Source organism: Haematobia irritans, chromosome 4, assembly GCF_050003625.1.
Source record: "Haematobia irritans isolate KBUSLIRL chromosome 4, ASM5000362v1, whole genome shotgun sequence".
In the NCBI taxonomy this organism is placed as follows: Eukaryota; Metazoa; Arthropoda; class Insecta; order Diptera; family Muscidae; genus Haematobia; species Haematobia irritans.
This window is the reverse complement of record NC_134400.1, coordinates 187,649,832-187,721,920: the sequence shown is the minus strand read 5'-3', so window position 1 is coordinate 187,721,920 and position 72,089 is coordinate 187,649,832. Positions and strand designations below refer to the sequence as shown.

At 34.5% G+C, this 72,089-nt stretch overlaps 1 protein-coding gene across 1 annotated transcript; it reads right to left on the bottom strand.

Moving 5' to 3' along the window:
• Positions 1-52,420: 52,420 nt before the first annotated feature.
• LOC142233999 (cilia- and flagella-associated protein 263) lies at positions 52,421-58,284 on the bottom strand. Its single transcript, XM_075305057.1, has 2 exons — positions 57,648-58,284; positions 52,421-53,216 (listed from the first exon to the last, which is right to left on the bottom strand). Exons 1-2 carry the CDS (start codon positions 58,228-58,230, stop codon positions 52,477-52,479), a joined length of 1,323 nt encoding a protein of 440 aa, XP_075161172.1. The 5' UTR covers positions 58,231-58,284; the 3' UTR covers positions 52,421-52,476.
• Between the last annotated feature and the right edge of the window lie 13,805 nt (positions 58,285-72,089).

Sequence of the window (72,089 nt, the reverse complement as noted above, 5' to 3'; positions counted from 1 at the left end):
TCGTAGATTTTTAATTCGAACTATGAATATTTTACTCAGCCTAGTATGTGACAGGGATGCCGTGCTAGTGAATATTAGTCACTAAATGGCAAAATTTAGTCACTAACAAATCTTGCCAAAATTTTATTTCTGTAGACAATTTTGTCATAATTTTATTTCTATAGAAAAATTTTTCAACATTTTATTTCAACAGAAAAATTCTATAGAACATTTTGTAACATGTTTTATATAGAAAATTTTGTCAAAATAGTACTTCTAAGAAAATTTTTTCAAAATTGTATTTCTGTAGAAAATTTTGTAACAATTTTATTTCTATAGATAATTTAAATGAAATTTCTCTGCAAAAATTTTTGTCCAAAATTTTAATTCTATAGAAAATTTTTTAAATATTTTATTACTATAAAAAATTTCTATAGAACATTTTGTAAATTTTTTTTATATAGAAAATTTTGTCAAAATTTTATTTCTGTAGAAAATTTTGTCTAAATTTAAAATTCTATAGAATATTTAATTAAAATTTTTCTGTAAAAAATTTTGTCACAATTTTATTTCTATAGAAAATTTTGTAAAATTTTATTTCTATAGAAAATTTTGTACAATTTTATTTCTATAGAAAATTTTGTCAAACATTTATTTCCACAGAAAATTTCTATAGTACATTTTGTAACATTTTTTGATATAGAAAATTTTGTCAAAATTTTATTTCTATAGAAAATTTTGTAAAAACTTTATTTCTATAGAAATTTTGTCAGAATTTTATTTCTATAGAAAATTTTGTAAAAACTTTATTTCTATAGAAAATTTAATTAAAATTTTTCTTTAAACAATTTTGTCAAAATTTTATTTCTATAGAAAATTTAATTAAAATTTTTCTGTTAAAAAATTTGTCAAAATTTTTAAATATTTTATTTCTTTAGAAAATTTTGTCAAAACTTTATTTCTATGGAAAATTTTGTCAAAACTTTATTTCTATAGAAAATTTTGTCAAACATTTATTTCCACAGAAAATTTCTACACCCTCAAAAAAAATCGCTTCTTTAACATATGTTCCAAACATATTTTGCAGGAAGCACATATATTATTGCATACTGCCGAAACATTAATATGTTTGTTTTATGTGAACATATTATATGTTTGGAAGCATTTTGAGCCAAAAATATTATATGCTTGGAAGAATTTTTCCCAAACACGATTGTGCTCATTCCCTAACATACTCGTAATTTTCACTTCCACGAAATTGGTTAGTTCTTGGGACCTTTTTCTGTAATACAAATAATGTTGAAGAAATTATTCACTTTTATAAATTTTTTAAATTTTACCTTTCGCCTGCACGGAGAATCGAACCGAGGACCATACAGTTTGTAAGCCAACACACTATCCACTGGGCTACGTAGCTGTTATAGTCACCAGTAGATAATTATCGTTTTAAGTTACATTTATATAGCATAGTTTGCAGCGCCCACGAGCCCATACAAACATAACATTATTTAACAGAAACATACATTTGTTTGCCACGTGGAGCAGTGGTTAGCATGTCTGCCTTGCATACAAAGGGTCGTGGGTTCAATCCCTGCTCCGACCGAACATTTTTTTTTTTTTTTTTTTTTTTTTTTTTAATTTACACATTTATATTTATACTATATTAAATTTTTTTTAAATGAAACTTCGAAATGTGTGTTATTAAAGATTTATAGTCAGTAACAGTGCTTGATATAAACGAAATTGACTGATTTTTGGATAAAATATTATTTTTTATTGCAAAAATAACAATTTTTTAATAAAAAACTGTTTTTGTACAAAACTTTAAAATTTGGAAGGAATTCAGAAACTAACAAAAGAAGAACGTGGAGTCGAGTATAAACATACATACATAATTTTATAATATAAACATAAATTTATTTAGGAGTGAAAAGTTTTTTACTTGCATTTAACACCATCGCTCTAAAATTCCTTTTATTTTTCTTTAATAATTCATTTTAAAGAAAATAAACTTTTTAAATTGTTTTAGCTGTAAAACTCGAACTTAATACCCGCTTTTATATTTGATGGTGTCCGTCAACTCCTCGTGGACTACTTTTTAATAAAGAGGAACTAATGTTTGTATTTTTACATTTTACTGTGTAATTTTTCACTATTTCCTCCTTATTTCATTTTACTGTCCCAACTCTAAAAAGAGTATAGTGCCCTTTCATTATTTTTATGAAGACCCCTGATTTATTTTAACGAAAAATTGTGCCCATAATGCCAAAATGATAAACAAAACACATGTTCACACGTGCATAAAATGCTGCTCTCAAGGCGAAAACATTGCAGTTTGTTTTTCAAATGTCTATTCTCTTGGTTCCGAATGTCTATTCTCTTTATTCAAATTAAATAATATTTAGACTTAAGCATATCAAAATTTTTAGCCTTATCATAGAACAGTTTTCCGAAACAACATACAAGCGGTTTCACAGAAATTGTTCTTTTTTCATTCTCTCGCTTTGTTATGTTGATATCTTTCGTCAACCCTCCCGGTTTCCATCTCTATTTCTTTCTCTATACTCTCTTTTTGTCGCTCTCTGAATAAAATATCACAACATATATATGTTTACTCGAAATTTGTTAATTTATATATGTTTACATTCACACATATTATTTTTATGAAACATTCATGCCCCAAACATAATATATTCTAACATATTAACATAGATGTCCCAAACATTTAGTGTTAGTTTAGGAACATTACATGTTCGCACTTAAATATATTGTGGTTTAAAATCGTGCCCGAAACACATTTTGTTTATATCGGAACATATGAAAAACATATTTTTCTAACAGTGTATATAACATTTTGTAACATTTTTATACCCTCCACCATAGGATGGGGGGTATATTAACTTTGTCATTCCGTTTGTAACACATCGAAATATTGCTGTAAGACCCCATAAAGTATATATATATTCTGGATCGTGGTGAAATTCTGAGTCGATCTGAGCATGTCCGTCCGTCCGTCTGTTGAAATCACGCTAACTTCCGAACGAAACAAGCTATCGACTTGAAACTTGGCACAAGTAGTTGTTATTGATGTAGGTCAGATGGTGTTGCAAATGGGCCATATCGGTCCACTTTTACGTATAGCCCCCATATAAAAGGGCCCCCAAATTTGGCTTGCGAGGCCTCTAAGAGAAGCAAATTTCACCCGATCCGACTGAAATCAGGTACATAGTGTTAGTATATGATCTCTAACAACCATGCAGAAATTGGTCCACATCGGTCCATAATTATATATAGCCCCCATATAAACCGATCCCCCGATTTGGCTTGCGGAACCTCTAAGAGAAGCAAATTTCATCCGATCCGGCTGAAATTCGGTACATGATGTTAGTATATGGTCTCTAATGACCATGCAAAAATTGGTTCATATCGGTCGATAATGATATATAGCCCCCATATAAACCAAAATTCATATGATTCAGTTGAAATTTGGTACGTGATGTTAATATATGGCCTCAAACGCCCATGCAAAAATTGGTCGATATCGGTCCATAATTATATATAGGCCCCATATAAACCGATCCCCAGATTTGACCTCCGGAGCATCTTGGAAGAGCAAAATTCTTCCCATTCGGTTGAAATTTGGTACGTGATGTTAGTATATGGTATCCAACAACCATGCAAAAATTGGTTCCTATCAGTCCATAATTATATATAGCTCCCATATAAACCGATCGATGGATTTGACCTCCGGTGCATTTTGGAGAAGCAAAATTCATCCGATCTGGTTGAAATTTGGTACGTGGTGGTAGTATATGGTCATGCAAAAATTGGTCCGTATCAGTCCATAATCATTTATAGCCCTCATATAAACCGATCCCTAGATTTGGTTTTGGAGCCTCTTGGAGGAGCAAATTTCATTTCTATAGAAAATGTTGTCAAAAATTAATTTCTAAAGGAAACTTTGTCAAAATTTTATTTCGATAGATAAGTTGTTTCAATTTTATTTCTATTTTGTCAAAATTTTATTTCTATAGAAAATTTTGTCAAAATTTTATTTCTATAGAAAATTTTGTCAAAATTTTATTTTTATAGAAAATTTCGTCAAAATTTTATTTCTATAGAAAATTTTGTTAAAAATATTATTTCTATAGACAATTTTGTCCAAATTTTAGTTGTATAGAACATTTTAACAAAATTTTATTTCTATAGAAAATTTTGTCAAAATTTTATTTCTATAGAAAATGTTGTGGAAATTTTAATTCTAAGAAAATTTTGTCAAAATTTTATTTCTAAAGAAACTGGGAAGTGTCTTAGTTGGATTGGAATATTTTACAAAATCTTCCAAATAGTAAAAAATCAGTAATTTTTACTAGAATTCTACCAACTGTGGCATGCGTGTCACAATGGCATTAAATTTTCCTGGTGTTGACAATCCTTTGTGGAAATCTCAAAATGTGGAAAATGTGTGGAATTTAGTTAAATTTTCTCACAAATTAGTTCATTCTTGCTGTAAATAAGTTTACTTTTTTCTGTGTATAATGGCTTTGTTGGATTTTTGAATGTAGTAATTCGTGCCAATGATGGCCAATTTGAAGAAATCGAAAATGATTCCAAAATTTCATGTTATTTCCGATATTTTATGCTTTTTAGCAATAAATAATATATACTTTATGGGGTCTGAGACCAACATTTCGAAATGACTGGCCTATTTTGGGGTACTATATTGGTTGGCTATGGCAACCCTATACAACACAAGTAGTTACACACTATGTGAGAAATTCAAGCAGCGGTTGTAAGGAAAAAAAAGTAAAAGCTCAGCCCATAAGTTGCACTCAAAAACAACGGAAGACGAAACACAAGAATGTCACATGAATCATTTACACTGCACTCTAGTTTGTTTACGTCCATGAGAGCAGTAGTACAAGTAAGTATTGGTCAAGGTGTCTAGGCAAGGCAACCCACATGTCATATACAGTCCATAGTAACACACATTCACACATACTACTCACCATAGTAATTGTAGTAATGACCTGGTTTACTAACACCGACCATAGCACTCTCAGAGAAATGCCTGCAGTGCTAAAGCCCACTGCAGTATTAAAAGAGGCTCACATGCAAAAAAGCAAGGAAATAAGAAGAACGAAAGCAAAAACAAAAAAAAAAGGAAAAAAAGTTCAGGGATATAGAAATAGGCTACGAAGGCTACAATACTGTATTGTGGTGCAATTGAATGATTTTGTTGTTGTTCTTGCAGTAAGTAAAGCCGCAATATTATGACCTACACGATAACTTTGCATGGGGAAAATGACGTAACACAATCTAAACAAAAGTGAAAGATGAAGAAAACTGCCCTCTCTTCAATATCCTATTGTCACTCTCATAATGATTTGGGTAAATGTAAACAATTTTCCGTTCAGTGTAGCTAACAGAAAATTTTATTCTAACACAGTAAGAAATCAGTTAAGCTATGATTTCGTGCTAAAGTAACAGAGCCTAATAGCAGGCTCTGTTGTAAAACTCTTACTATCAAATAATCTTGGGGTAACCTAGAAAAAAATTGGTAAGAAATTTCTTCTAAATGGAAATCTTGTTTATACACAGGAAAAAAAAATCACAAAAATATTTCCAATTAAAATTTTAATTGAATTTTAATTTGAATACAACCAAGTGCTCGAAAAACAGATCATGGCCCTTTGAGCGTCAACTAAAACTAGAACACTTGCTGGGTGCAATTTGTCTATACAGTGAGTGTGTGTGCATTTGTGTAATGCAGTTACTACACTCAATCATATTGTTCTCATTCTCTTTTTCTCTCTGTTCCTTTTTGTAAAATGCCACAGTAGTATACAAGCATTTTGTAAAAATTTTATTTCTCTAGAAAAGTTTGTCAAAATTTTATTCCTATAGAAAAATTCATTAGCGTAGCTAGAAAATTTTCTTAGGGGGGGGGGGCTATAGCCCACCTAGCTAAAAAATAATAGACTGAAGTTATAGGTTCCATTATTGTTTTATTTTATAAAAATGACTAAAAAATCTTATTCCAATATAACTGGACTATTAATTTATAATAAAGAAACTAAAAGCAGTTCCACACTTTTTCCCTGCAAAACAAATTGGGAGTTGTTCTAAAAGCACAAAGTACTTCCAAAAATGTCCTCACAAAGAAGATTTTAACCCATATTGACCCAACGTTCGATTTTTCGAACACTATACCTTTTCCTCGATTTTTTTTCGTAGTGTTTTTGATAATATAACAAATATTAAATCACTGTAGGTTGAATTTTGATACCTCAGCTATACGTGTCATTTTTTTTCAAGTCCAGTTGGCTATTTTAACCTTTTTGGCACCGTTTTAAAAATCTTATTTTTATACCCTCCACCATAGGATGGGGGGTATATTAACTTTGTCATTCCGTTTGTAACACATCGAAATATTGCTCCAAGACCCCATAAAGTATATATATTCTGGGTCGTGGTGAAATTCTGAGTCGATCTGAGCATGTCCGTCCGTCCGTCCGTCTGTTGAAATCACGCTAACTTCCGAACGAAACAAGCTATCGACTTGAAACTTGGCACAAGTAGTTGTTATTGATGTAGGTCGAATGGTATTGCAAATGGGCCAAATCGGTCCACTTGCTTGCGGAGCCACAAAGAGAAGCAAATTTCATACGATCCTGCTGAAATTTGGCACATGGTGTTGGTATATGGTCCTTAACAACCTTGCAAAAATTGGTCCACATCGGTCCATAATTATATATAGCCGCCATATGAACCGATCCCCCGATTTGGCTTTCGGAGCCTTTAACAGAAGCAAATTTCATCCGATCTGGCTGAAATTTGGCACATGGTGTTGGTATATGGTCTTTAACAATCATGTAAAAATTGGTCCACATCGGTCCATAATTATATATAGCCCCCATATAAACCGATCCCCAGATTTAGCTTGCGGAGCCTCTAATAAAAGCATATTTCATCCGATCCGGCTGAAATTTGGTACATGGAGGTGGTATACCGATCCCCCGATTTGGCTAGCGGAGCCTCTAAGAGAAGCAAATTTCATCCGATCCGGCTGAAATTTGGTACATGGTGTGAGTATATGGTCTCTAAGAACAACGCAAAAATTGGTTCATATCGGTCCATAATGATATGTAGCTCCCATATAAACCGATCCCCCGATTTGGCTTTCGGAGCCTTTAACAGAAGCAAATTTAATCCTATCTGGCTGAAATTTGGTACATGGTGTTGGTATATGGTCTTTAACAACCATGTAAAAATTGGTCCACATCGGTCCATAATTATATATAGCCCCCATATAAACCGATCCCCAGATTTAGCTTGCGGAGCCTCTAATAAAAGCATATTTCATCCGATCCGGCTGAAATTTGGTACATGGAGGTGGTATACGGTCTCTAACAAACATGCAAAAATTGGTCCACATCGGTCCATAATTATATATAGCCCCCATATAAACCGATCCCCGGATTTGGCTTGCGGAGCCTCTAAGAGAAGCAAATTTCATCTGATCCGGCTGAAATTTGGTACATGGTGTGAGTATATGGTCTCTAAGAACAACGCAAAAATTGGTTCATATCGGTCCATAATGATATGTAGCTCCCATATAAACCGATCCCCCGATTTGGCTTTCGGAGCCTTTAACAGAATCAAATTTCATCCGATCTGGCTGAAATTTGGTACATGGTGTTGGTATATGGTCTTTAACAACCATGTAAAAATTGGTCCACATCGGTCAATAATTATATATAGCGCCCATATAAACCGATCACCAGATTTGAGCTCCGGAGCCTCTAAGAGAAGCAAATTTCATCCGATCCGGCTGAAATTTGGTACATGGTGTTAGTATATGGTCTCTAATGACCATGCAAAAATTGGTCCACATCGGTCCATAAATATATATAGCCCCCATATAAACCGATCCCCAGATTTAGCTTGCGGAGCCTCCAATAAAAGCATATTTCATCCGATCCGGCTGAAATTTGGTACATGGAGTTGGTATACGGTCTCTAACAAACATGCAAAAATTGGTCCACATCGGTCTATAATTATATATAGCCCCCATATAAACCGATCCCCCGATTTGGCTTTCGGAGCCTCTAAGAGAAGCATATTTCATCCGATCCGGCTGGAATTTGGTACATGGTGTTAGTATATGGTCTCTAATGACCATGCAAAAATTGGTCCACATCGGTCCATAATTATATATAGCCCCCATGCATGAATTGGTTCATATCAGTCCATAATTATATGTATATGGCCGTTAACAACCATACCTAACTAACAGGTTGGCTGATAAGTCCCCGGTCTGCCACATATATTGCGTCGCTATTATTAAATGCGTATTATTTTTACATTTTACCAACCTTCAAAAGATTCGTGTCAAAATTTGACGTCTGTAAGTCAATTAGTTTGTGAGATAGAGCGTCTTTTGTGAAGCAACTTTTGTTATTGTGAAGAAAAATGGAAAAAAGGAATTTCGTGTTTTGATAAAATACTGTTTTCTAAAGGGAAAAAATACGGTGGAAGCAAAAACTTGGCTTGATAATGAGTTTCCGGACTCTACGCCAGGGAAATCAACAATAATTGATTGGTATGCAAAATTCAAGCGAGGTGAAATGAGCACGGAGGACGGTGAACGCAATGGACGCCCGAAAGAGGTGGTTACCGACGAAAACATCAAAAAAATCCACAAAATGATTTTGAATGACCGTAAAATTAAGTTGATCGAAATAGCAGAGGCCTTAAAGATATCAAAGGAACGTGTTGCTCATATCATTCATCAATATTTGGATATTCGGAAACTCTGTGAAAAATGGGTGCCGCGCGAGCTCACATTTGACCAAAAACAACAACGTGTTGATGATTCTGAGCGATGTTTGCAGCTGTTAACTCGTAATACACCCGATTTTTTCCGTCGATATGTGACAATGGATGAAACATGGCTCCATCACTACACTCCTGAGTCCAATCGACAGTCGGCTGAGTGGACAGCGACCGGTGAACAGTCTCCGAAGCGTGGAAAGACTCAAAAGTCCGCTGGCAAAGTAATGGCCTCTGTTTATACCCTTCACCACTACTGTGGTACAGGGTATAATAAGTTTGTGCATTTGGAGGAGTAATCATAGACCAACCTTTTAGTATACGGATCGGCTTAGAATTAAATTCTGAGTCAATTTAGCGATGTCCGTCTGTCTGTCTGTTGATGTATTTTTGTGTGCAAAGTACAGCTCGCAGTTTTAGTCTGATTGTCCTAAAATTTGGTATTGGGTCCTGTTTCGGCTCAAAGACGATCCCTATTGATTTTGGAAAAAATCGGTTCAGATTTAGATATAGCTGCCATATATATTTTTCACCGATCTGGTCATAATTGGTATATCAACCGATCTTCCTCAAATTCCGTACATCCGAATATTTTATGAGTCTCGAAAAACTTGCAAAATGTCAGCAAAATCGGTTCAGATTTAGATATAGCTCCCATATATAGCTTTCGCCCGATTTACACTCATTTGCCCACAGAGGCCAATTTTTTGCTCCGATTTAGTTGAAATTTTGCATAGGGATTAGAATTAGCGTTGTAACTATGCGTGCCAAATTTGCTTGAAATCGGTTCAGATTTGGATATATCTCCCATATAAAGTTTTCGCCCGATTTACACTCATATGACCACAGAGGCCAATTTTTAACTCCGATTTAGTTGAAATTTTGCACAGGGAGTAGAATTAGCATTGTCGCTATGCGTGCCAAATTTGGTTGAAATCGGTTCAGATTTAGATATAGCTCCCATATATATGTTTTTCTGATTTCGACAAAAATGGTCAAAATACCAACATTTTCCTTGTAAAATCGCCACTGCTTAGTCGAAAAGTTGTAAAAATGACTTTAATTTTCCTAAATTTCTAATACATATATATCGAGCGATAAATCATAAATAAACTTTTTCGAAGTTTCCTTAAAATTGCTTCAGATTTAAACGTTTCCCATATTTATACCCTGCGCCACACTGTGGAACAGGGTATTATAAGTTAGTGCATATGTTTGTAACACCCAGAAGGAGACGAGATAGACACATGGTGTCTTTGGCAATAATGCTCGGGGTGGTTCCCTGAGTCGATATAACCATGTCCGTCTGTCCGTCCGTCCGTCCGTCTGTCTGTGAACACATTTTTGTGATCAAAGTCTAGGTCGCAGTTTAAGCCCAATCGACTTCAAATTTGGCACGTGTTCCTGTTTTGGGTCAGAATGGAACCTTATTGATTTTGGAAGAAATCGGTTCAGATTTAGATATAGCTCCCATATATATCTTTCGCCCGATATGCATTTATATGGATCCAGAAGCCAGAGTTTTATCCCGATTTGCTTGAAATTTTGCACGAGGAGTACAATTGGTAGTATAGTCGAGTGTGCAAAATTTGATTGAAATCGGTTCAGATTTAGATATGGCTCCCATATATATCTTTTGCCCGATATGGACTTATATGGCCCCAGAAGCCAGAGTTTGGGCCCAATTTGGTTGAAATTTTGCACATGGAGTACAATTGGTAGTATAGTCAAGTGTGCTAAATTTTATTGAAATCGGTTCAGATTTAAATATAGCTCCCATATATATCTTTCGCCCGATATTGACTAATATGGTCCTAGAAGCCAGAGTTTTGGCCCAATTTGGTTGAAATTTTCCACTATAAATACAATTAGTAGTATAGTCATGTGTGTCAAATTTGGTTGAAATCGGTTCAGATTTAGATATAGCTCCCATATATATCTTTCGCCCTATTTACACTCATAGGACCACAGAGGCCAATTTTTAACTCCGATTTAGTTGAAATTTTGCACAGGGAGTAGAATTAGCATTTTTGCTATGCGTGCCAAATTTGGTTGAAATCGGTTCAGATTTAGATATAGCTGCCATATATATGTGTTTTCTGATTTCGACAAAAATTGTCAAAATACCAACATTTTCCTTGTAAAATCGCCACTGCTTAGTCGAAAAGTTGTAAAAATGACTCTAATTTCCTAAAATTCTAATACATATATATCGAGCTATAAATCATAAATAAACTTTTGCGAAGTTTCCTTAAAATTGCTTCAGATTTAATTTTTTCCAATATTTTTTTACTAACATTGTGTTCCACCCTAGTGCATTAGCCGACTTAAATTTTGAGTCTATAGATTTTGTAGAAGTCTAACAAATTCTGTCCAGATCGAGTGATATTTAAATGTATGTATTTATATGGTATCGAAATTTTAGATCTACAAAGTGGTGCAGGGTATAATATAGTCGGCCCCGCCCGACTTTAGACTTTCCTTACTTGTTTTTGGGATGCGCATGGAATAATTTTTATCGATTATCTTGAGAAGGGAAAAATCATCAACAGTGACTATTATATGGCGTTATTGGAGCGTTTGAAGGTCGAAATCGCGGCAAAACGGCCCCATATGAAGCAGAAACAAGTATATATGGCCGTAAGTTCCACCATGGATAGCGTGGAAACTTCTACGAAAGACTGTCATCCACAATCGAATTACTTGGGTTGTGGTATCTCAAAACTTCTTAACATCGTTTTCTAAATTGTGAGTTAGTCCTTACGTGGTAGAGAGCCATAATTGAGATTTGGGGGTCGCTTATATGGGGGCTCTATACAATTATGAACTTGATATGGACCAATTTTGGTGTGATTGGGGATCGATTTATCTGAGGGCTATATATAACTATAGACCGATATGGACCTAGTTAGGCATGGTTGTTAACGGCCATATACTAGCACAATGTACCAAATTTCAACTGACTCGGATGAAATTTGCTCCTCCAGGAGGCTCCGAAACCAAATCTCGGGATCGGGACTGATATAGACCACTTTTGGCATGGTTGTTAAATATCATATACTACCACCACGTACCAAATTTCAACCAGATCGTATAAATTTTGCTTCTCGAAAAGGCACAGGAGGTCATATCTGGGGATCGGTTATATATAATTATGGACTGATATGAACCAATTCCTGCATGGTTGTTGGATACCATATACTAACATCACCTACCACAGTTTAACCGAATCGGACGAATTTTGCTCTTTCAAGGGGCTCCAGAGATCAAATCTGGGGATCGGTTTATATGGGGGCTATATATAATTATGCACCGATGTAGACACTTTTTTGCATGGTCATTAGAGACCATATACTAACACCATGTACCAAATTTCAGCCGGATCGGATGAAATTTGCTTCTCTTAGAGGCTCCGCAAGCCAAATCGGGGGATCGGTTTATATGGGACCTATATATAATTATGGACCGATGTAGACACTTTTTTGCATGGTCATTAGAGACCATATACTAACACCATGTACCAAATTTCAGCCGGATCGGATGAAATTTGCTTCTCTTAGAGACTCCGCAAGCCAAATCGGGGGATCGGTTTATATGGGGCCTATATATAATTATGGACCGATATGGATCAATTTTTGCATGGGTGTTAGAGACCATATACTAACACCATGTACCAAATTTCAGCTGGAACGAATGAAATTTTCTTCTCTTAGAGGCTCCGCAAGCCAAATCGGGGGATCGGTTTATATGGGGGCTATATATAATTATGGACCGATGTGGACCAATTTTTGCATGGTCATAAGAGACCATATACTAACACCATGTACCAAATTTCAGCCAGATCGGATGAAATTTGCTTCTCTTAGAGGGTCCGAAAGCCAAATCGGGGGATCGGTGTATATGGGGGCTATATATATTATTATGGACCGATGTGGACAAATTTTTGCATGATTGTTAAAGACCATATACTAACACCATGTACCAAATTTCAGACGGATCGGATGAAATTTGCTTCTCTTAGAGGGTCCGAAAGCCAAATCGGGGGATCGGTTTATATGGGGGCTATATATAATTATGGACCGATGTGGACAAATTTTTGCATGGTTGTTAAAGACCATATACTAACGCCATGTACCAAATTTCAGCCGGATCGGATGAAATTTGCTTCTCTTTTAGGCTCCGCAAGCCAAATCTGGGGATCGGTTTATATGGGGGCTATATATAATTATGGACCGATGTGGACCAATTTTTGCATGGTTGTTAGAGACCATATACCAACACCATATACCAAATTTCAGCCGGATCGGATGAAATTTGCTTCTCTTAGGGGGTCTGCAAGCCAAATTTGGGGGTCCGTTTATATGGGGGCTATACGTAAAAGTAGACCGATATGGCCCATTTGCAATACCATCCGACCTACATCAATAACAACTACAAGTGCCAAGTTTCAAGTCGATAGCTTGTTTCGTTTGGAGTTAGCGTGATTTCAACAGACGGACGGACGGACGGACATGCTCAGATCGACTCAGAATTTCACCACGACCCTGAATATATATACTTTATGGGGTCTTAGAGCAATATTTCGATGTGTTACAAATGGAATGACAAAGTTAATATACCCCCATCCTAAATATGGTGGAGGGTATAAAAAGTGCTGTTCCACCAAGACAACGCACCGTGCCACAAGTCATTGAGAACGATGGCAAAGATTCATGAATTGGGCTTCAAATTGCTTCCCCACCCACCGTATTCTCCAGATCTAGCCCCCAGCGAATTTTTCCTGTTCTCAGACCTCAAAAGGATGCTCGCAGGGAAAAACTTTGGCTGCAATGAAGAGTTGATCGCCGAAACTGAGGCCTATTTTGAGGCAAAACCGAAGGAGTACTACCAAAATGGTATCAAAAAATTGGAAGGTCGTTATAATCGTTGTATCGCTCTTGAAGGGAACTATGTTGAATAATAAAAACGAATTTTGACAAAAAAAATGTGTTTCTCTTTGTTAAACCGGGGACTTATCAGCCAACCTGTTAGTATGGACCAAATGGTCCCTTAACCTGACATTCATATGTTAAGTTTTTTCTAACCTAACAGCAGGGTTAATGGTGGTGACCCACATTAGATTGCTACTATCAATTTGAATTTACCTTAGTATGCTTGATTATACCTTCCATATACGTATGGTATATAACACGCCCTCAAGGAACTGTCATCGGCTGTAGTGTGTAATGGAAAATATTCAAATTAAAATCCATAAAAATAGCGGGAATTTAAATGATATTGAATTTTTCCCTTTGACAAGAAAGCTATGCACAAGGCGGCGATATTGACTTTTCGTTATTGTCATGGAATTTTCTTTAGTTTCGCTATGCGTTTACGCTCCATGGAATGACGACGATGATGATGATATATTCTTTGACATGCTCCACAACATGTGGTTTTTATGACTCCCATAGTTCGATTAAGGAATTTCAATAACTTTGACAACAGTGACGGGCCACTGTCACAGAGTGGAGTTTAAAATGGAAAGAAAAAGAGAAGAGAAGACAAGAGATGGCTGACAAAACATTCAGTTATCTTCGGTTAGTTGGTTGTGGTGGTGGGGGGAAGAGTTATTGATATTTGGTCACCCTCACATACACACACACAAACCTTGGCCACCCCCACCCCCCTTTCAAGAACAAAATTCCAATTGTTCACATGAATGCATTACTTGTGCCTCTTCTTCTTCTTCTTCGTCACCACACCAAAGGCGGCAAAGACAAAGCATTACAAAGTTAACTGTCTCCGCTTACATTGTTGCATACACGGAACTCCGGGCTAAGTTGTAGTTGTAGATATCGCGCAAGTCTACATGCTAAATACTAAATTACATGAACCCCTTATGTTTTATGGCTGATTGTAGGCATTCCAATGCAGATCATGGTGTTACCCAACAAGACAAGTTAGCAAATGCAGTAGACATTAAGTGACACCATGTGTCACACTAGAAACGAGGGTTGAAGGGGAAATTTTCATAAACAAAGTAAATTTTCAATAAGACTTTAGTTTGAAAGCAGAATCGATTATATGAATATGTTATATTGTAGAGGGAAATATAGCATGTATGCTCTATATATGGGAGAGCCACCGTGGTGTAATGAGTAACATATTCTCACTGAGACAGCATTCTGTAATGAGAGAAAAGTTCACCACTCGTGGTGATAAAAGAATGGATTTGAATAGTCAACGTGAGCACGTGAGCCTAAATTAAAGGGATCTACTCTCTTAGAATATACTCTCATTGCCAAATAATCGTGGAGGTGCTATAATTCACTTGAACTTGACTTAATTCGTAACTGTAATGAAAATTTAGCTTACTTTGGTATTTCAGGGCGTTATGTTAGATTTTTTGCTGGGTAAATATAAAGTAACACATTTTTATACCATCCATCATAGGATGGGGGGTATATTAACTTTGTCATTCCGTTTGTAACACATCGAAATATTGCTCTAAGACCCCATAGGTTAGGTTAAAGTGGCAGCCCGATTAAATTTCAGGCTCACTTAGACTATTCAGTCCATTGTGATACCACATTTAACTAAAAGTACCTATTACATATGGGCACTTCTAGTCTTAACCACTGAACCTTCTCTATTATTTACTTTTGTGGAACCAACCAGATTGCTCCAAAAACATTAACAAACTGCTTAAGTTAACGTTTTCCAGGTCAGCCAGTAATCTAAAGCTATATGCTCCTAAAATTCGCTTACGCCTTACACAAAAAGCAGGACACTCACACAAGAGGTGTTTAATTGATTCCTTTTCCTCCACGTCATGACAGCTTATACAATAGTCATTATACTTCGCACCTATAGTTTTTGCAAATTCGCCTATCAGGCAGCGACCCGTTATAGCAGATATTAGGAGTGCTATCTGACGCCTTGAGAACACTAGCATATCTAGTGTGCGGTTTAAGTTTAAATGGGGCCATATTTGCTTGGTGTCGTTACAACCCTTGCAATTTTCCCATCGAATATTGGCCATCATAACAGCCTTCTCACGCAGTAAGAGCTTGCAGGTGGCCAAAGGCATACCAACAGATTCTAGTTCCCCTGGAATATGTAAGGTAGTTCCTAGCCTTGCTAACACATCTGCTTCACAGTTCCCCGGTATGTTCCTATGACCAGACACCCATATTAGGTGAATATTGTACTGCTCAGCCATCTCGTTGAGAGATTTGCGGCAGTCTATGGCCGTTTTTGTTGGAACATTACTTCTCAGCCAATTCACCACCTCTCTTATTGCCAATATTTCAGCCTGAAAAACACTACAGTGATTAGGTAATCTTTTCGCTATTCGAATTTCCAGATCTTTAGAATATACTCCGAACCCCACTTGTCCATTCAATTTGGAGCCATCAGTATAGAAATCTATATATCTTTTATTCCCCGGGGTCTGTGTACACGACGCCTCACTGTTGGGAATTAGAGTTTCAAACTTTTTGTCGAAAAGTGGTTTTGCCAGGGTGTAATCCACTACGTTAGGCACATCTGGCATTACTTTGAGGACCGAACTATGACCGTACATTTTTTCCGACCACAGCGATAGCTCGCGCAACCGCACAGCCGTTGTTGCAGCTGACTGTTTGGCCAAAATGTCTAAAGGCAATAGATGTAGCATGACATTAAGGGAGTCTGTTCCTGTCTTACTAAATGCGCCTGAGATACATAAGCTCGCCATACGCTGAACTTTTTCTAAACAAGTCGGTTTCTGAAGTGCCGGCCACCAGACTACAACACCATATAGCATTATACACAGTCTCACACAAGTTTACATACGATTACAGAATTTGTATTTTCTTTAAATTATAAAATATTATAAACTATGCAAATATATGCTTTTATTTTAGTATAATAATTTCAAAAACTAAGTATTTGTTAATTTTTAAGTAAAAATTTTAAGAGTGGTTTATAACCAACAACAAGAAACAAGTTTAGTTAAAAGGTTAAAAACTCAGGGGTATGTAAACTTGTGTAAGACTGTGTAGGTCTAACCACTGCCGTGTATAGCCAATGCACAATTTTTGGTCTTAGTCCCCACTTTTTCCCTATTGCCTTTTTGCACGAGTACAAAGCTACTGTGGCTTTTCTCGCCCTCTCTTCAATATTAAGCCTAAAATTCAGCTTCCTGTCCAAAATAACGCCAAGGTATTTTGCACACTCACCAAAGGGAATGTCAGTACCCCCTAAGGAAATGGGCCTAACCGTGGGAGTTTTGCGATCTTTGCAGTACATGACTATTTCTGTCTTTGCTGGATTTACACCAAGACCATTATCTTTCGCCCATTTCTCAGTCATCCGGAGAGCTCTCTGTATAATATCTCTGATTGTGGATGGGAATTCCCCCTGACTGCTAGCGCCACATCATCAGCGTATGCCACCACTTTTATCCTTTTTTTTCTAGAGAAACCAGAAGATTGTTTATAGCAACATTCCAAAGAAGAGGTGATAGAACTCCTCCTTGGGGAGTGCCTCTGTTCACATACCTTTGTATGTTTGCTTGCCGTAGTGTGGCTGAAATACGTCTCTTTATTAGAAGTTCGTCTAACAGCCTAAGTATGCCTGGATCAACATTCAGAGTTGTCAGTCCATTTAATATCGAGCTCGGATGGACATTATTGAACGCCCCTTCGATGTCTAGAAACGCCACGATTGTGTATTCTTTGACAGATAGTGAGCTTTCAATAAAGCTGACCAGTTCATGCAATGCGGTCTCAGTAGACCTGCCCTTCGAGTATGCATGCTGTCGTTTCGAGAGCAAACTTGAATCCACGCTAGTTCTAAGATACATGTCTATCATCCTCTCCAGGGTCTTAAGTAGGAATGAGGATAAGCTGATTGGTCGGAAATCCTTCGCACTCGAGTGAGAGGCTTTTCCTGCTTTAGGTATGAAGACGACTTTTGTTTCCCTCCACTTTTCTGGAATATATGCTAAGTTTACATATTGTTTATATATCACCGTCAACCAGGGGATAATAAGACCCCATAAAGTATATATATTCTGGGTCGTGGTGAAATTCTGAGTCGATCTGAGCCTGTCCGTCCGTCCGTCTGTTGAAATCACGCTAACTTCCGAACGAAACAAGCTATCGACTTGAAACTTGGCACAAGTAGTTGTTATAGACGTAGGTCGGATGGTATTGCAAATGGGCCATATCGGTCCACTTTTACGTATAGCCCCAATATAAACGTAGCCCCAAATTTGGCTTGCGGGGACTCTAAGAGAAGCAAATTTCATCCGATCCGGCTAAAATTTGGTACATGGTGTTAGTATATGGTCTCTAACAACCATGAAAAAATTGGTCCATATCGGTCCATAATTATATATAGCCCCCATATAAACCGATCCCCCGATTTGGCTTGCGGAGCCTCTAGGAGAAGCAAATTTCATCCGATCCGACTGAAATTTGGTACATGATGTTGGTATATGGTCTCTAACAACCATGCCAAAATTGGTACATATCGGTCCATAATTATATATAGCCCCCATATAAACCGATCCCCCGATTTGGCTTGCGGAGCCACTAATAGAAGCAAATTTCATCCGATCCGGCTGAAATTTGGTATATGGTGTTAGTATATGGTCTCTAATGACAATGCAAAAAATGGTTCACATAGGTCCATAATTATATATAGCCCCCATATAAACCGATCACCAGATTTGACCTTCGGAGCTTGGAAAACCAAAATTCATTTGATTCAGTTGAAATTTGGTACGTGGTGTTAATATATGGCCTCAAATACCCATGCAAAAATTGGTCGAAATCGGTCCATAATTATATATAGCCCCCATATAAACTGATCCCAGATTTGACCTCCGGAGCCCCTTGGAAGAGCAAAATTCATCCGATTCGGTTGAAATTTGGTACGTGATGTCAGTATATGGTATCCTACAACCATGCAGGAATTGGTTCATATCAGTCCATAATTATATATAGCCCCCATATAAATCGATCCCCAGATTTGTCCCCCGATGCCTTTTGGAGAAGCAAAATTCATCCGATCTTGTTGAAATTTGGTACGTTTTGGTAGTATATGATATTTAACAGCCATGCCAAAAGTGGTCCATATAAGTCCATAATCGTATTTATATAGCCCCCATATAAACAGATGCCGAGATTTGGTTTTGGAGCCTCTTGGAGGAGCAAATTTCATCCTAGTCAGTTGAAATTTGGTACATTGTGGTAGTATATGGCCGTTAACAACCATATCGGTCTATAGTTATATATAGCCTTCAGATAAATCGATCCCCAATCACACAAAAATTGGTCCATATCAAGTTCATAATGGAAATAAAGTTTTAACAAAAATTTCTATAGAAATAAAGTTTTGACCAAATTTTCAGTAGAAATAAAATGTTGACAAAATTTTCTATAGAAATAACCTTTTAACAAAATTTTCTATACAAATAATATTTTTAGGATTCAAATCAAGATTTTTTAAAATTGGTAAATTTTTGGTAAAATTTCCCTCTAATTTGGGTAGAATATTTGTTGCACGAGTGGCAACCCTAATTCAAATCCATCGCATGCTGCCTGAAAGTGCCTCTGCGACATATTGGGCTACTTTGATATATTTTCTGGACTTTCTACATATATCAGGCAGAAAATTACAAGCTGCCAACTACAAGCAAGGATATGCTATATAGAGTGGTTAATATCTAATATAATAAAGAAATGAGCTGTATATTCTTAAATTTTGTTAAGATATGTGAGAAATGCCATAGAATCAGTTTAGATTTGTTCGAATTGGCTACCTTTGGCATGAATTATGACCTTCAAACGGCCGACAAAGCCATCACGCGCTGCCCAAAAATGGCTCCGCTTCATAGGGGGGCCATTTCCGGGAAAGCGCCGTATTAGGATGATCGGCACTTTGGTATTTTTTGTGCTAAATATTCTCTCCAAAATTCCCCAAACGCAATAGTCCAAGGGAGATTTTGGTGGCCATTATGACGAAGAAATGAAGTGAGAAACCTCCTTGTTAAATCAAATTTTGTCTGCCAAGGGTATTTAGGACATTTTCCCAATAAAATATGTACGTTATTTATTTTGAACACACGGACGATGAGCGGGCATAGATTATCAACACTTACCCATATATGGGGAATACGGTTTAGATTTTTTGAAGAAAATTACCAAAACTTTACCTCTTTACCCTCATACTCTTTTCAATAGCAGTATGTATTTGAATATTTATAGATATTCTATGCGCTAGTCCACAGTTCCCATGCGTAGCACTTGGCAGTTGTAGCCATTGGCTTGTTTCCTTGTTTATTTTTTTTTTATTTTACTCAGAGTGGGATTTTTACAAATTTTTATGACACATATCAAACGTGATTTTGTTATAGATGAGCATTACTTTGCCCAGTGTTGCCAACTCCCCAAGCCCAAAAAGCACCAAAAAAATATTATAAATTCTAACATACCACCTTCCACCACAAAATCGAAAATTAAATGCTCTACTACTACTAAAAAAAAAAAAAAAAAAAAAAAAAAAAAAAACTTCTGAAGATGTATTATAGAACTTTTGTGAATTGAATTTCAAGAAGTTAAGGTGGGTATTAAGATCGAGTTTAGCCGCTAAAATATAAAATAGTCATTTTTTTCACAATTACTTTTCTTTAATAAATCATTTTAAGGAATACAAACTTTGTGAAAATTTGCTTTTGGCTATTCCCCATCAAGTTATAATAAAATTTGCAGCAAATATGCATAATTTTATGGCCATTTTTACTGAGACAGTTTTCACTTTAGCGGCAAAACTCAAACTTAGTACTCACCATTATGAACCGCTATTCAAGTATACACCTTGATCAGTTTTAATGCTTTCGTCCAATTCATTTTGATCAGTGATGTTTTTCAACTTTCAAAATATTAATATATGGAAGGAGTCTGTTGCTTATTTCAGTTGTGCGTGCTTTAGTGAATTTAATACAAACGTTTTTAATGACATCTTTACCAAATTCAAAAATTCGACACTCATCACTCTACTTTCCTACAGAATACCCTAAATAACAATATTAATTAAAAAATAATCAATACCAACTTCATAACAATCAAATTCTATATTTGGCAATAAATTTGAGTTTCTTCGGCTCTTGAAAGTCTAGTCAAAATTTTTGTATCAATTAAACTTAATACTGTTCAAAATAAAAAAAGCACCAAACGCACTAAATGAAAATGCCAGAAAGCACCAAGTTGGTGCTTTTTTTGAAAAGGCACTAAAAATGCAATTTGGTGCTTTTTAGAAATCAAAAAGCACTAAATTTGGTGCTAAAAGCACCAAATTGGCAACACTGACTTTGCCAATAGAAAAAGAGAGTGCGAGAGAGATAGAGAGCTGATATGTAGAGTAAGGGTAATGTCTCCAGGGAAATAGCAACACAAGAGTACACCTTACCAATCTGTAATAGTATCAAATTTCCCCTAACAAATAACTTCACAAACGATTTATGTGAAAAATATTTTCATACATTATATTATACCCTACACCATATAAGAGGTGATGGTATTGAAGTAACTCTGTGATTTTACATATCGTTATATGGAGCAAATTTCGTCAAATTTTATTTTTAAAGAAAATTTTGTCAAAAGTTTATTTGTAAAAAAAAATCTTGTCAAATTTTCTTTTCTATAGAAAATTTTGTTAAAAATTTATTTCTATGGAAAATATCATCAACATTTTATTTCTAGAGCAGATTTTGTCAAAATTTTATTTCTATAGCAGATTTTGTCAAAAATTTATTTCTATAGGAAATTTTTTCAAAATTTTATTTATATGGAAATGTTTGTCAAAATTTTAATTCTATAGGAAATTTTTTCAAAATTTTATTTATATGGAAATTTTTGTCAAAATTTTAATACTAAAGAAAATTTTGTACAATTTTTATTTGTATAGAAAATTTTGTTAAAAGTGTTATTTTTGTAGAAAACGGTGTCAAATTGTATTTCTATAGAAAATTTTATTTATATGGGAATTATCGTCACCATTTTATTTCTATAGAAAAATTTTACAAAATTTTATTTCTATAGAAAATTTTGTCCAAATTTTATTGCTATAGAAAATTTTATTTCCATAAAAAATTTTGTCAAGATTTTATTTGTATTGTAAAGTTTGTCAATATTTTTATTGCTATAGAAAATTTGGTCAAAATTTTACTTCTATAGAAAATTTGGTCAAAATTTTACTTCTATAGAAAATTTTGTCAAAATTTTATTTTTATGGAAAATTTTGTCAAACATTGTATTTCTATAAAAATTTTTCTTAAAATTTTATTTCTATAGAAAAATTGTACAAAATTTTATTTCTAGAGAAAATTTTGCCCACATTTTATTGCTATAGAAAATTTTGTCAAAATTTTATTTATGTAAAATTTTATTTATTTGTTCAAATTTTATTTCTATGGAAAATATCACCATAATTTTATTTCTACAGCAGATTTTGTCAACATTTTATTTCTATAAACATTTTGTCACAATTTTATTTCTATAGAAAATTTTGTCAACATTTTATTGCTATAGAAAATTATGTCACAATTTTATTTATGAAGAAAATTTTGTTAAAATTTTATTTCTATGGAAAATATCATCAAAATTTTATTTCTACAACAGATTTTGTCAATATTTTATTCTTATAAAAATTTTGTCACAATTTTATTTCTATAGAACATTTTGTCAAAATTTTATTTCTATAGAAAATCTTGTAAATTTTTGTTCCTTTGGAAAATTTTGTCAATTTTTTTTTTTGGAAAATTTTGTCAAAATTTTATTTATGTAAAATTTTATTTATTTGTTAAAATTTTATTTCTATGGAAAATATCATCAAAATTTTATTTTTATAGAAGATGTTGTCAAAATTTTATTTCTATAGGAAATTTTTGCAACATTTTATTTCTATAGGAAATTTTTTCAAAATTTTATTTATATGGAAAATTTTGTGGAAGATTTAATTCTGAAGAAACTTTTGTCCAAATTTTATTTCTATAGAAAATTTTGTTAAAATTTTATTTTTGTTACAAACGGTGTCAAAATTTTATTTCTATAGAAAATTTTATTTATATGGGAAATTTCGTCACAATTTTATTTCTATAGAAAAATTTTACAAAATTTTATTTTTTTTTCAATTTGTTTATTGTATTCATAGTAATATAAAAATTGCTTACATCTAAGATTCTTAGTTTGAAGAGTTTAAGGGTATTTCCTTTTTCTGCTAAAATATTACGAAATGCGATGAAAGATTACTTAATTATTAATATTTACAATAGAAGGTAAAAATTTTCCAAAAAACCTTTATGAACCTTTTTATATGCTAAAATTTCCTAAATACTACTTAAAAACTATTTTATATACTAAGAAGATATTAGATCTACAATGTGATTATGTACAGATACTATACATTTGGAATTGAAATTTTCAGATAATCTGTTTATCTTAACTGCTATGAGATCAATATCTGCAATTTCATGTAATCGAGAAGTGGAGTAGCTTCGGGGTAGATTATATATCATCTTTAGCAATTTGTTTTGTAGAATTTGAAGTCTTTGTAGATAGCAATTTGCACTTTTAGCCCACACGGGGGCAGCATAAAATACAACAGAACAAAATATAGATTTGAAAATTAACATCTTGTTATCGATACTTAATGTTGATTTCCTATTTATAAAAGGATATAGGGTACGAATCAGTACATTACATTTGTTGACGATATATGAGATATGATCTTTGTAGGTTAATTTCGGATCTAAAGTAACACCTAAATACTTTACCGATTTTTCCCATTCAATTTCTTCACCACGTAAAACAATACAAGTTTGTGGTAAGAAGCACAATTTTCTCTTCCTAGTAAAGAAAATCGATTGACTTTTCTCACAATTAACTGCTATCTTCCACTTATTGAAATAGTCATTTAGCACACTCAGTGCCGATTCTAGATTGGATATTATGTCCGAGGCTAGTTTAGCAGAAGATAGTATTGCAGTGTCATCCGCAAATATAGAAGTAGTACAATTCTCTAAATTTGGAATATCGGATGTGTAGATATTATAGAGTATAGGTGATAAACATGATCCTTGAGGACACCCAGCAGTTATATTGAACAATTTTGAACGTGTAGAGCCTATGTGAACCCTATATGTTCGTGACGATAAAAAACTCTTTATAATCAGTATTAAATTAGTGGGAAACTGAAGTCGTATTAATTTATAGACTAAGCCATCATGCCAGACGGAATCAAATGCTGCCTTAATGTCTAATAGAACCATTCCTGTGGAGTTTTGTTTCTCAAAATTCGACTTAACTATATTCCGTATTCTGACTAGAGGGTGTACGGTATTATGCTCCCTACGGAATCCGAATTGTTGTGGGGGGAGAATATCATTATCGTCTAAAAACTCTACGATTCTGTCCTTAATGATCTTTTCTAATATCTTGCTTACGGAAGACAATAAGCTTATTGGGCGGTATGAAGATGGCACATTGGCGGGTTTATTGGGCTTCCTAATGGCTATCATCTTGGCTTCTTTAAATCTGTAGGGAAAATATCCTAATTTGAGGCAGCTGTTGACAAAAACTGTTAGAAATTTTACGCCAGTTTTGGGGAGAAATTTAAGACAGTAATTATTTATACCATCTATACCTGGCGCTTTCCTGACCTTAAGTCCTTTTATAATGGCATGGATTCTTTCAAAATTAGTACCAGATATAGAGGGATCTGGAATTGACCTGAATTCATTAATTGTGTCATTAACAAGGCTTTCCGTAACAGTGTCGCTAAAATTAGCTGAATAATTATGATTTTTCTGAAATGTTTCACCCAAAACCTCACATTTCCCCTCAGTTGTAGAATAACGTTTATCGTTCTCTCTTAAAATTGGGATTGTTCTTATTTTGTTTCTAATAATTTTTGTCAGGTTCCAAAAAGGCCGTGACGCTTTGTCTAAAGTAGATAACACTCGGTTCCAAGACCTGTTTCTAAATTGTTCTATCTGTGACTTTATGACGGAATTCAATGTTTTAAATTCATAGTAGTCATCAATATTTCTATAACGAAGCCAGTCACGGCGGTATGAATTTCGCCTTGTAATCAGAGATTGGATGCTTCGTGGCAATTTTCGATTGAATGACTTAAGTTGTCTTAATGGAACAGCAAATGAGATTGCTTCGTTGATAGTGTCAGTAAAATTATCTAAAGCTGAATCAATCTGTTCCGTTGTAATAAGATCATTCTCGGAGGGTACATTAAGAAATACGTCTATATGTCGACCAAATCTATGCCAGTTGGCATTCTTAAAATCAAAAAACTTACGTACCGTGTCCCCATTACTTCCGTCCAAAGACAATTTAACGGGCAGGTGATCGGAACTAAGGTCATTGATTACTTCAGCTGTAGTCAATCGACCAGTGAAGTTAGTAATAAAAAAGTCAAGGGTGGATCCTTGGTGATTAAGTCTTGACGGTATATAAGTACTATCGTCCGGATATACGAAATTCAAATTATAGGAGTTTTGTTTATTGTATAAAATGTTACCCCAGCAGTTAGCCCGCGAACAGCCCCATGATTGGTGTCTACTATTGAAGTCACCTCCAAGAATATATCTTGTACTTCGACTTAGTTTATGAATATCTGACATAAAACTTTGTTTACGAATACCATTATTACCAACTCGACCGCCTGGGAAATAACATGAATATATATCTACAGCGCCAGAATCATTCATGATTCTAATACCAATGTTTTCTATTAACGATGTGTCTACTATTGGTAATATTGAATGAGAGATATGTTTTCTAACTATTAAGGCTACTCCACCGCCTCTCTTTAGCTCTCTATCGTTTCTATATGTAATAAAATCGGAATGTCCGAATGGTATATTAGACTTTAACCAAGTCTCTGACAATAAGCAAATATGAACATTATTTCTAATTAAAAACTGGAATAATTCAATACTTTTGGTTTTGACGCCTCTTGCGTTCCAAGTAACAATATTTAGCGTGCTCATCATTATGACAAAAATTTACATGCAAGAGTTGTAATAACTTCGAACTGTTCAAATTTGTTCCTACAATTTCTTAAATTTGTAATTAACTCCATTGTAAGTGCTTGCAATTGCTTGCAAAATTTTATTTCTATAGAAAATTTTTTTGAAATTTTATTGTTATAGAAAATTTTGTCAAAATTTGTCAACATTTTATTTCTATAGTAAAGTTGGTCAAAATTTTATTTCTATAGAAAATTTTGCCAAATTTTATTTCTATAAAAAATGTTGTCAACATTTTATTTCTATAGCAGATATTGTCAAAATTCTACTTCTATAGAAAATTTTGTAAAAATTTTATTTCTATAGGAAATTTTGTCAAAATTGTATTTCTATACAAGATTTTGTAAAAATTTTATTTCAATAGAAAATTTTGTCAGGATTTTATTTCTAAGGAAAATTTTGCAACATTTTATTTCTATAGGATTTTTTTTCAAAATTTTATTTATATGGAAAATTTTGTGGAAGATTTAATTCTGAAGAAAATTTTGTCCAAATTTTATTTCTATAGAAAATTTTGTTAAAATTTTATTTTTGTTACAAACGGTGTCAAAATTTTATTTCTATAGAAAATTTTATTTATATGGGAAATTTCGTCACAATTTTATTTCTATAGAAAAATTTTACAAAATTTTATTTCTATAGAAAATTTTTTTGAAATTTTATTGTTATAGAAAATTTTGTCGAAATTTATATTTAGAAAATGTTGTCAACATTTTATTTCTATAGTAGATTTTGTCAAAATTTTATTTCTATAGAAAATGTTGTCAACATTTTATTTCTATAGAAATTTTTTTCAAAATTTTATTGCTATAGAAAATTTAGTCGAAATATCATTTCTATGGAAAATTTCATAAAAATTTTATTTCAATAGAAAAATTTGTCAACATTTAATTTCTATAGAAAAATTTCCAAAATTTTATTTAGATAGAAAATTTTGTCAAAATTAGAAACAACTGACCAAAAAGCCTATTAAAAAACTGCAAAACCTAAACAAATAAATTGGTTGTAGAAAAAATTCCAACAATAAAAAAATTATTGCTATAGACCAAATTAAATCAAACAAGTAAGCAACGTCTAAAGTCGGGCGGGGCCGACAATATTATAGCCTGCACCACTTTGTAGATCTAAATTTTCGATACTATATCACATCCGTCAAATGTGTTGGGGGCTGTATATAAAGGTTTGTCCCAAATACGTACATTTAAATATCACTCGATCTGGACAGAGTTTGATAGACTTCTACAAAATCTATAGACTCAAAATTTAAGTCGGCTAATGCACTAGGGTGGAACACAATGTTAGTAAAATAATACGCCACAGTGTGGCGCAGGGTATAATTATGGAAACATTTAAATCTGAAGCAATTTTAAGGAAACTTCGCAAAAGTTTGTTTACGATTTATCGCTCGATATATATACATTAGAAGTTTAGGAAAATTAGAGTAATTTTTACAACTTTTCGACTAAGCAGTGGTGATTTTACAAGGAAAATGTTGGTATTTTGACCATTTTTGTCGAAATCAGAAAAACATATATATGGGAGCTATATCTAACTCTGAACCGATTTCAATCAAATTTAGCACACATTGACTATATTACTAATTGTACACCTAGTGCAAAATTTCAACCAAATTGGGCCAAAACTCTGGCTTCTGGGGACATATAAGTCCATATCGGGAGAAAATATATATGGAAGCTATATCTAAATCTGAACCGATTTCAATCAAATTTGACACACATGACTATACTACCAATTGTACTCCTTGTGCAAAATTTCAATCTAATCGGGATAAAACTCAGGCTTCTGGGTCCATATAAGTTCATATCGGGCGAAAAATATATATGGGAGCTATATCTAAATCTGAATCGATTTCAACCAAATTTGGCACGCATAGCTACAATGCGAAATCTACTCCCTGTGCAAAATTTCAACCAAATTGTGCCAAAACTCTGGCTTTTAGGACTATATTAGCCCATATCGGGCGAAAGATATATATGGGAGCTATATCTAAATCTGAACCGATTTCAATCAAATTTTTCACACTTGACTGTACTACTAATTATACTCCTTCTGCAAAATTTAACCCAAATTCGGGCAAAAATCTGGCTTCTGGGGCCATATAAGTCCATATCGGGCGAAAGATATATATGGGAGCTATATCTAAATCTGAACCGATTTCAATCAAATTTTGCACACTTGACTATACGACTAAGTGTTATGTTTGTACAAAATTTCAAGCAAATCGGTATAAAACTCTGGATGCTGGGTCCATGTTAGTGCATATCGGGCGAAAGATATATATGGGAGCTATATCTAAATCTGAACCGATTTCTTCCAAAATCAATAGGGTTCTATTCTGACCCAAATTAGGATCATGTGCCAAATTTGAAGGCGAGTGGACTTAAATTGCGACCTAGACTTTGATCACAAAAATGTGTTCACAGACAGACAGACGGACGGACAGACGGACATGGTTATATCGACTCAGGGACCCACCCTGAGCATTATTGCCAAAGACACCATGTGTCTATCTCGTCTCCTTCTGGGTGTTACAAACATATGCACTAACTTATAATACCCTGTTCCACAGTGTGATGCAGGGTATAAAAAATATATTTTATTCTAATATTATATACATGGCCGATTATTCGCTAATTATTCTTAACAAACGTGACGTAATTTTTTCTCGAAATTTTATTTGCAGTCCTTCCTTCATATGATACCATTAAGAGAGTTTATCTTGCGAAATTATTAACATTGTTGTGTTAGTTTTAGTAGCTGTTGTTTTGTTTATGTGTGTGTGTGTGTGTGTTTGATCAACTGTTATTATCACTCGAATATCATTGTTTTGTGAGCAAGAGAGTGGGTTAAAGCAAGAGCAGTAGTAGAATTATACTTTGCATCTGTCATAGATATGGTGGGTGGGGGGATTGGTTGTTTTTGGTGTTGAAATGATCAGATAATCGCATAGTTTTGCTAGAGCCGTTCAAAATATTAATTTTGTAAAATTAAACTTATGTATTTTGAGAACATTTAGAATAATACTAACATATTAAAATCAAATTACTCTATATTAATTTAAATATGCAGCTACTGAAATAATAGCATTCAAGACAAATTTGGGGAATTTTCCCCAGCTTTGAAGATGTTTTTTGTGTACACCCAGAGAAGGAATATGATCACCTCAAACATGTTTTAAGAGAAAAATTTTATTTTTGGGTGGTGACCATGTAACATGGTTTTCGCAACCATGTTATTTTCTCGGAAATCACACGCAAAAAAATAATTCTTTCCTCCCAAACGAAATTTTAGACAAACAAAGTTCGTTTCTTATTTGCTTTTCGCTGTAAGGAAGTGTATTTGGAAGAAAAGTATATACTTTTTGTGATAAACATTTATTCTTTTCCAGGATTTAACAACAATTTCATAAAGACTAACTAAAAAAATTTTTTTTTCTTGCTAATTGCATTTTCCCTCACATCTTTCTCACATCCACAAGTTTTTTTAGTTCTTAACACATTTTCCTGTAATACCAACAATGTAGAAGAAATTATACGAATTTATAAATTTTTAAATTTTTTTTACCTTTCGCCTGGACAGAGAATCGAACCGCGGACCATGCACTTTGTAAGCCAACACACTAACCACTGAGCTATGTACCTGTTATGGTCATCAATAGATAATTATCCATATAAGTTATATTTATATAGCATAGCTTGCGGCGCCCACGAACCGAATAAACAAAGTTTATTTAACAGAAACAAACATTTAGTTTGGCACCGTGGAACAGTGGTTGCTACGTCTGACTCTCATGCCAAGGGTCGTGGGTTCGATCCCTGCTTCGACCAAAGTTTTTTTTTGTTTTTTTTTTTTACATACATTCTACATATGTTCGGAAGATTCCGAAAAAATTTTCAACATTACATTGTACTATATTAAATTTTGAACTGTAAAATGTGTTTTATTAAAGACCAAGAGTCAGAAAAGAACAGTGTTTGATATAAACGAAATGGATTCTGTTGTTGTTTCAAAAATAAGTTTTTTTATTGAAAAAATAAAAATTTTCTAACAAACGAATTTTTTTGGTGATAAAAGTTTAAAATTCTCGAAGCAATTCAAAAAACTCTAACAAAAGAAAAACGTTTTCGGTACACGTTTTCCAAACGTTTTTTTCTTTGCGTGCATGTATCTGATTTAGGCAAGCAGGTTATATTTGACGAGAAAATAACATTTTAGTGACAAAGATGTTACATGGTCACCATACAAAAATAACATTTTGCTCTTAAAACAAGTTTGAGGTGATCATATGCCTTCTCTGCGAGCTATTGTTTGATTCGTTGTGTGTGCTTGGATTATTCCTCAAGGCAGCATAGTAAAGCTGTTATGTGGAATTTAGTTTGAGAGTCACTCGGATATCATTTATTGTGAGCAAGAGAGTGGGTTAAAGAAATGCTAGGAATGTATTGTGTGTATATGTGGGGGATCGGATGTTTTGTTCAATTCAATGATGAATGAAGGTACATATCTTTCAGTGTCAAAAGGACTGGGTATTTCAATTTTAAACATTTCATAAATATTATGTATGTATTCATAGTCATTAAAACCAATATTTTTACTTTTTTATTCGTTTTTTTTTTGATGAGAAAATCACATGCAAGATTAGTTTTTACCATCGGCAACTCTACAAAAAATTGTTATTTTCAATAAGATCTGATAAATGTGACAAACACCTGAATATCGAATGGGATTGTTATAGGGTTTCATAGAGTTGATGTGACTTCAGCTCTTTTTTTTATCACCATAATTTTTCCCCAGCCATTTTAAAGGTAACCCATTTGGGTATTTTTCTCAACCCAACCATCTTTATGTTAACTGTGGAAAAAGTCTACAATGATATTACTCACCCACTCGGTGGTATATCTAACTGTGGACTGATTTTCAAAAAGCAGCCAGCATAGGGCACACCATAACATACAAACGGACTGAATTTTATCACGTGAACTCCATAAAATAAATTGCTCTGATGGTATGTAGATGTGACTTTTTATGTCATTTAAGCTTAGATATTGTCTTCTGTGTGTGTGTGTTTTTCTTTCTTCTATTTTATAGCCTTTTTGTAGTGGTGGCGAAAACGGGGATAATTTGTGGAAATGCCGTGACACATATGTGTAACACATGATTTTTTTTAAAACATTCCTAAATATTGATAGTATTAGCATGGACCAAGAAATGCAAAGGCTTTAACGATAGTAACTTGTGGTTTTCCAGCCAAATATAATGGAATATTACTATCACGGTTAATTTCCACCGCTAATATGTCTTATTTCTAAATGCAATAGATCAAAATGCTTTTGTAAACTTGAAAACAATAAAATGATTTGTCATTGGAATAAATCTGTTAGCTAAGAGACGAGTGCAACCTGAATTTGGTTGCATTACGTATCAGCCACCCTCTATGGCAGCCCTGCTTTAGACTCTCCATACTCTCCATTAACCTTTTTGAGTTATTTTCAATTAGGATCTCATTTGATTACATCTCTTTCGTATGGTAAACCATATCGCTCTCTCTCGCTCTCTGTTTCTCTTATTTTATGAAGTATCACCAGTAGCTTTGAAATATCTCTCTTCAATTTATATTCTGAGTATGCTTTAGACTCTCCCTATTCCCCAGTAACCTTTATGAGTTGTTTTCAAATAGGATCTCATTTGATTGCATCTCTTTCGTATGGTAAATCATAACTTTCATTCAATCGCTTCAATGGTTGCCCTTCTCTCCCTTTGATAGCGTATGCGAAAAACTTGCATAAACTAAAAGAAGACATGAACTTATTGCTGTATTCGAATGGAAATAATTGGATTTTTTACTTTACCAATAAACCATTGTTTGGCTCAGAGCCAGGATGTAACATCCCCCTCCTCCCCCCTATGGAGCATAGAGTGTAGCACACCATCACCATCAATGTTGATGCATGCACTCACATTCGCATTCGCAGTGTGTGTTATCCAGTATCCTTTATTCGCTTTTCACCAAGTGCGATTGAGTTGATGAAAATTTTCAATTAAATTGACGATATTGTCGACAATATGTACAAAAAGCAAGAAAAAAAAGAAGAAGCCAAAAAGACAGACGTCATATGAGAGGGATATCTTCTGGGTGTCTAAGAGTCATTCAGTCACTCAGTTAGTTAGTCATACAGCAGCTAGTCTTTCTGTTGTTTTTCATTTCCGCGTTACAATAAGGACTAGTAGTGGTATTTTTCACTCGACTGACAGTGTTGCCAAATTTGAAGAAAGAACCAAATAAGTAAAGTTGAAAATTTTAGGGCCGAATATATTATGTCCTAAACGACACCTACTGAATTAGAAACCCTACACAGAAAGAAATATCATAAAATTTTAATTGAATTTCACAAATTTTTTTAATGAAACAAAAATCAATCGCAAATATTAATTAAATCAAATATAATATTGATTTAAGTAAAAAATTTGCTAAATTCTATAGAAATTAAATTTTGACAAAATTTTCTATTAAAAATAATATTTTGACGAAATTTCATTGCAATAAAATTTCATAGCAATCAAATTTGGAAAACATTTGCTATAGCAATTAAAATTTGACAAAATATTCTATAGAAATAAAATTTTGACAAAATATTCTATAGAAATAAAATTTTGACAAAATTTTCTATAGAAATAAAATCTTGACAAAATTTTCTATTGAAATAAAATTTTTACAAAATCTTGTATAGAAATAAAATTTTGACAAAATTTTCTAAAGAAATAGAATTTTGACAAAATTATTTATTAAAATAAAATTTTAATAAATTTAACAAAATCTTCTATAGACATAACATTTTCTATAGAATTAAAATTTTGAAAAAAAAATTATATAGAATTAAATTTTGATACAATTTTCTATAGAATTAAAATTTTGAGAAAAGTGTCTAGAAAAATAAAAAAATAAATAGTTTACTATGAAAACTCTTCGTCGTAGTGGGTTACTTGATAATATATAGAATTGTAGGGGGTTTGATGACAAATCTTCTCCCAAACAAGCCAGCTCCCGAAGACAAACTTTAAAGATTCTATCTATGAAGACCAGATAAGATTCTGGATTTATGAGAACCAATTTTGTTTGAGTTTTATAGAAAATATAAACATATCGTGTATATGTTGTTACGCCTTGATTTAAAATCTTAAATCTGTAGATTTTCCCGCATTTATTTAAATACGATGAGTAAAATCTGGAACTTTTACTTTCAGTTTGAAGCAATCTTCATGATCAGTGCGCCTGCTATACCCTGAAAGAAGTGTTTTCTTTTTTGAGAAACGTAATTTTAGACAAGCAAAGTTTTCTTTTGACACAAATTTTAGAGACAATCGTTGAATAAACGAAAACACTTTAAAAGAAAAAGAAATTTCGTTTGTCTAAAATTTTATTATAGATTACTAATTTTCAGCAAATCGGATAAAAAATACGGATTCTAGAAGCCCAAGAAATAAAGCCGGGAGATCGGTGTATATGGGGGCTATACCAAAACATGGACCGATAGGCACCATTTGCTACTCACATATTTGTGATCTTAAAATACCTTCAGATTTTAAATTTCAAACAAATCGGCCAAAAAATATAGTCTCTAGACGCCCAAGAAGTAAAAATCGAGAGATCAGTATATATGGGGGTTATACCAAAAAATGGACCGATATACCTCAATTTCGGCACTTTTATTTGTGGTCTAAAAATACCTCTAGATTTCGAATTTCAGGCAAACCATGTAATAAATACAGTTATTGTAGCTCAAGAATTTCAGGCAAAGCGGATGGTAAATATAGTTTCTAGAAGCCCAAGAAGCAAAATGGGAGATCGGTCTATATGGGGCTATACCAAAAAATGGACCGATGGACACCATTTTCGGCACACCTTTTTATGGTCCCAAAAGAACTCTAGATTTTCAATTTCAGGAAAATCGGATAGAAAATATAGTTTCTAGAAGCCCAAGAAGCAAAATCGGGAAATCAGTCTCTATGGGGGCTCAAATACCTCTATATTTCCAATTTCAGGCAAATTGGATAAAAACTACGGTTTTTATAGGCCCAAGACTCCAAATCGGGAGGTTGGTTTATATGGGGGCTATATCAAAACATGGACCGATGCGGACCTCTTTCGATACACCTCTTTATGGTCCCAAAATACCTTTAGATTTTCAATGTCATACAAATCGGATAGAAAATATTGTTTCTAGACGCGTACGAAGCAAAATCAGGAGATCGGTCTATATGGGGGCTATACCAAAACATGGACCGATACGGACCATTTTCGACACACTCTTTTACAGTCCCACAATACCTCTAGATTTCTAATTTGAGGTAAATCGGATGGTAAATATAGTTTCTAGGCGCCCAAGAAGCAAAATCGGGAGATCGGTCTATATGGGGGCTACATCAAATCATGGACCGATACGGACCATTTTCGCCACACCTCCTTATGGTCCTAAAATACCTTTAGATTTTCAATTTCATACAAATCGGATAGAAAATACTGTTTCTAGATTTCCTCTAGATTTCCAATTTCAGGCAAATCTGATAAAAACTACGGTTTTTATAAGCCCAAGACCCCAAATCGGGAGGTCGGTTTATATGGGGACTATATCAAAACTTGGACCGATATAGCCCATCTTCGAACTTGACCTGCCTGCAAACAAAAATCTAATCTGTCCCAAATTTCGGGACGATAGCGCCATTATTGAAGGCTGTAGCGTGACAGACAGACAGACGGACATGCTTATATCGTCTTAGAATTTCTCCCTGATCAAGAATATATATACTTTATATAGTCGGAAATCGAAATTTCGATGTGTTACAAACGGAATGACAAACTTATTATATCCCCGTCACCATTTATGGTGGTGGGTATAAAAATAAAATTTTGACAAAACTCTCTATAGAAATAAAATTTTTACAAAGTTTTCTATAGAAACAAAATCTTGACAAAATTTTCTATTGGAATAAAATTTTGACACAATTATTTATTTAAAAAAATTTTGATAAAATTATGACAAAATTTTCTATAGACGTAAAATTTTCTATAGAATTAAAATTTTGAAAAAATTTCTATAGAACTAAATTTTGATACAATTTTCTATGGAATTAAAATTTTGAGAAAATTGTCTAGAAAAATAATTTTTTTACAAATTTTTTTATAGAAACAAAATTTTCACAAAACCATTTATAGAAACAACATTTTCTATAGAAATAAAATTTGGACAACGTTTGCTAAAGAAATAAAATGTTGACAAATTTACTATAGTAATAAAAATTTGACAAAATTTTCCACAGAAATAAAATGTTGACACTATTTTCTATAGCATAAAATTTTGACAAAATTTTCCATAGAAATAAAATTTTAAAAATTTTTTCTATAGAAATAAAATTTTGACAAAATTTTATATAGCAATAAAATTTTGACAAAATTTTCTATAGAAATAAAATGTTTCCACAATCTTCTATAGAAATAAAATTTTGGCAAAATTTACTATAGTAATAAAAATTTGACAAAATTTTCCATAGGAATAAAATTTTAACAAATTTTTCTATAGAAATAAAACTTTCTCAAAATTTTTTATAGCAGTAAAATTTTGACAAAATTTTCTATAGAAATAAAATGTTTCCAAAATCTTCTATAGAAATAAAATTTTCACAAAATTTTCTATAGATATAAAATTTTGACAAAATTTTTTATAGAAATAACATTTTGCCAAAATTTTCTATATCAATAAAATTTTGGGAAAATTGGCTATAGAAATAAAACTTTGACAAAATTTTCTATAGACATAAACTTGCTATAGAATTAAAATTTTGAATAAATTTTCTATAGAATTAAATTTTGATAAAATCTTGTATAGAATTAATAAAATTTCGTATGTTGACAAAACTATTTATGTTGACAAAATTATTTATAAAAAAAAAATTGACAAAATTTTCTATAGAAATAAAACTTTGACAAAATTTTCTATAGAAAAAGAATTCTGACAAAATTTTCTATAGAAATAAAATTTTAACAAAGTTTCCTATAAAAATAAAATTTTGACAAAATTTTCTGGAGAAATTAAATTTTGTCAAAAATTTCTATAGGAATGAAATTTTGATAAAATTTTTTATAGCAGTAAAATTTTGACAAAATTTTATATAGAATTAAATTTGGATAAAATTTTCTGTAGAATTAAAATTTTGAGACAAAATTTCCTATAAAAATAAAATTTTTACTAAATTTTCTAGAGAAATTATTTTTTTTCAAAATTGTTTTTTTATAGAAATAACATTTTGACAAAATTTTCTATAGCAATAAAATTTTGAGAAAATTTTCCATAGAAATAACATTTTGACAAAATTTTCTATAGACATAAAATTTTCTATAGAAATAAATTTTTAAAAAAATTTGTATAGAAATAAATTTTTGAAAAAAATTTGTATAGAAATACATTTTTGAAAAAAATTTGTATAGAAATAAATTTTTGAAAAAAATGTATAGAATTAAATTTTGATAGAATTTTCTATAGAATTAAAATTTTGAGAATATTGTTTCTATAAACAAAATTTTGACAAAATTTTTTATAGAAATAAAATTTTCGCAAAATTATTTATTAAAATACAATATTAACAAAATTTTCTATAGAAATAAAATTTTTAAAAAATTTTCTATAAACATAAAATTTTCTATAGAATTAAAATTTTCAAAAAATTTGTATAGAATTAAATTTTGATAGAATTTTCTATAGAATTAAATTTTTGAGAATATTGTCTAGAGAAATAAAATTTTGGCAAAATTTTCTATAAAATAAAATTTTGACAAAATTATTTATTAAAATAAAATTTTTACAAAATTATTTATTAAAATAATATTTTGACAAAATTTTCTATAGAAATAAAGTGTTTAAAAAGTTTTCTATAGAAATAAAATTTTGACAAAATTTTCTATAGAAATAAAGTGTTTAAAAAGTTTTCTATAGAAATAAAATTTTGACAAAAATTTTCTATAGAAATAAATTTTTGAAAAAAAAATTTGTATAGAATTAAATTTTGAGAAAAGTGTTTCTATAAACAAAATTTTGACAAAATTATTTACTAAAATTAAATTTTGACAAAATTTTCTATAGAAATAAAATTTTTACAAAATTTTCTATAGAAATAAAATTTTGACAAAATTTTCTATATCAATAAAATTTTGACAAAATTTTCTATAGACATAAAATTTCTAACGAAATAAAATTTTGAATAAATTTTCTATAGAATTAAATTTTGATAAAATTTTGCATAGAATTAACAAAATTTCCTATATTGACAAAAATATTTATGTTGACAAAATTATTTATAAAAAGAAAAAATTGACAAAATTTTCTATAGAAATAAAATTTTAACAAAGTTTCCTATAAAAATAAAATTTTGACAAAATTTTCTGGAGAAATTAAATTTGGTCAAAAATTTCTATAGGAACGAAATTTTCTATAAAATTAAAATTTTGAGAAATTTGTCTAGAGAAATAAAATTTTGGCAAAATTTTCTATAAATTAAAATTTTGACAAAATTTATTAAAATAAATTTTGATAAAACTTTCTATAGAAATAAAATTTTGACAAAATTTTCTATTGAAATAGAATTTCGACAAAATTAGCTAACATATATAACAGCTAAATTGGCATCACTGTTAATTATTTTCACTCTACTTGAGCAAGTCTTTCCCTCTCTCGCTCTCTTTCACTCTCAGCATCATTGAATGTCTGTTGTTGGGATAACAAGAAAATAAGAATGAGTCGAGAATAATGCAAAAACGACAGAAAAAAGAAGTTTGCTCCTTTCAAGTAAAAGATGCTAATTGAATTTCTAGTTTTGTAGTTTTCTTTTCATCCCTAAATGAATTGAATGAATCCTATTCTAATAGGAGATGCATGTGAAAAGAATCAATGATTTCTGATAATTGGAATTATTCTTAAAGTTCTCGCCATGAATGTGGGTGTTGGTCTAAAACAAATTCCGATCTGAACTTAATTTTTTGTATGATTTTATTAAAATCCTTGGTAAGGATAGAAGGATAGGCCGTAGAACACATTTAGAAAATGTCCAATGTGACCATACCATACCATGACCTTCCTCTCGCACTCGAATTTTTAAGTGTTGCCATATGTAAATTATTTCGAGACTTCATTACTTGTTTTTAAGTGTTGCCATATGGAAATAATTTCGAGAGTCCATTCTATGTTTTGCCCACTCAAGAGATTAATACCAACTGTCAGAATTATTGATGGATAAGGCAATGACATGAATGAAGTGCCAGTAATAAAAACAAGATCTGTGATAAATTTCTTTTTCGATATAAGCAAAAATACTTTTCATCTTAATTGGCCATTAGTGTAGGTCATTAGCGTAGTTGGCAAAGGGTGCCAAGAGACCAAAAACGAAATGTAGCTTTCTTACTGAATTAGCAACAAATCTGAAATTTTAATATGGCTCCAGGTGTATGGGGTTTGCCCCCCCCCCCTCCATAAAGGAAAATCCCAGCTACGCCTATATGACAGCCCCTTCAAATATGTAAATCACCATGAATGTCGAAATATATACCGTAGTGTATGGCTTAAGGGATTCTGTATGAATGCATTGCCGAAACTGACAGAGCTTGGTAAAATGTAGCAAACGGAGAAGGAGGAGTTCCACAACAGCTCTTCGATAAACAAACGAACAGCAGGAATAAATTGCATTCACCCATATGCAGGTTTTCCCATTATTCCCATTATCATTGGTATCGCCAATGGCCATAATGTCAGAGTCGATGGCAAATATTGATAAATTCTTCATAATATTAAATGGGTGTAAAAAGTTACGTTTACAGGTGGAGAGGAGTCTAACGAAAAAAAAAACAAGTATATAAGGCCGTAAGTTCGGCCAGGCCGAATCTTATGTACCCACCACCATGGATTGGGTAGAAAATTCTACGAAAGACTATCATCCACAATCGAATTACTTGGGTTGTGGTATCTTAAAACTTCTTAACATCGTTTTCTAAATTGTGATTTAGTCCATACATGGTATATATTAGACAAAAAAAGTTATGTATAGTTAAGTCTACAAATAATTACGAATCGATATGGACTTTTTGTACGTAGAGAGCCAGAATTGAAATATGGGGATCGCTTATATAGGGGCTATATACAATTATGAACTTGATATGGACCAATTTTTGTGTGATTGGGGATCGATTTATCTGAGGGCCATATATAACTATAGACCGATGTGGACCTAGTTAGGCATGGTTGTTATCGACCATATACTAGCACAATGTACCAAATTTCAACTCACTCGGATGAAATTTGCTCCTCCAAGAGGTTCCAAAACCAAATCTCGGGATCGGTTTATATGGGGCTATGTACGATTATGGACTGATATGGACCACTTTTGGCATGGTTGTTAAATATCATATACTACCACCACGTACCAAATTTTAAGCAGATCGGATGAATTTTGCTTCTCCAAAAGGCACCGGAGGTCAAATCTGGGGATCGGTTTATATGGGAGCTATATATAATTATGGACTGATAGGAACCAATTCCTGCATGGTTGGTGGAAACCATATACTAACATCACGTACCAAATTCCAACCGAATGGGAAGAATTTTGCTCTTCCAAGGGGCTCTGGAGGTCAAATCTGGGGATCGGTTTATATGGGGCCTATATATAATTATGGACCGATATCGACCAATTTTTGCATGGGAGTTTGAGGCCATATATTAACACCACGTACCAAATTTCAACTGAATCAGATGAATTTTGGTCTTCCAAGAGGTTCCGGAGGCCAAATCTGGTGATCGGTTTATATGGGGGCTATATATAATTATGAACCGATGTGGACCAACTTTTGCATGGTTGTTAGAGTCCATATACTAACATCACGTACAAAATTTCAGCCGGATCGGATGAAATTTGCTTCTCTTAGAGGCCTCGCAAGCCAAATCGGGGGATCGGTTTATATGGGGGCTATATATAATTATGGACCGATGTGGACCAGTTTTTGCATGGTTGTTAGAGACCGTATACTGACACCATGTACCAAATTTTTGCCGGATCGGGTGAAATTTGCTTCTCTTAGAGGCCTCGCAAGCCAAATCGGGGGTTCGGTTTATATGGGGGCTATATATAATTATGAACCGATGTCGACCAATTTTTGCATGGTTGTTAGAGACCATATACTAACACCTTGTACCAAATTTCAGCCAGATCGGATGAAATTTGCTTCTCTTAGAGGCCTCGCAAGCCAAATCGGGGGATCGGTTTATATGGGGGCTATATATAATTATTGACCGATGTGGACCAATTTTTGCACGGTTGTTAGAGACCATATACTAACACCGTGTGCCAAATTTCAGCCGGATCGGATGAAATTTGGTTCTCTTAGAGGCTCCGCAAGCCAAATCTAGTGATCGGTTTATATGGGGGCTATATGTAATTATGGACCGATATGGACCAATTTTTGCAGGTTTGTTAGAGACCATATACTAACACCATATACCAAATTTTAGCCGGATCGGATGAAATTTGGTTCTCTTAGAGGCTCCGCAAGCCAAATCGTGGGATCGGTTTATATGGGGGCTATATTTAATTATGGACCGATATGGACCAATTTCTGCACGGTTGTTAGAGACCTTCTATTAACACCAAGCACCAAATTTCCGCAAGCCAAATTTGGGGGTCCGTTTATATGGGGGCTATATGTAAAAGTGGACCGATATGGACTAATTTTTGCATGGTTGTTAGAGACCATATACTAACACCATGTACCAAATTTCAGCCGGATCGGATGAAATTTGCTTCTCTTAGAGCAATCGCAAGCCAAATCTGAGGGTCCCTTTATATGGGGGTTATACGTAAAAGTGGACCGATATGGCCCATTTTCAATACCATCCGACCTACGTCGAAAACAACTACTTGTGCCAAGTTTCAAGTCGATAGCTTGTTTCGTTCGGAAGTTAGCGTTATTTCAACAGACGGACGGACGGACGGACGGACGGACATGCTCAGATCGACTCAGAATTTCACCACGACCCAGAATATATATACTTTATGGGGTCTTAGGGCAATATTTCGATGTGTTACAAACGGAATGACAAAGTTAATATACCCACATCCTATGGTGGAAGGTATAAAAATGGGAGCGAAAAAAATATGAGAGTTGGGATGTGGTCCATATTGTGTCTAAAAATATTTATGATTTTTACAATAATAAGAAAGAAGTGGAATCGTGGTCCCGTAGAACTCAGTGGGTTAGCTGTAGATTCAAAAAACTTAGTGATGGCTCTTTAAATCCGATGAACTCGTTTGGGGGGCGATCGATCGCAGTGGTCAGTGGGGGAATTTCAGATCCGATGAACTCAATGACGGAACTGTGGATCCAAAAAAATTTGTGATGAATCTGTAAATCCAACGAATTAATTGGGGAATTTCGAGATAGTGACTGAAGTGTATGTCCAAATAGCTATTTGGGGTAGTTTTAGATGCGAAAACCTCAGTGGGTGAAGCGAAAAAACTCTGGGGGGAATTGTAGATCCAAAGAAAGTGAGTGAATTGTAGATCCAAAGAATTTCGTAGTAAATCCGACGAATTCATCGGGTAGATCAGAAGAACTCAGTTGAAAACTGTGGATCCGAAGAACTCAGTGGGGAATTGTAGATCCGAAGCACTCAGTGGTTGCACTGTAGATCCACAGAATTTAATGACGAACTAGTTAATCCGAACCTGTCATTGGGAACTGTAGATTTCCAGAACTCTTTTCTGGAACCGTGTATCCTTAGAAATCACTGTGTGAATTGCGAATCCAATGAACTCCGTGAGGTAACCGTGAGACAATTGCAGATCCGAAGAACTCATTAGAGAACTGTTGATCCAAAACCTCAGTGGGGGAATTGCAGATCCGAAGAACTTAGTGCATGAACTGCAGATCCAAAGAACTCAGTGGGATCAACTGTTGGTACGAAGTACTTAGAGATGGAATTGTAAATCCAAAGAACTCACTGGGGGAATTGTTGACCCGATGAACTAAATGGTTGAATTGTAGATCCAAAGAACTTAGTGATGGATCTCTAAATTTGTCGAACTGATTGGAGAACTATGGATTCTAAGTGCTTAGTGAGGGAATTGTGGATCCGATTACTCAATGACGGAACTGTGGACCCAAAGAATTTAGTGATGAAGCAGTAAATTCGACGAATTCATTGGGGAATTGTGACTTAGTGGGTGAAGTGTAGATCCAAAGAACTCTAGGGGGTAGTTTCAGATGCGAAAAATTCAGTAGGTGAGTGCAAATCCGAAGAACTCGTTGGAAAATTGTGAATCTAAAGAACTCATTTATAGAACTGTACACCCGAAGAATTGGAAGTGGATCAGTAGATCACAAAAATTCATTGGGGAACTGTAGATTCGAAGATCTCAGTTATGGAGCCATGGAACCGTGGAACTCAGTAGGTGAACTGTAGATCTTAATAACTTAGTAATGGATCTCTAAATCCGAACAGCACAATGGAAAACTATGGATCTGAAGAAGTCTGTGGGGAACTTTAAAATCCGATGAACTCAATGACGAAACTGTGAATCCAAAAAATTTAGTGATGAAGCAGTAAATTCGACGAATTCATTGGGGAATTTCGACTTAGTGGGTGAAGTGGAGCCAAAGAACTCTATGGGGGTAGTTGTAAAACCTAAAAACTCAGTGTGTGAAGTGTAAATCCGAAGAACTCATTGGGAAATTGGGAATCCGAAGAAGTCTGTGGCGGAATTGTTGATCCGACGAACTAAATGGTTGTGCTGTAGATCCAAAGAACTCATTTAGGGAACTGGTACATCTGAAGAATTCAGAGTCGGAACTGTAGATCACAAAAATTCGTTGGGGAAGTGTAGATTCGAAGAACTCAGTTATGGAGTCGTGGATCCCTGGAACTCAGTAGGTGAACTGTAGATCCAAACAACTTAGTGATGGGTCTTTAAGTCTGATGAACTCATTGGAGAACTTAAGAGCTCAGACGGGGAATTGTAGATGCTATGAACTCAATGATGGAACTGTGGATCTAAAACATTTAGTGATGAAGCAGTAAATTCGACGAATTCATTGGGTGAGCGGCAGATCAGAAGAACTCAGTGAGTGAACCGTGACAGAATTGCAGATCCGAAGAACTCAGAGAATTGCTGATCCAAAGACCTCGGTGGAGGTATTTGCAGATCCGAAGAACTGAGGTGAGGTGAAATGTAAATCTAAAAAACTTAGTGATGGATCCAAAAATCCAATTGGGGAACTTTGGATTCGAAGAACTCAGCGGGGGAATTGTCGATCCGATGACGTCAAGGAGGGAACTGTGAATCCAAACAATTTAGTGATGAAGCAGTTAATTCAACGAATTCATTGGGGAATAACGACTTAGTGGGTTAAGTGTAGATCCAAAGAATTCTATGGGGGTAGTTCTTAAACCAAAAACTCAGTGTGTGAAGTGTAAATCCGAAGGGCTCATTGGGAAATTGAAAATCATAAAAACTCTGGGTGGGAATTGTTGATCCGATGAACTAAATGGTTGAACTTTAGATCCAAATAACTCAGTTATGGAACTGTACACCCGAAGAATTCAGTGGCGTAATTGTAGATCACTCAGTTGTAAAACCAGGGATCCGAAAAAATCAGTGCATGAACTGTAGATTCAAAGAGTTTTGTAATGGATCTTTAAATCCCACAAACTCATTGGAGAACTATGAATCTGAAGAGCTCAGAGGGGGTAGAGTAGATCCTATGAACTCAATGACGGAACTGTGGATCTAAAACATTTAGTGATGAAGCAGTAAATTCGACGAATTCACTGGGTGTGCGGCAGATCACAAGAACTAAGTGGGTAATTGCAGATCAGAAGAACTCAGTGGGTAATTACGGAATTCAGTAAGTGAACCGTGAGAGAATTGCAGACCCGAAGAACTAAGAGAACTGTTGATCCAAAGAGCTCAGTGAAGGAATTTGCAGATCCGTAGAACTGAGGAGGTGAACTGTAAAACCAAAAAACTTATTGGTGGATCCCTAAGTCCCATTGGATCCGAAGAGTTCAGTGGAGGGATTGTAAATCCTACGAACTAAATGGGTGAACCCTTGAGAGATTTGTGGATGCGAGAAACTCATTGTGAAACTGTGGATCCAAAGAACTCAGTGATTGAATTGTAAAGCCGAAGACCCGAAGTGATGGGACTGCAAACCATTAGAACTTACAATTCTATATGAAAACAGACATAAATGGATTTAGTTCATCTATCGGTCTTTGTGAGTTGTAAATGAGATCAGTGATCAGTCGAGTTTGTAAGTGGACCATACTCGGCACAAACTGGTAACTCTTTAAGTCCATTGATAGTAATTACTTTCAGATCTTTCGTCGTAAATTAAGGACGGCGCAGGGACTGACATTCTTCATTCCCATTTGAATGTTGCCATTTGGCACCGCAGAAAAAAAGAAGACAAACGGAGTAGGAGAGCCTCAGCAAACACAAAAATAAAATTAGCATCAAAAGTGTCTATGTTTGCATATATTTACCAGACACGTAGGGACGGACAGTTTTGTCAGCTTTCATGTATCACACTCTGGTACATCTGAGACCTCTGTCTGACTGACACATCAAGAATTCAAGAACATCTTCTTTTGGTGGTGTCACAGACAATGCTGTCGTTTGTCATTGTACTTCGATATCAGCACGAATTCCTGGCTGCATTTTTCTATGTCTGGACTCGCTTCGTTTTGAACGTTGTTGTTGTTGTATACTTTTGATGCTTAGCCCATGGATTTTCTAATATAATCAAGAAATCCAAAAATACTTTTGCAAAAAAAAATTATCGAAAAACTAAAGATACTTAAGAAAACTATCACATAGAGATGACTGAAGTGGTAATGGCAAATTTCCACTACAGGGTTTAACAAAAGATATAAAATATATAAGAAATATAGCCGCGATTTTGTGTTCTTCAAATCCAAAGGCATCCTATTCACTAGGAGATCTCTAAGCAGGACAATATTGTTAGAGTATATACGTGCAGATTTACAGTTCAATCACTAAGATCATCTGATAAGTAACTCAGCAATTGAACTGCAGACCTGAAGATATTATAGCCCAGTAATCGGAGATACTATTAGTTGAACTGCAAAGTTGAAGATCTATGATTGGAGGCTTGGAAGATCTCAACGATCGAACCGTAGATCAGAAGACATCAGTGATTCAACTGCAGACCCTGTATTATAACGGCAATCTGGAAGATGCGCGTGATAAAAAAAACGCAGACCCGTAGATCTCAGTGAGCGAACTTCAAACCCAAAGACTTCAGTGGTTAAACTGGAAACCCCAAATTCGTAATGGTTGAACTGCAGGACCAAAGACTCTAGTGATCAAACTTCCGATCCCAAGATGTTAGTGATTGAACTGCAGACCCAAAAATCTAAGTGATTGAACTGCATACCTAAAGATATCAGTGGTTGTATCGAACTGAAGACGGGTAGATCTCAGATGGGAAGAAGTGCAGATCCGAAGACTTCAGTGACTTAACTGCAGACTCAGAGGTTGAATGACAAACTTGGAGATCTTTGTGATTGAACTAGAAGACTGGATGATCTCAGCGATCGCATTGAAGAACCGAAGACTTCAGCGACTGAACTGATAACCCAGAGATCTCAGTGATTAGATGCAGAACCCAAAATCTAAGTCGTTAATATATCAGTGGATGCACCGGAAGAAAACCGGAAGATTGGGGCGATGGAAATGCAGATCCGAAGACTTCAGTGACTGAACTGCAGACTTCGAGATCTCAGAGGTTGATTGGCAAACTTGAAAGTCTTAGAGGCTGAACGCTAGATCTGAAGGTGCTAAAGATAGTACTCCTGTCGCAAAGATATCAGTGATCCAACTGCAGATCCGAAGACTTCGGGGATCCAGCTATAGACCCGAAAACTTCAGTGCTGGACTGCAGACATTGTAACGTGATTTTCTTTGTGGCTCAGCCCAGTGGCCGCCCAGGATTACCTTTTAAGTGTCCACGAACCTTAAATAAGGACACACTACTTTATTCCCTTATCAGGTTTTTATTTACGATTCAAATGTGGATGACAGCAATGAAAGGGCTGGTGGGGTGATGGGGCGGCGACGACTGGCAACGTTTTTATGGTGGGAATCTGTGGGCGGTGCTGAGATGGACGGTGGTGAGGACTGGTGCTATGCCGATGGGTGACGATGTTGGAACGGCGCGAAGCTGACGATGTTGAATCGATGTGATGCTGACTGGCGACGATAATAAAACGGTGCAATGCTGATGGCGTCGGTGATGATGCGATGCTAACTGGTTACGATGATAAAACGGTGCGAGGTTGACTGGTGATGATGACGAAACTATGCGATGCTCATGGTGTCGCCTTACGGTGTTCGTGTACAGGGGTAGCGATGGTGTCGGGCCAGCTGGTGTCCGCGAACGGGGATGACGATGGTGTCGGGCCGACTATTGCTCGTGATGGTCATGTATTGGTTTATGTAAAGAAAAAAAGGAAAAGAGAGGGTTCGGCTATACTAGCACTTGAATGATGCGAACGAATCTCGTAAGTGGACGAACTGCGTAACCGAACGAATCGCGTAAGAGGACGAACCGCGTTAACAGACGAATTGCGTAAACGAACAAATCGCGTACGCGGACAAACCGCGTAAGCAGTTCTATTTTATTTCTATTAGGAAAATTTTTCTACAGGAAATTTTTTCAAAATTTTATTTGTATAGAAAATTTTTTCAAAATTTTATTTGTATAGAAAATTTTGTTACAAATTTTTTTTTCTATAGAGAATTTTATAAAAATTTTATTTCTATAAAAAAATTTTGTTAAAAATATTATTTCTATAAAAAATTTTTCAAAATTTTATTTCTATAGGTAATTTTATCAAATTTGCTTTCTCGATAGAGAATTTTATATTATTTCTATAGAAAATTTTTTTAAAGTTATATTTCTATAGAAAATGTTATTTCTGTAGAAAATTTTGTTAAAAATTGTATTTCTATAAAAATTTTGTCAAAATTTTATTTCTATAGAAAATTTCATCAATATTTTATTTCTTTAGAACATTTTGTTAGAAATTTTATTTCTATAGAAAATTTTGACAAAATCTTATTTCTATAGAAAATTTTGTCAAAATTTTGTTTCTATAGAAAAATTTGTCAAAATTTTATTTCTATAGAAAATTTTGTTAAAATTTTATTTCTATAGAACATTTTGTCGCAGGAATTTTATTTGTATAGAAAATTTTGTTGCAAATTTTATTTCTACAGAGAATTTTATAATAATTTTATTTCTATACAAAATTTTGTTTAAAATATTATTTCTATAAATAATTTTGTCAAAATTTTATTCCTATAGAGAATTTTATAAACATTTTATTTATATAGAAAATTTTATTTCTATTAAAAATTCTATCAAAATTGCTGTCTCTATAGAGAATTTTATCAACATTTTATTTATATAGAAAATTTTGTCAAAATTATATTTCCATAGAAAATTTTATTTCTGTAGAAAATTTTATAATAATTTTATTTTTATAGAAAATTTTGTTAAAAATTTTATTTCTTTAGAAAATTTTATCAAAATTTTATTTTTATAGAATTTTTTTTTGAAAATTTTATTTCTTTAGAAAATTTTATTTTTATAGAAAATTTTATCAAAATTTTATTTTTATAGAAAATGTTGTTAAAAATGTTATTTCTTTAGAGAATTTTATATCTGTAGAAAATTTTATCAAAATTTTATTTTTATAGAAAATTTTGTCAAAATTTTATTTATATAGAACAAATTTTATATATAGAATAGAACAAAATTTTATTTCCTTAAAAAATTTTGTCAAAATGTTATTTCTATAGAAAATTTTGTTAAAATTTTATTTCTATAGAAAATTTTGTCAAAATTATATTTCTATAGAAAATTTTATTAAAATTTTATTTCTGTAGAAAAGTTTCTCGCAGGAATTTTATTTGTATAGAAAAATTTGTTACAAATTTTATTTCTATAGAGAATTTTATAATAATTTTATTTCTATAAAAAATTATGTTAAAAATATTATTTCTATAAAAAATTTTGTCAAAATTTTATTTCTATAGAAAATTTTATCAATATTTTATTTCTTTAGAAAATTTTGTTAGAAATTTTATTTCTATAGAAAATTTTGTCAACATTTTATTTCTATTTAAAATTTTGTCAAAATTTTGTTTCTATAGAAAAATTCGTCAAAATTTTATTTCTATAGAAAATTTTCTTAAAATTTTATTTCTATAGAAAATGTTGTCGCAGGAATTTTATTTGTATAGAAAAGTTTGTTAAAAATTTAATTTCTATAGAGAATTTTATAATGATTTTATTTCTATACAAAATTTTGTTAAAAATATTATTTCTATATAAATAACATTTATTTCTATATAAATGTTATTTATATAGAAAATTTTGTCAAGATTATATTTCCCTAGAAAATTTTATTTTTGTAGAAAATTTTATAAAAATTTTATTTTTACAGAACATTTTGTTAAAAATTTTATTTCTTTAGAAAATTTTATCAAAATTTTATTTTTATCGGAAATTTTGTTAAAAATTTTATTTCTTTAGAAAATTTTATTTTAATAGAAAATTTTATCAAAAGTTTATTTTTATAGAATATTTCATCAAAATTTTATTTTTATAGAAAATTTTGTCAAAATTTTATTTCATTCGTTTTGTTTTGTTATTGTTGGTTTTTGTTCTTTAATCATTGTTGGTGTTTTTTTGATTTCAGCTTAAAACCATACATTGACTAAACTACAAGTGTAATTTAACCAACAGAGGAAAAGAATGTTTGTCGAATTTATTTGGGCAAAACCCTATAGACTGCAAGATGATTGGTTCGACGCACGTTTCGGAATTACCACATTCCTCATCAGCATCCTCTACTTGCAGCAAAACTATCAACCAATTATCAGAATAAATTCAGGCAATTCATTAAACCCAACAATGAACCACACTTGAACCTTCCGTACGACTGGCGTCCACACATATAATTCAGCACCCAACGCTACGCTCCTGCCGGTAGGGACGTATTCTCGATGTCCTCAAATAATGTGGCATGGTTGACCGTATCGAATGCTTTCGATAGGTCAAGCGCCACGAGGACCGTCCTATGACACGGCCTGGGCTGGTTAAGTCCCTTATTAATATGTATCGAAATGGCATGTAAGGCTGTTGTCGTACTATGTACCTTACGGAATCCATGTTGATGGTGGGCAGCCGGAAAATTCTCCACAAGGCTGGGGAGGAGTAATGCCTCAAGTGTCTTGGCTACTGGCGAAAGAAGGGATATCGGTCTGTACGATTCACCTTTGCTCGGTTTCAGTAGTGGAATCACCCTTCCCATTTTCCAGACATCGGGTATAATGTGTGATTCCAAAGACAAATTGAGGAGTCTGGTCAGGTACTCAACTCCCAGTATTCCCAGATGCTTCAGCATTAGCATTGAAATTCCGTCAGGGCCCAGCGCCTTAGATGGTTTCGCGCTGTTGATGACATTGGTAACTTCGGCTGCAGTAAATTGTGGTGTGTCATCGGCTCGGAGACCACGTACACGACGGGTGGCTCTCCTTTTCGCTCTATCACTCTCGGGATGCTCGACAAACTGTCGGTTGAAGTATTTGGCGCACCTCTTCGGATCAATCACAGTCACGTCGCCAAATGTGACTGAAATCCCATCATCCCTTGTGGAGGGGTTCGAGAGGGCTCTAACTGTTGACCACAATTTACCAGTTCCTGTTCCTAAGTTACATTGCTTAAGGTGCTCTAACCAAGTGTTCCGCTTGTGCTCGTCGACTATCTTACTAATCTCTAGATTTAGTTCTCTGATTCTAGGATCAGCAGGGTTAGCACGACGGCGTTCATCACGCTCGTCTGCGAGTCCCGCCGCTTCGGCTGGGAAGTTGGGCCTCACTTGGGCAATTCGACCAGCGGGTATGAAGCGAGCGGCTGCTGCGTTGATGATGTCCCGGAACTCCCTCTGGGCAACATGAACATGTGAGGGGGACGGGAGCTCACTGAAGCGGCGATCGGTGTATTCTCTGAAGCCTTCCCAGTTGGCTTTCTTTTGATTAATAAACGTCCGGCGTTCAGAGGTTATGAAATCGGAGGGTCGGTTGATGGTGAGTATTATGGGGAGGTGGTCCGAACCCAATGAAATGACGGGTTGCCAGGAGACGTCATTTATCAGACCAGGCGATGCTAACGATAAATCTGGCGAACTGCTGCAGTCACCCATAATTCTCGTGGGGGTCTCTTCGTTCACCGTGCAAAATGTGGAGTCGTCTATCTGCTCTGCCAAAGCTATGCCCCTCTGGTCATTACCCAGGAGAGAATGCCAAAGTTCATAGTGGGCATTAAAATCTCCTAGAACCAATCGGTTATGCCCGCTCAACAACCACTCAATGTTTGGGCTATAACCTGGAGCACAGCTACCAACCGGCGGTATGTACACATTGTATAGCTCTATCTCGGCAGCCCCACACTTAACTGCTACCCCCATACATTCCATGTACGGGTCATTTGTGTCTAGCACAAGCGTGATAGGTCTATACTGCACGGAACGGTGTAATATGAAAGCCAGGCCACCACCTCCATTTCTTGTGCGATCCCTCCGTAGGACATTGTACCCATCACAATGTCGTAGGCTGCAGGTGGCATTCAGCTTTGGATCACCGCGACCCTTATCCTTTTCCGATTCATAAAGTCTACGATCTCACTAATCTTACCACGGAGCCCGTTGCAATTAAATTGCAAAAATGATGCACTCTCCGGAACTGGTACAACAATATTCGGTGTAAGAAGCTGCGGCGGAGAATATTGTTGTGCGGGAGAAGTCGGTGGGTCACATAATCGGATGACCCACTGCTGCTGTCATTGGCACAGCATCCTGCCACGAAGTCAGTTTGACTATACTCCCGCAGCGATGTTAGGCCGGAGCAGTTCCGGAAGTGCACCCATTCCATGCACCGGTTACACCTCACCGAAACCGAGCGATGGTGAATTCGATTTCGGCAGACGGCACAGTACCATGGTCCGAGGTTTTCCTCTATCCCGGCTCGGACCAAAAGCAGGTGGAGAAGGCTCCCCGGGATGGACCTTCTCCAACACGAAAAAACGGACGAGACAACACGTACACTGAGGTGGCAGCCGCTGGCCGATGGCTGGTATCCATCGGGTCAATCCGGTGCGTAGAACCCGCCGCCGTGGGATTTTCAGAAAAAAAATCTGATAATTGGTTTATAGTTTTGCTGTAAGAAGAGGATGCTGATGAGGAATGTAGTAATTCTGAAACGTGCGTCCATCTTGCAGTCTATAGGGCTTTGCCCAAATAAATTTGACAAACATTCTCTTCCTCTGTTGGTTAAACTACACTTGTAGTTTATTCAATGTATGGTTTTAAGCTGAAATCAAAAAAACACCAACAAAATTGTATTTCTATAGAAAATTTCATCAAAACTGTATTTCCATAGAAAATTTTATTTCTATAGAAAATTTTGTTAAAATTTTATTTCTATAGAAAATTTTGTTAAAAATTTTATTTCTATAAAAAATTTTGTTAACCATTTTATTTCTATAGAAAATTTTGCCAAAATTATATTTCTATAGAAAATTTTGTTAAAAATTTTATTTCTAAGAAAATTTTATCAAAATGTTATTTCTATAGAAAATTTTCTTAAAAATTTTATTTCTATAGCAAATTTTGTTAAAAATTTTATTTCTATTAAAAAAATTGTCAAAATTATATTTCTATAGAAAATGTTGTAAAAAATTTATTTCTAAAGAACATTTTGTCAAAATTTTATTTCTATAGAAAATTTTGTCAAAATTTTATTTCTATAGAAAATTTTGTTAAATTTTTTTTTTCTATAGAAAATTTTGTTAAAAATTTTATTTCTAAAGAAAATTTTATCAAAATGTTATTTCTAAAGAAAATTTTATCAAAATGTTATTTCTATAGAAAAAATTGTTAAAAATTTAATTTCTATAAAAAGAAATTGTCAAAATTTTATTTCTATAGAAAATGTTGTCAAAACTTTATTTCTAAAGAAAATTTTGTTAAAAATTTTATTTCTAAATAAAATTTTATCAAAATTTTATTTCTATAGAAAATTTTGATAAAATTTTATTTTTATAGAAAATTTTGTCAAAATTTTATTTCTATAGAAAATTTTGTTAAAATTTTATTTCTATAGAAAAATTTGTCAAAATTTTATTTCTATAGAAAATTTTGTTAAAATTTTATTTCTATAGAAAATTTCGATAAAATTTTATTTCTATAGAAAATTTTGATAACATTTTATTTTTCTATACAAATATTTGTCAAAATTTTGTCTCCAAAAATATTTATATATTTTGTCAGAATTTTATTTCTAGAGAAAATTTTGTCTAAATTATAGGCCTGGATCAAAAGATAAGAATTACACTGAGAATAAATTTGATTTATTGAAAAACCAATTATTGTAATTAAACTCCTTTAGGGGTTTTTACATTTCTTTTGGATATTATCCAATTTCAGAGTCAAAATGGAAATCTTACGTCCCAAGATTTTCTCCTCTTTTTCCAGAGAGAAAATATCCGTTTTCTTTTCAATGTAATCACTAACACTTGGAGCCTGAAATCGTTGCAATTGAATTTGCAAAATTTCTAATGCTTTGGCATTTTTTTGATTTTCCATCTCTATCGTGTTGACCTCTTTCTCAAGTTTTCCAATGGCCTTTAGAACATCCACAATTTTACTGTACATGTGTTTTGACTCCATTTCGTTGATCATCAATAGTTTCTTTTGTTGAGACATGCCGAGGGATAGTTTGCCCGTTTCACATTTTAGACCAGCCATGTGGATATTCTTTTCATCCAATAGACTAAGAAGTTCTGTGCGTTTAATTAAGAGTTTTTCAAAATCCACCGAAGTCAATTTTCCACTCAACTCGGCTTTGGTTATGAGTTCACTTTGCAATTTTTTGCATTTATCTTGCAGGGAGGTTTTCTTCAGGCGCATTGTGGCCAGAAGGGCTGTACCATTTTTGATCCAATTATTTAGAAATTTTTTTAATTTATTCTCCAGTTGTTTTTCAGTTGCAGTACTGAGAAATTCCAAATCATTATCATCTCGAAGGAAATGAAGTTGAAAGTTGTGGATAGTTTCTTGAGTTTCTTCACACATAAATTTGATCTCTTCCAAATGGCCACGCAACATTTCGATTTCATGGGAAGCTATTACAAAGATACAAATTGGAGACATTTTATTAGAGTCGCTTGTTTTGAAGGACGACAGGAAGTAAGAGGGCCCATGTCGGCCCGGATGGTGTCCTCCTACTAAGGACATTCAGAGCTTTAGAAGAGGAAGAGGTACCTATAACTGCTGTATATGAGTTTCTCATGCCAAAGAGGTGGAGCTGGGCATTCGAGGTTCCACAAAAAAAACCGAAGACTTTTTGGACAGAACTGTGGATGGTAGTGACCTGAGGAACTTAGCGGTTTAACCGAAGACCCCACGGTCATAGAAACTAAACGGCAAATCTGAATATGTCAGTCATAGTACTTCAGACCCGAAGATCGCACTGGTTGAACTGCAGAACCGCAGACTTCATTGCTGGAACTTTAAATCTTAGCGATTGAACGAGAGATCTGACGGTCTTAGATACTAAACCTAAAGATCGCACTGATGAACTACAGATCTGCAGACCCGAAGACTTCATTGCCGGAACTGATGATCATAGCGATCGAACGAGACATGACGGTCTTAAAGACTAAACGCCAGACCTGAAGATGTTAGTGGCAGCACATCAGACCCAAAGATCTCAGTGCATACCTGACCCGAAGACTTCATTGATCGTCCTGTGGTTAAACTGCAAACCCCAAAATTTTAATGGTTCAACTGCAGACCTGAAGATGTCAGTGGGAGTACTTCAAACCCAAAGATCTCAGTAATTGAACTGCATACCTGCCAGTTATCAATGGTTGAACTGCAGACTTTAATATCGAAGTGATTGAAATGGAGACGTCAAGATGCAGATGCCGAGATCTTATCGAATAAAATGCAGACCCGGGATCACAGTGGTTGAAAGCCAATAATGAAGCTGCTAAAGAACCCAATGATGGAGCTGCAGACCAGAAGATCTCAGTGATTTAATTGCAGACATGAAGATTTCTTTGCGGTCCCGAATATCTGAGTGACTGATCTACTGACTCTGAGATATAGATGTCGCTGTCCGCACTGCAGATCTGAGATCTCAGTAGTTGATCTACAGACCTGAAGATCCCGGTGAAGGAGCTGCAGACTCTGCGAAAGATTTCAGTGGTTAATTGATGATGTTAGTGGGAGTACTTCAGACCCAAAGATCTCAGAGATTGAACTGCATACCTGAAAGTTATCAGTGGTGGAACTGCAGACTTTAATATCGAAGTGATTGAAATGGAGACGTGAAGATGCAGATGCCGAGATCTTATCGAATAAAATGCAGACCCGGGATCACAGTGGTTGAAATATAGACCTAAAGAACCCAATTATGAAGCTGCAGACCAGAAGATCTCAGTGATTTAATTGCAGATATGAAGATCTCTTTGCGGTCCCGAATATCTGTATGACTCATCTATTGACTCTAAGATATAGAGGCCGCTGTCCGCACTGCAGATCTGAGATCTTAGTGGTTGAACTACAGACCTGAAGATCCCAGGGAAGGACCTGCAGACTCTGCGAAAGATTTCAATGGTTAATTGAAGATGTTAGTGGGAGTACTTCAGACCCAAAGATCTCAGAGATTGAACTGCATACCTGAAAGGTATCAGTGGTTGAACTGCAGACTTTAATATCGAAGTGATTGAAATGGAGACGTGAAGATGCAGATGCCGAGATCTTATCGAATAAAATGCAGACCCGGGATCACAGTGGTTGAAATATAGACTTGAAGGACCCAATGATGGAGCTGCAGACCATAAGATCTCAGGGATTTAATTGCAGACATGAAGATCTCTTTGCGGTCCCGAATATCTGAGTGATTGATCTATTGACTCTAAGATATAGAGGCCGCTGTCCGCACTGCAGATCTGAGATCTTAGTGGTTGAACTACAGACCTGAAGATCCCAGGGAAGGACCTGCAGACTCTGCGAAAGATTTCAATGGTTAATTGAAGATGTTAGTGGGAGTACTTCAGACCCAAAGATCTCAGAGATTGAACTGCATACCTGAAAGGTATCAGTGGTTGAACTGCAGACTTTAATATCGAAGTGATTGAAATGGAGACGTGAAGATGCAGATGCCGAGATCTTATCGAATAAAATGCAGACCCGGGATCACAGTGGTTGAAATATAGACTTGAAGAACCCAATGATGGAGCTGCAGACCATAAGATCTCAGGGATTTAATTGCAGACATGAAGATCTCTTTGCGGTCCCGAATATCTGAGTGATTGATCTATTGACTCTAAGATATAGAGGCCGCTGTCCGCACTGCAGATCTGAGATCTTAGTGGTTGAACTACAGACCCGAAGATTCCATTGATAGAGCTGCAGACTCTGCGAAAGATTTCAGTGGTTAATTGAAGATGTTAGTGGGAGTACTTCAGACCCAAAGATCTCAGAGATTGAACTGCATACCTGAAAGTTATCAGTGGTTGAACTGCAGACTTTAATATCGAAGTGACTGAAATGGAGACGTGAAGATGCAGATGCCGAGATCTTATCGAATAAAATGCAGACCCGGGATCACAGTGGTTGAAATATAGACTTGAAGAACCCAAAGATGGAGCTGCAGACCGGGAAATCTCAGTTGCAATGTGCAACGCCGTTCGGACTCGGCTATAAAAAGGAGGTCCCTTGTAATTGAGCTGAACATGGAATCGGGCAGCACTCAGTGCTAAGAGAGAAGTTCACCAGTGTGGTATCACAATGAACTGAATAGTCTAAGTGAGCCTGATACATCGGGCTGCCACCTAACCTAACGTAACCTTGCGGTCCCGAATATCTGTGTGACTGATCTATTGACTCTAAGATATAGATTCCACTGTCCGCACTGCAGATCTGAGATCTTAGTGGTTGAACTACAGACCCGAAGATCCCAGTGATGGAGCTGCAGACTATGCGAAAGATTTCAGTGGTTAATTGAAGATGTTAGTGGGAGTACTTCAGACCCAAAGATCTCAGAGATTGAACTGCATACCTGAAAGTTATCAGTGGTTGAACTGCAGACTTCGAATTGATTGAAATGGAGACTAAAGATGCAGATGCCGAGATCTTATCGAATAAAATGCAGACCCGGGATCACAGTGGTTGAAATATAGACCTCAAGAACCCAATGATGGAGCTGCAGACCAGAAGATCTCAGTGATTTAATTGCAGACAAGAAGATCTCTTTGCGGTCCCGAATATCTGAGTGACTGATCTATTGACTCTAAGATATAGAGGCCGCTGTCCGCACTGCAGATCTGAGATCTTAGTGGTTGAACTACAGACCCGAAGATCCCAGTGATGGAGCTGCAGACTCTGCGGGACCGCACTCCAGAAGATCTGAGTGACCCTACGAATTCATTGGTAACATAGAGCCGAAAATTTTATTAGTTTCTTTGCAGACCTAATTATCGCTGCGATTGAATTGCCTAACCGGAGATGCCAGTATTTGAAGACTGCAGACCTGAGGATCCCAATGACGGAGCTGCAGACTCTGCGGAAGATTTCTGTGGTTTAATTGCACGGTTGAAGATCTCTTCGAGTGGAGTACAGTACCGGAGATCTTAGGTTAGGTTAGGTGGCAGCCTGATGTATCAGGCTCACTTAGACTATTCAGTCCATTGTGATACCACATTGGTGAACTTCTCTCTTATCACTGAGTGCTGCCCGATTCCATGTTCAATTCAATGACAAGGGACCTCCTTTTTATAGCCGAGTCCGAACGGCGTTCCACATTGCTGTGAAACCACTTAGAGAAGCTTTGAAACCCTCAGAAATGTCACCAGCATTACTGAGGTGGGATAATCCACCACTGAAAAACTTTTTGGTGTTCGGTCGAAGCAGGAATCGAACCCACGACCTTGTGTATGCAAGGCGGGCATGCTCATCATTGCACCACGGTGGCTCCCGGAGGTCTTAGGGATTAATCTACTGTTTCAGTTTCTTTGTAACTAAATTGCAGACCACAGATCTCTGTGATTGAACTATAGATCTCAGTGAAAATTTTAGTGCGTCAACCGCAGACCTGAAAATATCAGTGATTGAAATGCATATACGTTGATATCAGGGGCTGCACTGCGTAGCCTAGATCTCAGTGATCAGTCGTGTAAACAGATGGAAGATCTCATTGGCGAAACTGTAAACTTGTGTGTGAGTTTCTGACGCCAGAAAAGTGGTCCTTGAATTCGAGATTTTAGGTAAGATTATAAAAGATAAAATTGCTACACGGCAGTGGGAGAAAGGAGACAGAAGTGGCCGTATAATAGGTTGGCTGGAATCCAATCCTATAGGCAAAATCCTAATAATAAAAGAATATGGGTATGAACTCATCTCTAACACGAAGAAGATATTCAGGAAGAGTGCGAAGAGAATGAGAACACCAGATTCATAAATACCACGTTGGATAAATGTGGATTTTCCTCAGTATATTCACAGTTAAGCCCATTCGTCTCTATTTCAATGATCTCTCGCCCACTTACCTTTACTCTTCAATTCTTTGACCCTGTTCTCCACCTCGCTTGCGGTCTTCTCTGCCATATCGGCTTTTGCTTTAAAATTCAATTTGTAATTATGCACTGCCTTCTTTTGTGAACCACCCGTTATTGAGGTAAATTGTGAACGAGACGTGGTCACCATAATCTTCCTTCTAGTGGGGCTACTCACTGATTGGTCTACATCTTTAGGGCGTTCCTTGGTTAGATTTTCAGCTAAGGCCCGTTGTTGCTGTAGACCAATCAAAAGTTTCGGATCATTTTTTTCCAGAAAATCTTTAAGATAATAGTTTTCCAAACGTGTCATTGCCAAATCGCGATTCACATCTTGGAGAGCTTGAAAAAGTTCCAAGGCGTCAATTTTCGCCAAACGTTCTTGCTGATCTTCTTCCGATAAGAGCGGGAATGTATTCAATTGAAGACTCTCGATATAGGTTTGTAAAGCTAAATTATTTTCATTTAAATTCGAATAGGCTGCCGTTGTTCTACTGCGACTTATTGAACTTGGATTTGCAGTGCCACGATGGCGGGATATTGCAGCTGTCACAGATGATGTCTGAGATGTTGTCATTATTTTTTTAATACAAATTATGAAAATTAAAAATATATATTTTTTGTAGTTTGATTGATGGAAATGTTTATGGTAGCTTAACGTTAACATGTTTTTTCATGGTAACTAAATACGGACGCAAGGCGTATCTCACATTTCCGAGGGGAATTTGGTAAGTCTCCGTACACACTCTGATTGAGTAGTAGTCAATTTGTCATTAGTGGTATGAAGGTCAGAAAAGTTCCTTGGATATAGCCCAAAAATCAGATCACCTAACAGTGGCCATTGAGCTCGCGAGAACATGGACTTTTGTGAAATTCGGTAATGCTAACTTGAAGCTTGTTACAATGCCCACGGAAGGTGAATTTGCTAGCTCGGTCAGTCGTGAAATAATCGTCAGAATCTCCTAACTAGGGAACAATCCATAGGTTGGGTAGCGGACACCCATCAGATTCTATGTTTTCAGAGAAGAGTGAGGAAATACTTTGTAAAGATCTAGGATTCTAAGCCACGGAATTCTAAGTCACGACAAAGTTCCCGACCTTTTGGATATAGCAAAAAAAATCAGACCACCTAATAGTGGCCATTGAGCTCGCGAGAAGAGGACTTCAATCCATGGATTGGTTACTAGACACCTATCAGATTTTTTTCCGGAGAATTTTCTAAGATGTCATAGAGGAGTGAGGAAATACTTTGTAAAAATCTAGGATTCTAAGCCACGGAATTCTAAGTCACGACAAAGTTCCCGACCTTTGGATATAGCAAAAAAATCAGACCACCTAATAGTGGTCATTGAGCTCGCGAGAAGAGGACTTCAATCCATGGATTGGGTACCAGACACCCATCAGATTTTTTCCGGAGAATTTTCTATGATGTCATAGAGGAGTAAGGAAATATTTTGTAAAAATCTAGGATTCTAAGCCACGGAATTCTAAGTCACGACAAAGTTCCCGACCTTTTGGATGTAGCAAAAAAATCAGACCATCTAATAGTGGCCATTGAGCTCGCGAGAAGAGGACTTCAATCCATGGATTGGTTACAGACACGCATCAGATTTTTTCCGAAGAATTTCTATGATGTCACAAAGGCATGAGGAAATACTTTGTAAAGATCTAGGATTCTAAGCCACGGAATTCTAAGTCACGACAAAGTTACCGACCTTTTGGATATAGCAGAAAAATCAGACCACCTAATAGTGGCCATTGAACTCGCGAGAAGAGGACTTCAATCCATGGATTGGTTACCAGACACCCATCAGATTTTTTCCAGAGAAATTTCTATGATGTCATAGAGGAGTGAGGAAATACTTTGTAAAGATCTAGGATTCTTAGCCGCGGAATTCTAAGTCACGACAAAGTTACCGACCTTTTGGACATAGCTAATAAAAACCAGACCACCTAATAGTGGCCATTGAGCTCGCGAGAAGAGGACTTCAATCCATGGATTGGTTACCAGACACCCATCAAATTTTTTCCGGAGAATTTTCTATGATGTCATAGAGGAGTGAGGAAATACTTTGTAAAGATCTAGGATTCTAAGCCACGGAATTCTAAGTCACGACAAAGTTACCGACCTTTTGGATATAGCAGAAAAATCAGACCACCTAATAGTGGCCATTGAGCTCGCGAGAAGAGGACTTCAATCCATGGATTGAGTACCAGACACCCATCAGATTTTTCCGGAGAAATTTCTATGATGTCATAAAGGAATAAGGAAATACTTTATAGAGATCTAAGATTCTAAGCAGCGGAATTCTAAGTCACGACAAAGTTCCCGACCTTTTGGATATAGCAGAAAAATCAGACCACCTAATAGTGGCCATTGAGCTCGCGAGAAGAGGACTTCAATCCATGGATTGGTTACTAGACACCCATCAGATTTTTTCCAGAGAAATGTCTATGATGTCATAGAGGAGTGAGGAAATACTTTGTAAAGGTCTAGGATTCTAAGCCACAGAATTCTAAGTCACCACAAAGATTCCGACCTTTTGGATATAGCAAAAAAATCAGACCACCTAATAGTGGCCATTGAGCTCGCGAGAAGAGGACTTCAATCCATGGATTGGTTACCAGACACCCATCAGATTTTTTCCAGAGAAATTTCTATGATGTCATGGAGGAGTGAGGAAATACTTTGTAAAGATCTAGGATTCTAAGCCACAGAATTCTAAGTCACGACAAAGTTCCCGACCTTTTGGATATAGCTAATAAAAACCAGACCACCTAATAGTGGCCATTGAACTCGCGAGAAGAGGACTTCAATCCATGGATTGGTTACCGGACACCCATCAGATTTTTTCCGGAGAATTTTCTATGATGTCATAGAGGAGTGAGGAAATACTTTGTAAAGATCTAGGATTCTAAGCCACGGAATTCTAAGTCACGACAAAGTTACCGACCTTTTGGATATAGCTAAAAAAATCAGACCACCTAATAGTGGCCATTGAGCTCGCGAGAAGAGGACTTCAATCCATGCATTGGGTACCAGACACCCATCAGATTTTTTTCCCGAGAATTTTCTATGATGTCATAGAGGAGTGAGGAAATACTTTGTAAAGATCTAGGATTCTAAGCCACGGAATTCTAAGTCACGACAAAGTTACCGACCTTTTGGATATAGCAGAAAAATCAGACCACCTAATAGTGGCCATTGAGCTCGCGAGAAGAGGACTTCAATCCATGGATTGAGTACCAGACACCCATCAGATTTTTCCGGAGAAATTTCTATGATGTCATAAAGGAATGAGGAAATACTTTATAGAGATCTAAGATTCTAAGCAGCGGAATTCTAAGTCACGACAAAGTTCCCGACCTTTTGGATATAGCAAAAAAATCAGACCACCTAATAGTGGCCATTGAGCTCGCGAGAAGAGGACTTCAATCCATGGATTGGTTACTAGACACCCATCAGATTTTTTCCAGAGAAATTTCTATAATGTCATAGAGGAGTGAGGAAATACTTTGTAAAGGTCTAGGATTCTAAGCCACAGAATTCTAAGTCACCACAAAGATTCCGACCTTTTGGATATAGCAAAAAAATCAGACCACCTAATAGTGGCCATTGAGCTCGCGAGAAGAGGACTTCAATCCATGGATTGGTTACCAGACACCCATCAGATTTTTTCCAGAGAAATTTCTATGATGTCATGGAGGAGTGAGGAAATACTTTGTAAAGATCTAGGATTCTAAGCCACAGAATTCTAAGTCACGACAAAGTTCCCGACCTCTTGGATATAGCTAAAAAAATCAGACCACCTAATAGTGGCCATTGAGCTCGCGAGAAGAGGACTTCAATCCATGCATTGGGTACCAGACACCCATCAGATTTTTTTCCCGAGAATTTTCTATGATGTCATAGAGGAGTGAGGAAATACTTTGTAAAGATCTAGGATTCTAAGCCACGGAATTCTAAGTCACGACAAAGTTACCGACCTTTTGGATATAGCAGAAAAATCAGACCACCTAATAGTGGTCATTGAGCTCGCGAGAAGAGGACTTCAATCCATGGATTGGGTACCAGACACCCATCAGATTTTTTCCGGAGAATTTTCTATGATGTCATAGAGGAGTAAGGAAATACTTTGTAAAAATCTAGGATTCTAAGCCACGGAATTCTAAGTCACGACAAAGTTCCCGACCTTTTGGATATAGCAAAAAAATCAGACCATCTAATAGTGGCCATTGAGCTCGCGAGAAGAGGACTTCAATCCATGGATTGGTTACAGACACGCATCAGATTTTTTCCGAAGAAATTTCTATGATGTCACAAAGGCATGAGGAAATACTTTGTAAAGATCTAGGATTCTAAGCCACGGAATTCTAAGTCACGACAAAGTTACCGACCTTTTGGATATAGCAGAAAAATCAGACCACCTAATAGTGGCCATTGAACTCGCGAGAAGAGGACTTCAATCCATGGATTGGGTACCAGACACCCATCAGATTTTTTCCTGAGAATTTTCTATGATGTCATAGAGGAGTGAGGAAATACTTTGTAGAGATCTAGGATTCTAAGCCACATAATTCTAAGTCACGACAAAGTAATCAACTAGTTGATAACCGGAAATGTAAGTGTTTGAAGATTTGAAGTTATATGCAATTCAAATAGAGACGTGAAGATGTCTCCGTCTCCGTCTCCACTGCAGATACGAGATCTCAGTGGTTGAACCATAGACCTGAAATTTCCAGCGACGAATCTGCATACTTTGCGAAAGATCTCAATGGGTTAATAGCAGAGTTGAAAATTACTTTGAGTGTAGGTCTGTCCCGAAGATCTGAGTCGAAGATTTCTGTAGGAGAAGCTAGGGAATATCATCGGGAAATTCTGCCTTCCAATCCAGTTGTCAATGATCGAAGAGAGATTACCTTATAATCGGGGGAACAAGTTTTTCAGGGTAGTCCTTAATTAGGGAGTACAAAAAATGCGATTCGGCAGTTCACTGCATTAAATGCCGCTACCAATTCTTTCGTCCTTTTTTGATCCGTCTCTATAACTATTCAGAGTTTCGAAAGGTATTCCTCTTGCCTCACACTCATCCGATGGCCGATGGAGTTCAATCACCGAAAAAATCGATTCCGTGTTTCGTTGCATCAGCTCGAATCGACACTCGATGGCGTCCGCATACATTGCAGCCCGTATTCATTTTGTTCCGCAATTAATCCCATCCGCATCAAGCCCATTCGTCACTTACATCTGCAGTAGATTGCACCCACACTCCCTTGCATATTCTATCTTCCGAAAGGTATTCCTCTTTCCTCCATTCCTCTTCCGATGGCCTAAGGAGTTCAGCGCTTCGTTGCATCCGCATCAGCTTGAGTCGACACTCGCTTGTGTCTGCATTCGTTTAGGTCCGCATTAGTTTTCTTCGTCAATTAATGCCATCCACATTAGAGGTGTGCACGGGTGTAATAGTTTACTCACGCACACTCACGAGTGAAAAATCATACTCACGCACACTCACGAAAAGAAAATTTGTACCCAAGCACACTCACGCACGAAAACGTCGTGACTCACGAATTTAATTTTATGAATAATTTACCTTACCGAAGTGTCTGAAAACATGAGCATTATTAAAATCGTGAGTGTTATTAAACTCTTAACATCGCTGGTGCCACTAAAATTGTAATTGAATTTAACTCTTAAGCGTTTTATGTTGGTGATCAGAAATATTTTCGTGAGTGTAATTCGTTACCCACGCACACTCACGAAGATATTATATTATATTATTATTCAATCACCGGAAATGTCGATTCAGCGCTTCGTTGCATCCGCATCAGATTAAATCGACACTCGCTTGCGTCCGCATACGTTTTCGTCCGCATTAGTTTTCTTCCGCAATTAATTCCATCCGCATCAACCTCATTCGTTTTCATCCGTCATTTCATTCAGTCACTTACATCTGCATTAGATTGCATATCCACTCTCTTGCATATTCACGTTTCCAAAATGTATTCTTCCCACTCTTCCGATTACCTAAGAAGTTCAATCACCGGAAAAGTTAATGCCGTGTTTAGTTGCACCCGTATCAGCTTGACACGGCACTCGATTGCGTCCGCATTAGTCTTCTTCCGCAAATGTCGATTAGCCCTTCGTTGCATCCGCATCAGCTTAAATCGACACTCGCTTGCGTCCGCATTAGTTTTCTTCCGCAATTAATTCCATCCGCATCAACATCATTCGTTCTCCTCCGTCACTTCATTCAGTCACTTACATCTTCATTAGATTGCATTCACACTCCCTTGCATATTCAGAGTTCCGGATGGTATTCCTCTTTCCTCCCACTTTTCCAATGGCCTAAGGAGTTCAATCACCGGAAATGTCGATTCAGCGCTTCGTTGCATCCGCATCAGATTAAAGCGACTCTCGCTTGCGTCCGCATACGTTTTCGTCCGCATTAGTTTTCTTCCGCAATTAATTCCATCCGCATCAACCTCATTCGTTTTCATCCGTCATTTCATTCAGTCACTTACATCTGCATTAGATTGCATACCCACTCCCTTGCATATTCACGTTTCCAAAATGTATTCTTCCCACTCTTCCGATGACCTAAGAAGTTCAATCACCGGAAAAGTTAATGCCGTGTTTAGTTGCACCCGTATCAGCTTGACACGGCACTCGATTGCGTCCGCATTAGTCTTCTTCCGCAAATGTCGATTAAGCCCTTCGTTGCATCCGCATCAGCTTAAATCGACACTCGTTTGCGTCCGCATTAGTTTTCTTCCGCAATTAATTCCATCCGCATCAACCTCATTCGTTTTCATCCGTCATTTCGTTCAGTCACTTACATCTGCATTAGATTGCATACCCACTCCCTTGCATATTCACGTTTCCAAAATGTATTCTTCCCACTCTTCCGATGACCTTAGAAGTTCAATCACCGGAAAAGTTAATGCCGTGTTTAGTTGCACCCGTATCTGCTTGACACGACATTCGCTTGCATCCGCATACGTTTCTGTCCGCATTAGTCTTCTTTCGCAATTTTTTCCATCTGCATCAACCTCTTTGCTTTTCATCCGTCATTTCTTTCAGTCACTTACATCTGCATTAGATTGCATCGACACTCCCTTGCATATTCAGAGCTCCGAAAGGTATTCCTCCCACTCTTCCGGTGGCCTAAGGAGTTCAATCACCGGAAAGGTCAATTCCGCGCTTAGTTGCATCCGCATCAGCTTGAATCGACGTCCGCATTCGTTTACGTTCGCCTTCGCTTACGTCCGCATTCGCTTACGTCCGCTTTAGTTTGCTTCCGCATTTAATTCCAGCCGCATCTACCTCATTTGTTTTCATCCGTCACTCCATTTAGTCACTTACATCTGCATTCACTTGCATACACACTCTCTTGCATATTCAGAGTTCCGGTTGTTATTCCTCTTTTCTCCCACTCTTCCGATGGCCTAAGGAGTTCAATTACAGGAAAAGTCGATTGAGCGCTTCGTCGCATCTGCATCAGCTTGAATTGACACCCGTTGCGTCCGCATACGTTTCCGTCCGCATTAGTTTTCTTCCGCAATTAATTCCATCCGCATCAACCTCATCCGTCGCTTCATTCTGTCAGAGAGGAGTAATACGTACCAGGCATCAAGGATTCTAATCGCATAATTGTAAATCCTATCACAAACGAAGACCTTTGCAAGATGCAGTTGCTGACGCCATTACCTTCGAACCCTCAACGACAATCCTGAATCTGCAACTGCGACCAGTGCTGCAATGTCGTCTCCCATCATCGATCCAGGGTCATGCGGTCCATTTTATATATTCTATTTCCCTCGACTCATTATCCTATAACCCACTGGACACAGACCCGGATTGAGGAACATTGCAGAGATCCGCAATTGGAAAACAGGTAAACAAGTGCGTAACACCTAACCATTTCGAACAGTCTTTCGGTGACTTTATAATGGTCCTCCTTCCTTCGTTTTAGTCGACAGTATTTTGTATAAATCCTCTCCAAGGCCTTAATAAAGCCTAATTAAATTGACCGAATCGAAAAAGACTCCTCATCAAAACCACATTTAGGGTATCTGAACTTTCAAAGATTTTTGGGTAGAATTTAATCAAACGCATATTGAGCTATTCCCAAGGAGCAATAAGCCAGTCATAAGCATGCTTTGATAAAATTCTCCAGGTTTTCTTAAACATGCTTACATCAATTTCACATTTCCAAAAATATATCCAAGTAGAAGGGTGAGATATCTTTAGCAATTCATTCCTGCTTCCCCTCCAAATCCAAGGATACTGACATTGTCATTGGAGATGGAGATCTCCTTTTACCGTGAATCCATTTAGTCGTCTGAGGTCTGATGATTTCGTTTCGGTTGCGAGGCTTTTTAGGGTGTAATTGTTTGGGTTAGAATAGAGGTGGTGGTCGTGTAGACTCACTTTTTGGTCTTGGAATGTTGTCAGTGGCGATGATGGAGACAATTGAACAACAATTTGGAAATTTCAAGCACCAGCAACAGCTTCAACCTCATCAAATCCTCAGAGCCATTAAAAGGTCGTCTGGTTGGGAACAACAATGGCAACACCAACTATTACACCAATAACACTCGTAAGGACCATGAAAAACAAAACAGAGACTTGATTTGTGTATGTTTTGTTGATGCTGGTAGACAGGACTTGTATGCCTATTTTTGTACTGCGCAAAAGATTTCACATCGTTGTTGTCGTTCTGTTATCCTTGCTTCGTTCAATTGCCCTTAACCTCTGTGTTTATTTTGGAAGTTCAAGGTACGAGGATGTCTGAAGGTCACTGACTGTTTATGATTTTTTCTCTTTTTTTTTTTTGATAGAGAACTTAAGATATTTAATAGTATTTTGACTGACGACACTGTTTCCGTTGTAAATAACGGGGAAGTAAGCAACAAGGTCAAACATGTCATGATAGTTTAAAGATTGTGTTACAAAATGTTAGTTCCAAACATATAATTTTTACACCTAAGCATATAAAAAACAGTCTTTTTGTCCGTGTAGAAATAAAATTTAGACAAAAATTTCTATAGAAATAAAATTTAGTCAAAATTTCTATAGAAATAAAATTTTGACAAAATTTCTATAGAACTGAAATTTAAAAAAAAATTTCTATAGAAATAAAATTTTAACAAAATATTCTATAGAAATAAAATGTTGATAAAATTTTCTATAGAAAAAAATTCTGACAAAACTTTCTATAACAATAAAATTTTGACAAAATTTTCTATAGAAATAAAATTTTGACAAAATTTTCAATAGAAATAAAATTGTGACAAAATTTTCTATAGAAATTAAATTGTGACAAAATTTTCTATTGAAATTTAATTTTGACAAAATTTTCTATATACTAAATTTTGACAAAATTCCCTATAGAAATGAAATTTTGACAATATTTCTATTCAAATAAAATTTAGAGAAAAATTTCTATAGAAATAAAATTTTGACAAAATTTCTTAGAAATAAAATTTTCACAAAATTTTCTATAGAATAAAATTTAAAAAAAAAATTTTCTATGGAAATAACATTTCTAAGAAATTAAATTTTGACAAAATTTTCTACAGAAATAACATTTTGACAAAATTTTCTATAGAAATAAAATTTCGACAAAATTTTCTATAGAAATAAAATTTTGACAAAATTTTCTATAGAAATTAAATTTTAACAAAATATTCTATAGGAATAACATTTTGACAAAATTTTCTATAGAAAAAAATTTTGACAAAACTTTCTATAGAAATAAAATTTTTACAAAATTTTCTATAGAAATAAAATTTTGACAAAATTTTCAATGGAAATAAAATTGTGACAAAATTTTCTATAGAAATTAAATTGCGACAAAATTTTCTATTGAAATTTAATTTTGACAAAATTTTCTATACACTAAATTTTGACAAAATTCCCAATAGATATGAAATTTTGACAATATTTCTATTCAAATAAAATTTAGACAAAATTTTCTATGGAAATAAAATTGTGACAAAATTTTCTATAGAAATAAAATTCAGACAAAAATTTCTGTAGAAATAAAATTTAGACAAAATTTTCTATACACCCTCAAACAAAAAAAATCGCTTCGTTGACATGTTTCACCTTAGAGCATACACTGGTAGAAAAAAATTTTAATGAAATTTTCTTTGCGTGGATATATTTTTTAGGCGTCAATTGGTTACTTCCATTATTTTACTTGCAGCCTACTCTCTAGGTCTCTCTAAACACATATATGTTTATAGGCTATTTCTAAATTAATATATGCTTGCATCTAAGCATACTATATTTACAAATATTTTATGTCCCAAACTTAAAATGTTCTAACATATTAACATATATGTCCCAAACATGTCATACTAGTTTAAAGATTGTGTTAAAAAATTTTAGTTCCAAACATATAATTTTTACACCCAAAAATATGAAAAACAGTCTTTTTCGTCCGTCTAGAAATAACAATTAGACAAAAATTTCTATAGAAATAAAATTTAGACAAAATTTCTTAGAAATAAAATTTTCACAAAATTTTCTATAGAAATAAAATTTTGAAAAAATTTTCGATGGAAATAACATTGTGACAAAATTTTCTAAGAAATTAAATTTTGAAAAAATTTTCTATAGAAATAAAATTTCGACAAAATTTTCTATAGAAATAAAATTTTGACAAAATTTTCTATAGAAATTACATTTTAACAAAATATTCTATAGGAATAACATTTTGACAAAATTTTCTATAGAAATAAAATTTCGACAATATTTTCTATAGAAATAAAATTTTGACAAAATTTTCTATAGAAATTAAATTTTGCCAAAATTTTCTATAGAAAATAAATTTTGACAAAATTTCCTATAAACTAAATTTTTACAAAATTCCCTATAGAACTGAAATTTTGACAAAATTTCTACAGAAACAAAATTTAAAAAAAAAAAATTCTATAGAAATTAAATTTTAACAAAATATTCTATAGGAATAACATTTTGACAAAATTTTCGATAGACAAAAAAAAAATTGACAAAACTTTCTATAGAAATAAATTTTTGACAAAATTTTCTATGGAAATAAAATTGTGACAAAATTTTCTACAGAAATTAAATTTTGTTGTTTTTTGATTTCAGCTTAAAACAATGCATTGACTAAAAGAATGTTTGCCAAATTTATTTGGGCAAAGCCCTATAGACTGCAAGATGATTGGATGGACGCACGTTTCGGAATTACCAGATTCCTCATCAGCATCCTCTACTTGCAGTAAAACTATCAATCAATTATCAGAAGAAATTCCGGCATTTCATTAAACCCAACGATGAACCACACTTGAATCTTCCGAAAAAAGGTTTTGCATGATAGCCGGCTTATGCCGGAAGGTTCAAGTGTGGTTCATTGTTGAGTTTAATGAACTGCCTGAATTTATTCTGATAATTGGTTGATAGTTTAACTGCAAGTAGAGGATGCTGATGAAGAATGTGGTAATTCCGAAACGTTCGTCCATCCAACCATCTTGCAGTCTATAGGGCTTTTGTCAAAATTTTATTTTTAAAGAAAATTTTGTCAAACTTTTATCTCTATAGAAAATTTTGTCAAAATTTTATTTCTATAGAAAATTTTGTCAAAATTTTATTTCAATAGTAAAATTTTGTCAACAATTTTAGTTCAATAGAAAATTTTGTCAAATTTTATTTCTCTAGCAAATAGAAAATTTTCTCAAAATAATTGGTTGATAGTTTTGCTGCAAGTAGAGGATGCTGATGAGGAATGTGGTAATTCCGAAACGTGCGTCCATCCAACCATCTTGCAGTCTATACGGCTTTGCCCAAATAAATTTGACAAACATTCTTTTAGTCAATGCATGGTTTTAAGCTGAAATCAAAAACAACAACAATTTTTTCAAAATTTTATTTCAATAGTAAAATTTAGTCCAAATCTTATTTCTATAGAAAATTTTTTAAAATTTTATTTCTTTAGATAATTTTATCAAATTTTAATTTCTATAGAAGATTTTGTCACAATTTTATTTTTATAGAAAATTTTGTCAAACTTTTATCTCTATAGAAAATTTTGTGAAAATTTTATTTCTATAGAAAATTGCGTCAAAATTTTATTTCAATAGTAAAATTTTGTAAAAATTTTAGTTCAATAGAAAATTTTGTAAAATTTAGTTCTTTAGCAAATTTTGCCAAAATTTTATTTCTATAGAAAATTTTGTCAAAATTTTATTGCGATAGTAATTTTGTCAAAATTTTATTTCAATAGTAAAATTTTGTCAAAATTTTATTTCAATAGTAAAATTTTGTCAATATTTTAGTTCAATAGAAAATTTTGTCAAATTTTATTTTTGGCAAATTTTGTCAAAATTTTATTTCTATAAAAAATTTTGTCAAAATTTTATTTCTATAAAAAATTTTGTCAAAATTTTATTTCTATAAAAAATTTTGTCAAAATTTTATGTCTATAGAAACTGTTGTCAAGATCTTATTTCATCACAAAGTTATGTCAAAATTTTATTTCTATAGAAAGTTTTGCCCAAATATTATTCCTACAGAATATTTTATAAAAAAAAAATATTTCTATTGAAAATGTTCTCAAAATTTTATTTCTATAATTTTTTTTTCAAAATTTTATTTCTATAATTTTTTTTCAAAATTTTATTTCTATAGAAAATTTTATCAAAATTTTATTTCTATAGAAAATTTTGTCAAAATTTTATTTCTATGGAAAATTTTGTCAAAATTTTATTTCTATAGAAAATTTTGTCAAAATTTTATTTCTATAGAAAATTTTGTCAAAATTTTATTTCTATAGAAAATTTTGTCAAAATTTTATTTCTATAGAAAATTTTGTCAAAATTTTATTTCTATAGAATGTGGAAATTGCGAAATTTTGACAAAATTTTCTATTGAAACAAAATTTTGACAAAATTTCCTATATACTAAATTTTGAAAAAATTCCCTATAGAAATAAAATTTAGACAAAATTTTCTATGGAAATAAAATTGTGACAAAATTTTCTATAGAAATAAAATTTTGACTAAATTTTCTATAGAAATAAAATTTTGGAAAATTTTTCCATGGAAATAAAATTCTGACAAAATTTTCTATAAAAAAAAAAAATTTGATAAAATTTTCTATAGAAATAAAATTTTGACAAAATGTTCTATGGAAATAAAATTCTGACAAAATTTCCTATAAAAATAAAATTTTCTATAGAAATAAAATTTTGACAAAATTTTCTATAGAAATTTAATTTTGACAGAATTTCCTATATATACAAAATGTTGAAAATTTTCACGAAATTTTCTATAGAAAGAAAATTTCTATAGGAAAAATATTTTGACAAAATTTAGATAGAAACAAGTAAGCAACGTCTAAAGTCGGGCGGGGCCGACAATATTATAGCCTGCACCACTTTGCAGATCTAAATTTTCGATACCATATCACATCCGTCAAATGTGTTGGGGGCTATATATAAAGTTTTGTCCCAAATACATACATTTAAATATCACTCGATTTGGACAGAATTTGATAGACTTCTACAAAATCTATAGACTCAAAACTTAAATCGGCTAATGCACTAGGGTGAATCACAAAATTAGTAAAAAAAAACAAACATTTAAATCTGAAGCAATTTTAAGGAAACTTCGCAAAAGTTTATTTATGATTTATCGCTCGATATATATGTATTACAAGTTAAGGAAAATTAGAGTCATTTTTACAACTTTTCGACTAAGCAGTGGCGATTTAACAAGGCAAATGTTGGTATTTTGACCATTTTTGTCGAAATCAGAAAAACATATATATGGAAGCTATATCTAAATCTGAACCGATTTCAATCAAATTTGGCACACATGACTATAATACCAATTGTACTCCTTGTGCAAAATTTCAAGCTAATCGGGATAAAACTCTGGCTTATGGGTCCATATAAGTGCATATCGGGCGAAAGATATATATGGGAGATATATCAAAATCTGAATCGATTTCAACCAAATTTGGTACGCATAGCTACAATGCTAAATCTACTTCCTGTGCAAAATTTCAACCAAATTGGGCTAAAATTCTGGCTTTTAGGACCATATAAGTCCATATCGGGCGAAAGATATATATGGAAGCTATATCTAAATCTAAACCGATTTATATCAAATTTTGCACACTTGGCTATACGGCTAAGTGTTATGTTTGTACAAAGTTTCAAGCAAATCGGTATAAAACTCTGGCTGCTGGGTCCATATTAGTGCACATCGGGCGAAAGATATATATGGGAGCTATATCTAACTCTGAACCGATTTCTTCCAAAATCAATAGGGTTCTATTCTGACCCAAATTAGGAACATGTGGCAAATTTGAAGGCGATTGGACTTAAATTGCGACCTAGACTTTGATCACAAAAATGTGTTCACAGACAGACGGTCGTACGGACGGACATGGACCCACCC

Coding starts and splice junctions, on each gene's coding strand:
- LOC142233999 (XM_075305057.1), bottom strand. CDS start 58,230: ATGACAACATCTCAGACATCATCTGTGACAGCTGCAATATCCCGCCAT. Junction 53,217..57,647: donor CAAAGAATTGAAGAGTAAAG/GTAAGTGGGCGA, acceptor TCTTTGTAATAG/CTTCCCATGAAATCGAAATG.